General features: G+C 39.7%; 2 protein-coding genes across 4 annotated transcripts; one reads left to right on the top strand and one right to left on the bottom strand.

Moving 5' to 3' along the window:
• The first annotated feature begins 13,932 nt into the window (after nt 1–13,932).
• TPR8 (Tetratricopeptide repeat (TPR)-like superfamily protein) lies at nt 13,933–36,722 on the top strand. Of its 3 annotated transcripts, none has more exons than XM_087689431.1 (11): nt 13,933–14,088; nt 18,066–18,328; nt 18,581–18,614; nt 34,427–34,578; nt 34,739–34,799; nt 34,883–34,982; nt 35,063–35,226; nt 35,547–35,593; nt 35,807–35,899; nt 35,989–36,198; nt 36,293–36,722. In XM_087689431.1, exons 1-11 carry the CDS (start codon nt 14,016–14,018, stop codon nt 36,629–36,631), a joined length of 1,536 nt encoding a protein of 511 aa, XP_087545557.1. In that variant the 5' UTR covers nt 13,933–14,015; the 3' UTR covers nt 36,632–36,722. The 3 variants fall into 3 exon arrangements, with proteins under 3 accessions (XP_087545557.1, XP_087545558.1, XP_087545559.1); XM_087689432.1 differs by having other exon boundaries at nt 34,433–34,578; XM_087689433.1 differs by having other exon boundaries at nt 34,511–34,578.
• A 13,157-nt stretch (nt 36,723–49,879) lies between these two features.
• On the bottom strand, nt 49,880–54,400 carry LOS2 (Enolase). The gene is made up of 16 exons (XM_087689434.1): nt 54,217–54,400; nt 53,747–53,810; nt 53,233–53,297; nt 53,092–53,139; nt 52,920–53,006; nt 52,758–52,838; nt 52,568–52,669; nt 52,402–52,482; nt 52,203–52,277; nt 51,932–51,994; nt 51,755–51,835; nt 51,469–51,663; nt 51,002–51,052; nt 50,757–50,897; nt 50,607–50,663; nt 49,880–50,494 (listed from the first exon to the last, which is right to left on the bottom strand). The coding sequence occupies exons 1-16, from the start codon at nt 54,280–54,282 to the stop codon at nt 50,414–50,416; spliced, it is 1,338 nt and encodes a 445-aa protein (XP_087545560.1). The 5' UTR covers nt 54,283–54,400; the 3' UTR covers nt 49,880–50,413.
• Nucleotides 54,401–72,089: the final 17,689 nt, after the last annotated feature.

Below are 72,089 nucleotides of genomic sequence, written 5' to 3' on the forward strand. Positions count from 1 at the left end.
TTTTCAAGATGCTCAGGACCTACAACAGCTGCTCCTCTTCAATTGGCATCATGATTGTGCTCTAGACTTTGCATTTAATGCTTAGCATTGAGCATTGAAGTGTAGTATTACACTTGGAGCTTATGTACATTAAGCTTCAAGTCTAAAATACACAGTATTTAGATTTGAAATAAACAGAGCAACACATATCTTTGTGTGTCTGGGGCATACAGATCGTGCTCATTTGATGGCTATTGGATATCTTGATGCTGGATGCTTTGAGAATCATGTGGCATTGTCCTGAGGCCATTTTGAGCCAATCTTGGCAAGGATTTGGCTCAGTTTGCAGACATGCTTGTGGCTGGGATACATAATCCACGGCTTGCAATTTACAGGTAGCTCTCTATCCTTCAATGGCATTGGTTATGGGACATGCATGTTGATGCATATACATGCTCAAGTGATGTCAACACACTGAGGAATGATATGCCTATGTATTGAAGTGCATTTGGGCAGAGCTTGACTAAGATTTCACTCAGTTTTTGACAAAGATTTGGCTATTGGAATAACAAGGTTGAATGACATTTTGAATGCGTATGCATTATGTCTTGCTTATAGACTTGGTCTCGAGCATTCTATACCATGTATTCATGCTTATGTTTGATGCTAAATACTTGGATTTGATTCCGGAATGCATTTGAGCAGTGATTAAAGCTCATTTTTTGGATCAAATTTACTTACAAGTCTACTACTATACATTCAGGACAGTTTCGTGAATTGCAAGATAGCCACCTGTATTATTAGGAATTTCTGGACTGCACTCCTGAATTGCAGGACAACCACCTATATTGTTAGGAATTTGTGGACTGCACTCCTATATTGTAGGACAACCACCTATATTGTCAGGAATCTCTAGACTGCACTCTTGAATTGCGGGACAACTACCTGTATTGTCAAGAATTTCAAGGCTGCACTCTATTTTTGTTCAGGAAATTGGTATGTTTACTATCATTGAATGCTTTTGAGGCATTTTGGACAATGAATTGATGTATGTTCTTGATGTATGTACTTGGGGATATTCCTAACATTCTATTGAGTGGATTTTGGAGCTTTCATAACTTAGCATTAGTTGTCATTTACTGCCATACAATTATTTGGTTGTGAATCATAGCTAGCAGTAGTGACACTCATCTTATGCATATCAAGAAGCTTGAAGGAGCACACAACTTTTTGTAGTTTGGAAAAAGCAGTGCTATAATATCTTGTTACAGAAGAAGCAAGTAAAGCCGATTAAAGTTAAGGGAACAAAGCCAGTTGATGTAGAGCAGGATGACTGGGATGAGCTGAATGAGCTTATAGGCTCGACCATTGAGCTATCGATTTCTGATGCCTTGTTGTTTAACATTGAAAGGTTGGATTCTCCTTATGACATTTGGAAGCAACTGGAAGAGTTGTATGCCCAGAAGAGTGCTAAGAGCAAAGTCTACTAGTTGAAGAAACTCATAGATTTGCATATGAGAGAGGGTACTACAATGTCTACTCACCTTAGTGAGTTTAACTCCATTTTCAGCCAGCTTGCCGCTTTGAAGTTCAATATTGATGATGAGTTCAAAGCTATGTTCTTTCTTTGCACTCTGCCAAAGAGCTAGGATACCTTCAGGACTGCCAATAAGCAATTCTAATGATGTACTTTTGTATGCTGATGTAGAGAGTACTCTACTCATGGAAGAAATGAATCGACAGAACAATGCATCCAGTAAGTCTTCAAGTGCTTTGCATACTAGAGGCAAATCACAACAAAAAGGAAAATTTGATAGTAGCAAGGGACGCAGTAAATCACCTAGTAAGGATGTTGAATGCCATCACTATGGCAAGAAGGGTCACTGTAGGACTGCAGCAATTCTAATGTTATGCTTTTGTATGCTGATGTAGAGAGTGCTCTACTCATGGAAGAAATGAATCGGTAGAACAATGCATCTAGTAAGTCTTCCAGTGCTTTGCATACTAGAGGCAAATCACAGCAGAAAGGAAAATCTGATAGTAGCAAGGGACGCAATAAATCACCTGGTAAGGATGTTGAATGCCATCGCTATGGCAAGAAGGGTCACTTCAAATGTGACTGCTATAAATGGAAGAAAGAGAAAGGGAAGGGCAAGAAGATGGATGACAACAAGAAAGAGAAGAAAGAGAGTAGCTTGCTAAGAAGAGCAATGTAAAGATCAAAGAGGTGAATGTAGTTAGCCATGAGAGTGACAGTGGGAATGATGTACTCTTTGTCTCTTCATGTTTCAGTGCACATGCTTTGATAGCCGATACGGATGATGACATGCACACTTGGATTTTGGATTTAGGTGCCTCTTTTCATGTCACCATTCACCATGAGTGGTTTACAAACTATTCAGGAGGTCGACACGGTGTTTTCCATCTTGGGGACAAATATGCATGTGGCATTGCAGGCATTGGCAATGTGCAACTACAGTTTCAGCATGGATTTGTCTTCACTCTTTAGAATGTAAGGCATGTACTGTAGCTCAAGAAGAGCTTGATTAGCACTGGTTAGCTAGATGATGATTGTTTTCATACCACCTTTAGTGATGGGAAACGGAAGATCTGTAAGGAATCTAATGTTATTGCCAGAGGTTGCAAGAGTGATACTTTGTATCCAGTTCATGTATCTAGTGTGTGTAATCATGCTATTGCCATGACCGAGGAGCCAAGTATTTCCTTGTGGCATGGCCGATTGGGACACATGAGTCAAATAGGAATGAAAGTACTTTCTTTTTTGGGTTACTTGCCTTGTCTTCTTATGCTGATTTTGAGCACAGTGATCATTGTGTTTATGGTAAGCATGTGTAAACATGTCATAAAAAGTCTATTTCATTGAAATCTTTGCCTCTAGAGTTAGTACATTCCGATGTATGTTATATGCCAGGGTTATCTCTAGGAGAAAAGAAATACTTTATCACATTTGTTAATGATGTTACACAGAAGGTATGGGTTTACCCTATTCATAGCAAGGACGAAGTGCTTGACATGTTTAAAAAATTATTGGCATTGGTAGAGAACCAGACTGATAAGACACTTGAGTGTCTTCACTTTGAAAATGGTGGGGAGTATGTATACAAAGCCTTTCAGGAATTTTGTGATAGCAAGGGATAAAGAGGGAGCTCATGCCCCTCATAATCCACCCCAAAATGGAGTTGCATAGCGCATGAATCGGACCATACAGGATAAGGTCCATACGATGTTGTCTCATGTTGCATTACCCCATGGCTTTTGGGCAGAGGCTATTATGACAGTCGTTCATATGATTAACAGGTCACGGAATAGGTCCTTGGGGGGGAGAGTCCCTCAAGAAGAGTGGTCGGGCAAGCCACCTTCTTATGCGCATTTTACGAGTGTTTGACTGCAAGGCTTTTGTGCACATACGGAAAGAAGAACACAACAAATTGGAACCAAAGTCTTGTAAATGCATATTCTTAGGATACGATGATGAGGGTGAGATGGGGTATAGACTTTGGGATCTCGAGAAAAGAAAGATAGTACGTAGCAATGATGCCATCTTCCCTAAAGATCTCATGCATAAGCAACCTGAGAAGATTGAGGAAGTCAGAAAGGCTGTTTTCAAGGAGGATATACCTTTTAGACAATCATTTGTGCCCAGTGGACAGTAGCGTATATCTATTGTAAATACTTCTGAAAATGAAGGAAATGATGCTAGAAATGACCAACAAGGTATTGCCCATGGTACACCAAAGTTTTAGCCTGAAAACGTGCAGTTAGGACAGCCTGAACTATCAGGACAACATGCTGGAATTTCAAGACAACAACCTGTATATGTAGAATTATAGGCCCATATTTTAGGACAACAACCTGTAAATGCAGATTTGCAAGCCCAGTAGCTAGCAAATGCTGAGACTTTGCTCCGTAGGTCAACTTGACCATTGAGACCACCTGACAGGTTTGTTCCTTGTGTGCAGTATGCTACAAATTGTATCATGTTGACAGATTGTAATGAGTCGTCATACTTCAAGGAAGCAATGACTAGACCAGACATCAAAAAGTGGTTCAAGACCATGCTGTCAGAAATTGAATCACTTGATAAGAATGGTACTCGAGACTTGGTGCAGCTGCCTAAAGGGAAAAAAACTCAAAAAACTCAAAAAACTCTTCCATGCAAGTGGGTTTACAATATGAAGGTCACTTCCGGTTCTTCTCCAAAGTACAAAGTACGATTGGTTTTAAAGGGGTAGAAGCAGGAACATGGAATTGACTTTGATGATATCTTCTCTCCTATAGTCAAAATGACTACCTTGAGAACCATTTTGGGCTTGGTTGAGCTAAGGATATGGAGCTCATACAGATGGATGTAAAGACTACATTTTTACATGGTGATCTGCATGAGGACATATATATGCAGCAGCCTGAGGGTTTTGTTGCTAAAGGCAAAGAGAAGATGGTATATAAACTGAAATAGAGTTTGTATGGGCTGAAGCGGGCATCATGGGAATGGTATCATAAGTTTGATACTTTCATGCAGTCTCAGGGCTTTCAAAGAAGTTAAGTTGATCACTACTTGTACACTAAGAAGATAGTAGATGACAGCCTGATTATCTTGGTTTTGTATGTTGATGGCATGTTGATTGTTGGCAGGGATACTCATGCCTTGGATTCATTGAAGAAAAGTCTTCGTGGCAACTTTGACATGAAGGATCTTGGTGATGCCAATCACATTCTTGGATGCAGATACTCAGAGATAGATTGAAGGGGTTACTCTATCTATCTCAGCAAGAGTATGTATCCAAGATTTTTCAACATTTCAATATTGGGGGGGGAGCAATCGGAGTTCCATTGCCTCCATATGTAAAACTCAGTGCAGAGGACAACCCTACATCCGATGATGAGAAGGCTGAAATGGCCAAGATTCTGTATGCTTCAGTCATTGGCAGTTTGATGTATGCTATGGTTGCTACAAGTCCTGACATTGCCTTTGCAGTGGGAGTGGTTAGCAAGTACATGGCAAACCCTGGCAAGAAGCATTGGGAAGTAGTGAAAGGTATTATGAGATACCTCAAGGGCACAAAGGATTTGTGCATCTGCTTTGGTAAGCATAAGGCATCTGTCGTTGGCTTTACAGATGTAGACTATGCTGGACATGAGGACTGCAGAAAGTCCACTTTAGGATATGTGTTTAACTTCACGGGGGGATCTGTTTCTTGGATATACAAGCGGATATACAGGCTGTAGAAGTGCGCTGCACTGTCCACTATGGAGGCAAAGTATGTGGCACTACTGAGGCATGCAAAGAGGCCTTATAGCTGTCATGTTTGGTTGTTGAGCTTGGGATTAGTGAGGTTCCTATTCTCCACTGTGATAGTCAAAGTGCTATCATGTTAGCATGGAACCATGGCTTTCATGCAAAGACAAAACACGTACAAGTAAAGTATCATTTCATCAGAGAGGTACTTGACAGCAAGAGCATTGACTTGGTCAAGGCACACACTAATGATAACCCTGTAGACCTTCTCACGAAGGGTCTTCCAATAAAGAGGTTTCCCCATTGCTGGCAAATGATGGGTATTGGATAGGTATAGTCTCTTTAGCTTTGTACATACTTAGACTTAGTTGATTCTTTTCCTCTACCTTTGGGCACATTGCCTTGAAGGGGGAGGTTGTTGGGATAAAGGGTAGTGCCCGTTTCCGCCCTTAAGGGCCACGCTGTACATAGTACATATACCTATCTAAAATCATTATTGAGGTACACCCTTCAATTAGTATCATAAATCGTGTGTCTCTATCTCTTCTCTCTCTCTCAACCTGCATCTCTACACAGAAGCTCCATTGCAGCTAACTCAACAGATGATAAAGATGGTTGTATCCACCCATGCACCTTCACTCTAATGCTTAGATGTCTACCCAAAAACTTTTTGGGTAAAAAGCTTAAGGCTAGTTGGAAGAACTTTGATAGAGCAAACAATAGATGATTATGGTTTTAAGGGAAACTCCCTTTTACAGCCCACAGATTTGGTCAAGTTGCCCTAACCTCTGACATAAATATTAACCTTCACTAGCTAACTAGGGAATATTTCTAAGAATAGTGCCTCTAATAGCTCCCATACCCTCCTATAACTTGATGTAATGTGCCTCAAGTTGCTACTAGCTTAACTACTCTATCCAACCCAAATGCTAGACCTAGAAAGGTCAACCTTTTACCATCTAGTTCCCTAGACTTGATCTAACATACAAGTCAGGATCCAACCAATGTCCAAACTCACATGGCATCTCCTCATAATGGGAAACTTGTAACTTTGAGCATTATCGATTATTGGTGGTATCTTTTGAGGGTGGGCCATTAAGGATATCTAACAATATTCCCCCCCTTCCCCCTTCCCCTTCCCCTTCCCCCCTAAAATGTCCACTCACAAGTGAACTACTTTATGTATACCTTGCCATTAAGGTCATTATTTAAGAACACTTATTTAACATCCATTTGGTAAACTAGCTACTTCTTGTGAGTGGCAACTACAATTACTATACGAATAGCAATCACTCTAGCAGTTGGAGCAAAGAATTCTTGAAAATCAAACCCTTCAACTTATAAAGTCCCTATGCAGCTAAACTACTTAGGTGATATGATGGTGGGTTGGTGACCCTTATCTTCATCATCCAAAGATAATGGATTTCTCCTTAAGAATAGGGATAGCTCTTAGTATAGGTTTATGATGGAGTATTACTTTGCTTGATGATAAAACTCCACTATATCATGACTTGCTATGATCTTCTTTGCCACTTGGTCCTACAATGTGTAAGTCTTTTTCCCATCACTATAGCACAAGAATATATATTTAGGCTTCTTTGTTTTAATTTGTTTTACTTCTCATCTTGAATGTGTATATAACATTCACATCCAATAGCTTTCAAAGGAGAGAGAGGTAGTTTCTTACTAATGCATGTCTCATGCAGTGTTTTTCCCTTGAGTGTCTTTGTGTAGTTGTGATTAAGAATTTAATTTGCAGTATAAATGGCTTTGGCTCAAATTTGGTCAAGCGATTCCTTGTGCCCTTAAGCATGTACTTTGCCATTTACACAATGGTGCAATTCTTGCATCCAATAATACCATCTTATTGAGGTGTATGTAGGTTGATGCTTGATTCCTTTGCTCTTGCAAAAGTCTTCAAAATCCTTTGAGTTGCACTCAACCATTGTATCTCTTGTAAAAATTTTCATCCTTCTTTCCATTTCATTTTCAACAAGTTTATGCCATTCTTTAAATATGCCAACACCTTGAACCTTAGCATCAAGGAAGCACACCCACAACTTCTTGCTATAGTCATGGATGATTAACATGAAATAAGAAGACGACCCCAAGGTTTGTGTAGCTATCATCTTACCACAAAATTTAGCACACACCAACTCTAGTGAAGTCGTTGCTCTGTTCTTTCTTTCTTGAGGAAATGGCTTTCTTTACTACTTGCCTATTATACAAAGTTCACATGGTTCCTTCATTTCAATCACTATAGGTATGTGAGCAACCATACCTTGCTTGTGCATCTTCTTCAAGATTGAAAAATCAAAATGACCAAACATAATGGATGTAAGAGAAGTTAGCTCATATTGATCGTTCCTTCTATGTCCTTTGCTTTGCTATCATCATTGAGAATTTTTACACCTATTTTGGTGAGTCTCACTTCATGCCCAAGATCAGTTAGAAACTAATTAACAAATGCCTCTTAATCTTTGGGATATACAATACATCTGAAATCTTTTTAACTTTACCAATCACAACAACAAAGGAAATAGTACTTGTATCTTTAGTAGGGCACTTTCCATTATTATAATAGTCACAATGATGGGTTCTTCTAGAGGTTGCATAAAACTATATAGACCTTTGTCATTGGTCATGTGATGGAAGGCACTACTATCCTATTGAGGTAAAGGCCAATGGACAATAGTTGGGTGGGCACACCTTGTATAGGTACACACTATGCAGTCACATATAAGTGAAGATAACACAAATTAAGGGTACCATTCATTTTACATCCACATAACACTATCCTTTTCTTGTTCTCTCAACCCTCTTGCACTCCATAGCTTCTACCTCACATTTCACCATTGCTTTTTTCTTAACTAGTATCAGTTGCATTTGGTATTCATGGGAGCTCATACTTGGAGCAAGAAGCACAAAGAGTGAAGCTTTATCACAAAGGTCAAGGATTTGAGCTTCTTCTTCAACATTGAACCTTTCCACAAGAAGATAAATCACTCTCTTTTATCTTTTCCCTCTCAAATGTATGTGTAACAGAGGAGAAAGTGAAAATACATTTCAAGGATTCACTCTAGGAGCCATTCTATCCCTTTTGAGTGATGTAGAGCATGCTACAGAAGTCATGGATAGCTACGGCGATTTTATAGCACTTCAATATTTTGGCCATAACGTTTGTATTTGATATCAAATTGAGGTATTCTATAGATCAAAACAAAAAGCACAATGAGATCTTGTGAAATGCAAAAACAACATGGTGAAAACCTTAGAACTTAAAGATGAATCATGTTTCATACAACAAGAATAAAGCTATAATCTCAATGTTGAGTGAAACACATTATATGACATAGGGAAGAGACACAACCACACCTAGACTTGTGTTTCATAACACAAAAATATCAAAATTATTAATTATATGCTATGTTGGATGGAACATGAAATCATGGGATAGGAGGATGATTTCTTAATGAGAAATTCGCAGTTCACAACTTAATGAGCAAAATTATTAAGTTAAAAAGTTTTTGTTACCTGCTATGATGTGGTGATGCTGTGGAAGACTACATGTTGTGATGTTGTACTCATTATGGCAATGGTGCATGGATATATGGAAGATGCACCGTGATATGAGAGGACTACATTAAAGCTTGGTGGAGATACTTGAATATTGGGCATGAAAATAGTAAGCTTATATGAGATCTTGCTATAAATAGATATTTTCAAAAAGCATTCAAGAATAGAGTTGTTATTTTTGAAACTTGTGCCAAAAAGGTAGTGTATTGACCCAAAAAGGGATCTTCTTTTTTTTGGAAGGTTCTTGAAGCATCCCCTCACACAAATATAATGGAACTAAGCTTGTGGACATGGATCCAAATGCATGGGAGGCATTGGATGAGCTAGCACACTCCATTATTATGATGACACTCTCAAAGTTTGTGTATTTTAAGGTGAAAATACGAAAGATACATATGGTATATAGAAAAAACGTTATGACATGTATTTAAAAAAAGTGCAACCTTGCAAATCTGTTGGCTAGAAAAACATTGATCTGCACATGGAGGAGGGGGCTTTGATGTCTAATCACCTCAATGAGTTCAATACTATTTTTAGCTAACTAACATCTCAAAAGACTATCTTTCCTAATTCAATAAAGGCAATATTCTTGTTAGTCATCTTGTCTAAGAGTGGGGATACTTTCAAGACAGCCATTAGTAACTCCATATCCACAAGTGGTCTTATGAGTGCTAATGTTGAGAGCAAATCACTCAACGAGGAGGTGAATATAAACAATAATCTAGGGTCAAAGAGCTCCACTACACCTATGGTGAGGGGAAGGTCAAATGCTATGGGGAACTCTCATAAGAGAGGTGAGTCAATAAGCAAGTCACATTGCAAAAAGCATCTAGAATGCTTCTTTTGTAACAAGATGAGGCTCATAAAAAATGACTAGTACAAGTGGAAGAACAAGCAAAAAGGGAAAAAAGCAAATGAGGATGATGGCAAAAAGGAAGAGAAAAGTAAGATAAAGATAGAAAAGATAAACACATGCAGCATTGTGATGGTGATGGTGATGCTATATGAATCCTCTTTGGGTGATGCATTCTTGGTTGCCATGGATAATGTCATGTCTTAGAACTAGCTTTTGGATTTTGAAGCATAATTTCATTAAAGACTATGTTGTAATTGTCACTAAACAACTACTTGTTTCTTTATAGCATCATCATTTGGGGCATATATCGGTCATTCGAATGAAAGCTTTATATCATTTGAACTATCTTCCTTATCTAAATTTTTTAAACCTTGGCTTTTGTGAGCATTGTCTCTTTGAACAAGAGATGAAAATGTCCCATAAGAGAGGTAGTCGGAGTAAAAGATCAAAATGCCTTAATTTGGTTCATAGTGATTTGTGTGGGCTAATGCCCATAGCTTCATTGGGCAAAGCATTATGCTTTGTCACTCTTATCGATGATTTCATAAGGAAGGCTTCTTGGCATTTACAAAGAATTAGTCAGTCAAAAAGCTTAAGTGCTTGAGGACTGATAATGGTGAAGAGTATACATCACATGCCTTTACAAACTTTTATGCAAGTTGTGGTATCAAAAAAGCATTGATAGCTCCTAATAATCTTTCTCAAAATGGTGTGGCTAAGAAAATGAACATGACTATTCAAGAAAGGGTTCATAGTATACTCTCTAATTTGGCTATGAGGTAGTTATGTATATATTTAGGGACTACACAAAATATTTTAGAGCTTTACTGTTAGGTTGGGAGGGTTGCATTTGAACCCTTTCTAAGGGGCTATTGTCCCCCCTAGGACTCCCCATCCAATGAGGAGACGGCTCCTCGATCCCAATTAGGGGTCCTTAATAGCTCACCATGCAAGTCGATGCAATGTGTCTAAAGTTATTGAAAACTTGAATATTTTATTTACCCTAAAAACTAGACCCACTAATGTCATCTTTTTGTCATGCAATCATATACTCCTCATTTGACATAGAAGCCAATACTTAATTGATATTCGGATGTAGACATAGCTTCTCTTAATAATGGGTGCCTTATAACTTTGAGCACCATTGATCACTGATGGCATCTTTTCAGGGTGGGGCATTGAGCATATCTAACTCCACACACATGCAAACACATGCACATGCATATATACATATATATGTACAATAGGTTCCTCAACATTGATTGCTTCACATATGGTGAACACTTGTCCTCTTATGTTGAAATGGCATGTGGATTAGTTTAGGAAATTATGCTAATGAATCTTTAGACTTGTTACTATAAGTGAGGAAATGCCAAATGAGAGAGAGGAGAAGAAAGAGGATGACCTATCAAAAGAAAGAGAGGCGAATACAAGATACATTCGCACTTAATATGCACCCTAACATGCCCTTATGTAGTTCACACTAGCTTTTAAAGGATGGTTACACCCCAATAGATGAATGCCTACTTTGTAAGTTATAAAACAATTAAAGTGTTTACTTAGAAATTAGGAATCCATTCTCCTTTTAGTGTGGAAGCACCAATCAAAAAATGGGTACTAGTTGAGTGGTATTTTTGGGTACTAGTGGGACTTAACGATATGGTTAAGAGGGACCATGTAAGTGAGATGAATGATATATTGGCTTTGTGGTTTATATAATGTGGCGAAAATGTAAGGTCTCATAACTAGGGATGAATCATAGGCCTTTGAAATTTTTTCAAAAGGTTCCCCATCGTAACCTTTTGATGGCCATTTTAAAAAAAAAATGGCAGTTGAGAAAATGCTTCAACCACAACATATGAAGCATCAAACTTCAAACTTTCTTTCTCACCAACAAGTAGACATCGACGTGCAAGTGCCCATAAAAGTTTTTTTGCAAGTCAATGCACCTATGGATCCAATGGCAAACACCAAGTTATGTGTCATTTTATTGGCTCCTCTACCCTACATATTAGAGAAGACATGACCCATTGTGTATCTATGTCTTCTTATTACACATAGCTAATAGGCATTTTTGGTTTTTCTTTTTTCTAAATGATCTTGATTTTAAAACCAAAAGAAAATTGAAAATAAAATTTGAATTAAATAGCAAACAAAGAAACTTGTGAATTTGAATTAAAAAGCAAACAAGACAAGACATAAACACAAAGGAGAAGTAAAGTATACAGACAAGGGCTTCCAAGGGCCTCACCTTGATCATCATTGTCATCCTAAGGGACCAATGGGATGCCCTCTATAGGCGTGTCAAGCAAGTGGGTGACTAGATGATCGACATTCTCATGAAATGCATTAGCATGAGAAGTTGGACATTCATAGCAATGCGTAGATCTTGTCATTGTCATAGATCTAGAACCTACTATGTTGAAGATCAACATGAAGTGCAGTGGCAAGAACTTGAAGCTTGGTTCTATTAGAAGGGGTTGGGGTCAATATTGCTTGCTCAATCATTCATGGTATTTGATGTCAATGTGACCCACAAATGAGATGGGGCACAAATGAGAAGTATGTGACAAGATACAAGACGAGAAAGAGATGAGAGGGATGAAAGGTCGATATTGCTATCACATCTAGGTGAAAGGGGATTTTGAGATTCGTTGGGAATTTGGGGATTCATTGTCATGTTGAGAGTTGATGATTCTAGCATTGATAATTGTTAGTTGCGTTATTGCATTTTGTTAGTTGTGTAGTTGTGTTGCATTTGATTGGTTGCTTAGTTGCATTGATTTGTGTTTTGTTAGTTACATAATTTCATTGATTAGCAATTAATTGCATTGGATAATTAGGCATTGTGTTGATTGTTTCGTCGATATGCATTGATTTGCATTTCATTAGTTATACAATTGCATCGATTAATAGTTAATTGCATAGGATAGTGAGGTGTCACATTGATTATCTTATCGATATACAATGATTTGCATTTCATCATTATGCATTGTTTAGTAGTTAATTGTGTTGAATAGTTAGGCATTATATCAATTGTTTCATTGATATTAGTTTATTATTTCACTTTTCATAGTTTTAATGCTATCGTTATTGTTAGTTGGTTGTTAGTTAGCAACTTGATTGGTTTTAATGTTTTGTCATTATTTATTAGTTAGTTTTGTTTGTTAGTTGTTAGAAATTGGTTTAATATTATAGTTTCAATGTTAGTCATTCGTTAGTTGTTAGAAATTAGTTTAATATTATAGTTTTAAGGTTACTCATTAGTGATTAGTTAAATGTTATGATTTTAACATTATTGTTATAACTAGTTAGTTATCATTAGTGATTAGATTAGCTTTAATGTTTACACATGCACCTAATGATCGTTTTTAAAAAAACTTAAAATTTTGAATTTTAATATTTTTTCCTAAAAAAAAACTTCCAGATCCAACTAGAAAAAGTGTAATGATGTAAAAAGAGAAACGCTTCTACAACACTATTTGAATGCCAAAAGCATATGAATACCACTTAAATGCTAAGCAAAGTAGTAGCATTAGTGGTCTTGCAAACGCAATGAAGTGGTATATTTCCTCCCTTCATACCTCTTATGTTGCCATGTTGTTATTTACATTTTTGCATATTGATGTATTCTAGTATACTAGTGTATCTTGCTAGTGCTACTTGTTAATTGTGTCCTGATGCCACACCTATGTGTCATAGTTGCAAATATGTCTTGTTCCCTTGATTAGTGTATCACTTATTAGTTTATTTTAGTGTTTTAGTTCAATATTAATTTGTTTGTGTTTGAGAGAGAGAGAGAGAGAGAGAGAGAGAGAGAGAGAGAGAGAGAGAGAGAGAGAGAGAGAGAGAGAGAATTGTTGTACTTAATATTAAAGAGGTCTGCTCATCACTTCTGTCTCATCATTACAAGCTTCACTTTAGCAAAGGTGACTCCAATCTTCATATGTACAAACTTTCACAAGGCTAGATCTATCTTTTTTTCTTTTTGTGCTAATGATGGGCACCCGAATCCTTAAGCACACATTTTACAAGTGGTTACAGGACAACGTCCGTCCTGGTGACCAACCAAGTGGAGCTATAATCAGCTTCTTACATCATACATCGTGGTGCCGCAGTGCCCCCTCTGAGAGAAAGGAATTCATGACCTTTGGTTTATTACACCATTTTGTTATTCCTCTTTTTGATCTCCTTTACAAAGTGATGGACAAGGATGCGCTTTAAGGGCATGCTATGCCTAATGCGGTGGTTAGCAAGGATGCCTAATGCGGTGGTTAGCCTTGCTAGGCCAAAGAACACTTGTCTAGAACTCACCTCACTTCGAGTTTACGTCGGCAGAGCGAAGCCATGGCGCGCTTGCGGAGCGATTCCCCTCTCACGAGACGAGTCGTGCATTCCTTTCTGCGTTTTCTCAGCACAGGTGCGCGCTCCCGTTCCTTGTTCTTCCCTTTTTCTTTCTCCTTTTACATTCTCATCTTCCGAATCGCCCGTCTTTGGTGTTTTATGGACGTCGTTTAGCTATTTTTTAGCCTATTGAAAGATCTTCTGCAGATTGTTGCTGAGAACCTTTTTGTATGTGTCTCTCTGTGTAATTGATTGGCATTCTCATTGGTTAGATTGGGTGTAGATAGCTGTCACTGCTTCATATGGCTTGCTCACCTACACCACGACACGCTGCACAGCAGTTTCAGTTAAAGACGTTCCAGCTTTCTTGTTTAAACTTTATTTCTGTAGTGCACACCTATCCAAGTTCCTTTGGAATAAAAGCTCTGGTTTCACCAAAGCTGAGATTGATGCAGCAGTGCTAGTATTGGAGGGCATGTTACACTGTGATCGACCAACAACTGTATTGTCTTGAGACATCGCACCATTCTTGCACTAAATGTGGTTATCACTTGACAATTAAGACAAGCAATGTAGGGGCCAATCTGGCAAGATTAGGATTTTCTGTCAGGTGTAGAGATTCATAGAGTACTTGCTTATACAAGGACTTTAGGACAAGAATCTTGCATCAGTCTTTAACAATGTAGATTAGTGATTTTCAATTATGCAAGTGAGGATATTTGGAGATGCATCTTTGCATCATTGGAATTTGAGAGATGTGTGCAAAGTACAGTTCTTCATCACCTCATCAAACTCTTTGGATATTAGTCTTGCATGTATCATTGTTTTCTTTGAAAATTCTGGAAATTGTGTGAAACAACTCAATTTACAAGAAACCAATTTGACTTATTGAACCTAAAAATAGGACGAGGATCCTATATTCCAAAGAGAAACAATGAATGAGGAACCATAAATGTGGGCTGAAAATTTAATAGTTTGCTACTTGACTTTTAGCAATTTAAAATCTAGACCTTGAACCAAAATCACCTCTATTGTATTTCCAACATTCTTAAAAGTAATGAACTTAGGAAATGGAATCCATATACCAAAGCAAAAGAGTGTGTACAAAGGCACAAATTATGGGCAACTGGCAAAGTGCTCCTAGTCTCCCTATCTCTAGTAGGCTGCAGTGCGCATGCATGAATGATAACTAGATGGAAGAGAAGCAGCTGATAAATAGGCTAAAACAATGCATCAAAATCAGGTAAGCCAGCATGAGAAAAGCCAATGAAACAGGCTGGCCAGCTGCCCCATACAGTCATGATATATACATTACTAAGATTAGTTGGATGAACCACCAATGTGTTAGTAGACATGTGTGTCTTGTATGGTCATTTCCTGCCTATGAGCCTTAGTCTTAGTCAAACGAGGATAATAGGAGCTTTGACAATGTATCTGTTCGCTAATTCATTTGTCTCAAATACTCTAGGTGGAGGTCTCCTGCATTTCTCACATGGCAGCCTATTTGGTCTTTTCCAAGTAGGCATTTATTGCCACATGAGAGGGAAACATTACCTCAAGAACGTGCAACATTTATTGCATTTGTTCTAGCATAGGCTGCTATTTTTGCAGGTCTGGCTTGCATTAATGCCAGTCAGCTAGTTGCATCAACCTTGGGCCATGTATTCGCTGCCCTTCCACACTCTATAGTCAATTCATTCCATTGCTAGCCCTCCTCAACATCTTGTTATCATTCTCGTGTCATTGTCTGGTGCCCTCACTAATGCGCCACGCTCATGTAGGGGCTAATTGTTGTAGCCTTGTACTTTCAGCTTTTGTCAATTTTATTCTTTTGGTTTCACCACATTCTTCTTGTCTTCATCTTCTCTATTCATTGCATGTTTGTATTCCTTGTCAGAGTGCAGCAAATGAGAAAGTGTATGGACAAGATTGAAAGAAAATGAACATGAGAGTAGAGGGAGAGAGAGAAGACACAGTAGAATGCAGATCTACAGTAGACAAATGCTGAAATGAAGGCGGCAAATGTATATATGGGCTGTTGAGGTATCTCCATGAGCAGATTTCTCTCTCCACCTAAAAATGACAAGTGAGTGTGGGTTGGGTAGAGACTGATTAATAAATGGTAGGAAATACAATAAAAAACTAATCAGGTCAGCTAGCCAAATCTAGCCGACCAGTTGCTAATGTGGCTGGCTGCGTGGAAAATATGCTAAAAAAACCGCGATTGGCATTTGATGTGCCATGTGGCATTGTTGCTTGTACACTACCCATTGCATGTCTCTGACTTGCCCATAATCCAGCACTTGCATCTGGCAATTGTTGGAAAATTCCCAAATTGACAAGAAATGCATGTAAATTGCCCAAAATTTGAAGTACAGTGACTGTGCCTGTCCAAGGGATGACCAAATCTCTAACGCTCCCTCTCAGATCCTGGATGCGGTATGAGGCTAAGGGATCTGGAGTGTTGTCGAAGAATTACGTGAGAGCTCTTATATCTTGGTCATGTCATCTTGATTGATGGGCAGAGTGTGGTAAGCAGAATGCATACAAGAAGCCGATAATTGAAGAAAATACACCTAAAACTGCCAGAGGTCCTATGTCTTTATCAGACTCTGACAGGAGCTCACAACAAGGAGATGATTGATTGACATGACTAACATAGGTAGGCTAACACTCCCTCTCAAATCCTAGGAGTGTTAGAAGATCCGACAACCTCATGTGATGAAGCATAGAAGCCATGGGTAAAAGCTTCGTGAAGAGATTCATTGCATTGTTTGCTGTGGAACAATAGACCATTGCGAACTTGGAATCCCCGATCCACTCTTGAGCATAGTGATACTAAACCTCAATGTACTTCATGTGAGCAAGAAACGTAGCTGGAGATAGTTGCATACAAAAGTGGGTCACTAGCTGTGTGGAAATTGGTACATCGACTCCTCTCTCCCAGCAATAAATTTCCAAATATGCATCATAGAGGCCACAATAAAATGCCTAAAATAGCTAGTAACACTAGGCATGGCCCAAACTCACTCATGAGTTGACAATATTGCTAATAGTACGTTCATTGAAGAGTCATTTTCCTCACTTCATTATCGAGGATATTGTTGAGGACAGCAATCATTCATAAGGGGGGAAGTGTTATGCCCGTGGATATTTGGATGGGGGCTAGTAGCATTGGTCACAATGGTCATGGAGTGACTTAGAGTGAATGCACCAAGGACACTTTGGGGTTAGGGCAGCTGAGTCCTATTTATAGGACGGAAGGCCCTACTGTACACGTTCATTGTGTGATCACCATTCTTGGACTCTTGGCCCATTGGCCGATGCATCTATACATTGCTACGAGGCTCATGGGTGAGCCTATTTGGCTCTATGGCTGGGAGGTGAGTTTGATGTCCAGTCCTTTTATAGTGGGTTTGGCTTGCAACGTGTCTTGTGTGCAGGCTGGATCCTAGGGGGAGGTATCATGATTATTGGGCATTTGTCCCATTGGCAAAGCTAAAATGCTGGTATTAATTATTTATTCTTTTTGGGGCTGTTTTTGTGAAGCTAAGTCAAGCCAAATGCACGCTAATTTTGATTCAATTTAGACCTTAAATTCTAATTGCTTAACAGGGCCAGGTGCCTCTTTATGGCTGGACCATTCTCACCATGTCCACTTATTTTTGTTTCTTGGGTTGCATCCCACCTTTGTCCTATTTATAGGGCACCCACTTTTGTTGCTCATCGTTCAGTGAACAGAATCAGTTAGTACTCTTCCTTCCACTCTCCTTGTTTGCCCTCTTTCCTCTCTTCCACTATTCGCATATCTACTCCCATCAATTATCAGATCCATTTGGTTCTTGGTTTTGAAAAAAAGACGACCTTGGCAAGAACAGTTAGACTTTAGTTGATTTGGAAAAACATAAGCAAGAACAGAACTTGAACTATGAGCTGAGATTTTTGCAACCGTTTTTCTTGCTTTATTTTCTTCTGGTTCTGCAAGCATCTCCATCCTTTCTAGTCTTTGTTAAATGATTCAACAGGATGACAATAATCTGATTGTGGATGCAGTGGAACTTGCTCCTAATGTTGATCCCGAAGCAGTATTGGTTGCTAGTCAGTGTCTTGCAGATGCATTTGGACTTGAAATCTCTGAGTTGGATGATTCAATACCAGACTTGGCTCTCCTATTCCAAGCACATGGATTTGATCCTTCAAGCCAGAATCAGACTGCAATCAAGGCAACACAACCTTCTCAAACAGATGCAGAAATAACTGCAGGTCCATCATCTCATATTGCTACAGACAGTACCAATGGTACCTTCCAGAATGCTGTAAGTAAATTTGTTGGTTTGTTTCTGAAATGTTGATATTTGGAGATTAAGAGAGAATATTCTATTGCTATTAGATTTGATGACGTATACAAAAATATGCCCAATGGTTGATGGCCAGGATATGCTGCAGACTTGATACTCTTCATTCATAGTCAAAATCTATAAAGTATTGTCTGCTGAAGCATAGTTTCTTTATGTTGCATCCATTATACCAGTTTGGATTTTAAGCAGTGTAAATTATTTTCTGTGCAGGAAGAGTGCACCATTATCAAGAACAGCACATCTGGTAGGTTTTAGTAACATTTCAAATGTCACAAAGTTTTTAAAACAATGTAGAATTGAAATGGGAATTTCACCTTTGCAAGAGCTTGGTCCAGAAGTTGACACAGCATAGTTCCAGTACTGTATTGTATCACTTCCTTTATGTGTCGGTATTCATCAATTGTATCAATTGCTGTGGATTTTTGGGAAATGAAAGATTATTTAACTTACATGTGACTTAATTTCTTGATTCATTTATCTTCGCAACTGCAAATGCTCCATAATGTATCCCCATGTTGGATAGTTTGTCTCATCAAACATTTAATCACATAACTCACTCGGTCAGCTGCAGTAATACATGCAAAAAATCGATAAACAACCTGGGGTTTATGAAAGGATAGAAATGTGAAGTCAGAGAAGCTACTACTGATGATGCAATGCAGCTGATGATTTGGTGGCTGATATAAGAGAGCTAATGATGGAAGCTGTAATCCTTGGCAATGTAGGAGATAGTGCAGGCAGTCAGAGTGGAGATCAAAAAAAAAGCTGCAAAGTTGCACAGTTTGGACACAATAGCAATGCATTTGTGACATGAAGGCAGCACTCACTGAGAAAGAACTTCAGATATGCAAGCTGTTCCACAAGTTCCATATGTGTGTCTGAGACCGAAGGAAAGCTGCATATTGAAGGGATGGCAAGAGCAAGAAGACTAGGCACAGTTTTACCACATAGGGCACAACAACAGGAAAAGGGAAACAAAGGAGCATGAACATTATATTGTTGACACTTCTCAACGTTATACATTGCTGAGTGTTGATCAAAAGAAACATAAGCCGATTCCAAATTAGCTTTAGCTCAACAGGCCAATTTTTAGATGTTGGAGTACAAAGATGCACACACAGTACAAGGCCTACACAGGCTTTTAAATAGAGAAACATAAATTACCCCTGCTCCCAAGCCTTTTTACCTTGCATGCTTTTCTTTTAGAGTTATTTTTGCATTGAACATATCTGATTGGAATATCAAACATTTGTGAATGTTTGCAAACTCCAGGTATGGTATGGGGTTTTTAGATGTGAGTCTTTCTTTAAGGTAATGTTTGGAGAATCTCCTCGTAAAAAGTGTCATGTTTATTTTATACTTTTGAACTGTTATGTCTGTCATCCAGAGAGAGCTTCCTTTTGACTGCACTGAACTACTGCAGCCTGCATGACCTTGTGTGACTACTCTCTCTCAGTTTAAACAATCAAGACCTCATACACACACGCGTGCACGCATCTACTTCTGTCTCTGTCATCCAATATGCTGCAAATTTCAACGCAGCTCACAAATTCAATTCATGACTCGTGATACTATGATTGTTGATTTATCAAGGAATGAGCTGATTTTGGCTATAATTCAAAGGCCTCATATCTTCACCTGAGACTGACAATGTCTCATCTACACCGATGTTCGGGTTCTGAAAATGGGGGAAAGCACATCAAGGCAAACTCAAAGCCCTGGTGGCTCATTGCCAAGGCATGCAAAGGTTGTAGAGGAGTGAAATGCAGCCCTTCGATGAGTGATCTGAATGACAACTATCCCCTTTGGAGCCCTCTCTAAATCTTTTGAAGGAGATAGAGAATCTAGAAACTCATGTGCAATGGGCTTTGAAGAAGAGGGACTATCCACCAAAGGGCCAAAAAAGGTATGTAGGACAGGTGCAGCTGTGGAGGAAGCAAATGCAATCCTTTGAATAGGTACTAGTGGTGGCCTTTTGATGCTTAGTAGAGGGATGGGAGGGAGATGTGTCGCGAGGACGTGAAAATTTGATGCTTTGCTTATGTTTAATTGACATTTGATTAAAGGATTAATCAAATGTGCAATTAAAAGATGCACATGTGTTGCACATGTGAGGTGCAAGCTACTTTTTTTCAGTTGAAGGCCCAAGGACCCTGTGAAAAAGATGGGTGTCAAAGGCAAAAGTTGTAACAAGTTACACTTGTTAGATTCTAGGTGAAATTTGGTGTCAGTTTGCTCCTAGGACCATTAATTGCCCATTAAGTGTCCATGGTGACACTAGGCACTAGGCATTAATTAATGGATTAATGCTTGTCCAAGGGTCAATTAATGCATGGGACTACTTTGGGTTGCAAATGGCCTAGCCAATTAATTTTTGGATGGGCAAGGTTAATTTTCTAGGCATGGATTAAGGGCTGAATTAATTTTCAGAATTAATTAATTAATTCTGAAAATTAATTAAATGGCTGGAAATTGCTGAAAATGGATTAAGAAAGTTGCCACTTGGCAAAACTTTCCCATGCAAGTGGGGGAAAGGCTAAATAGGGCTGAAGGGAGAGGAAAATCTCGTTTTTTCATTTTGGAGCTGTTGGAAAGAGGTGTTGGATTGTTGTTGCCAGCTTTTGGGGCCAATTCCCAGCCATTGGAAACCATTTTGGTGATGGAGGTTTCATATTCTTGACCTTGGGAAGTTGGCAATTGCTGCTGATGCACTTTCTCTTGAAGATCAGTCTCTGATGCTCCTATTGTTGTTGGTGCATCCGTTTGGGGCTGGTACAGCAGGGCAGCAACTGATTTTGATCAGTTCTTCGTGACAAATCTCAGAATTTTCTCTCTTTACAGCATTATCTCATCTCCTTCAGCCTATGCTCAGCCATTCTCAGCAATTCTTAGCCATTCAGAGGAGATCTTAGCCATTCTCAGCAATTCTTAGCCATTCGGAGGAGATCTCAGCCATTTTTGGTGGGCTGATCTGTAATTTTTGCAGTAAACTCTAATTCACAGCAGAAATTAGGGTTTAGTAGCCACCTTGGGATCCGTGCCAGAGATTGAAGGCTCAAGGGACTGAAATCAGCAGCTGATAATTGAAGATTATCAAGGGACTTCAGGAGCTAGCTCATCCCGAATTGATTTGGGCAGCATTTGGCCAGCTGAGGTTCAAATTGGAGAAGAAGTTCTGGGTGAAGCAAGGGGCAAATGACCCAAAAGGCTTGTTGGTCATTTATGACAATAAGAGTAATTGGTTAGCAGGAGGAGATTGAAGAATCTCAAGTTGTACTCCTTCCAATTGAATGAAGCTAAAGAAATACCGCAAGGGGCGCCAGTTTTGGGGCCAACAGGGAGTCTACTGTCCAAGAATGTTATGGTAAAGTGTGTATTTCATTTTATGTACATTTATTTATTGTTGTAATTAACTCTTAAATCAGGTTATCACCACCCATTCCAAGAAGGAAGGCTGGTTTCAAGGTTCCATTGTCAGAATACATCAAATCTCTTGATTTGGTGGGCCCAAGGCACATGATTGTAAGCCAAAGCTTTGTGCAAGTGCTAATCTTTATGCTCAGCTGAGAAATTACAGCAAGATGTCTTTATACGGTGGGATGCAATCAAGCAGTAATGATGCCTCTCATGATGCACATTCACATGTGAAAGAAGAAAATGCAATGCTTGATCTTGGACAAGGCATGAATCATGGACAGCATGCTGAAAATGTAGTTGAAGGCCAAGATGTTGGGCCCTCAATGCAGAAAGAGGATGATGATCAACAAGGGGAAATGGAATTTGATGATGCATTCAAGAATCAAATGAGGGCAGCAGACAATATCTTTGCTGAATTGGCAAAAGATCCTTAGTTTACTCGGTTTTTGAACACTCCCACGAAGGACAAGAAGGGCAAGAAGAGAAAATCCTCTTCTAGAACTTCGGGACAATCAGATGCACCAAAGAGGAAGCCAAAGCCTTCTCAAGATGCTCCTAAAGATGCTCATGGTGAAAAGCAGTTAGTGCCAATTGGGCAAGAAATGCCAATGCAAGTTCATGATGTAAATGCTAATCCTATGGTTTTTGGACAGCAAGGTTTGCATGAGAATTTAGGGCAGCTAGCTTACTTTGGTGGTAGCACAATTTTTCATGCTATGGTGGGTGAGCGACCGAATGTGGGAATGTATGGCACACCCCCCCATAACTTTCAGCAACCAATGCATGGCTTGCATAACCCAATGTACTCGGGTATGGCTCATGGAATGCATAATCCGATGTATGGCGGCATTGGTATGATGCCTGGTGTGCAAAATCACGTATATGGGCAAGCATCGGTACCCCGTCGTGCTTTTGGGGCTCAAGGAATAAGTGCCGGTCATGCAAATGCTCCGTTTAATGCTGGCTATCATGGAAATTGCCTCTACACTAGTGGATACACTATGCCTTTCATGTGAGCTTGTTGAGGCTTTTTTATGGTGATGTGCCTAAGGATGTATGTGCTGAAATTCAGTCCAATGTAGAGGAGCTGAATAAGATATTGGTATCTAAGGAGATTTTGGCACATAAAGAGAAAAGGTCAAAGATAAAGCTTCCATAAGCTATTGGGTAAAGTTTCACAACTGTTCACCAATGGATGCTAAATGGATGGAAGAGGATGACTTGGCAGACCATTCTCAGTTGTTGCAGCTTTACCTTGATGCCTTTCACTTAGAGCCGACTTTGGATCAGGCTCTTTCAGGTTCAGTAGGGCAAGGGTCTAGAGTACCACCTGATACTCAAGGGGGAGGTAGCACTTCCACTCCTCTAGGAATGGACTGCTCTCATGTGTAGTGGATCTCGGATGTATTCAGCATGCATCTAAGGTATTGTGCTGACAGTATATCTGCCATGAGGTCACTATTCAGTGTACTAGTCACTGTGGTATGTATGCTGATGGGTATGGTTTTCATTGCAGCTTTGAAACTTTACATTTGCATTAAGTTATGATCGTGAGAGACTGATTATCGAGTGCTGGTTTTCAGTGTATGACCATTAGTCTCAGTGGTGTTCAGCTAGTTCTATGGATAGCAGCATGTGTAGTGAATGCCATTGACAATTCAGCCATGGTTTCGGCTCAGTTTATGCTTTACTATGGTTGTGTAGTCAGTACTATTGAGAAACAAGAGTTTGGGATGCATCCGATGAGTTTTTGGCAAGAGTTTTGAACTATTATTGAGCTTTATGCTGGCTGGAAATTTTCAGCAAATGGTGGGCATATGAGATAGTTAGCCAGCAGTGGCCAATGTTGCGTTGACTATGATGCCTTGTGAAAATTGCAGTGCAATATTGTTTGCTTTGACAGATTACAATGCAATCGAGGACGATTGCAAGGATTTCAAGGGGGTGGTCTGTCACGAGGACGTGAAAATTTGATGCTTTGCTTATGTTTAATTGACATTTGATTAAAGGATTAATCAAATGTGCAATTAAAAGATGCATGTGTTGCACATGTGAGGTGCAAGCTACTTTTTTTCGCTTGAAGGCCCAAGGACCGTGTGAAAAAGATGGGCGTCAAAGGCAAAAGTTGCAACAAGTTACACTTGTTAGATTCTAGATGAATTTTGGTGTCAGTTTGCCCCTAGGACCATTAATTGGCCATTAAGTGTCAATGGTGACGCTAGGCACTAGGTATTAATTAATGGATTAATGCTTATCCAAGGGTCAATTAATGCATGGGACCACTTTGGGTTGCAAATGGCCTAGCCAATTAATTTTTGGATGGGCAAGGTCAATTTTTTGGGCATGGATTAAGGGCTGAATTAATTAAATGGCTGGAAATTGCTGAAAATGGATTAAGAAAGTTGCCACTTGGCAAAACTTTTCTATGCGAGTGGGGGAAAGGCTAAATAGGGCTGAAGGGAGAGGGAAATTTCGTTTTTTCATTTTGGAGCTATTGGAAAGAGGTGTTGGACTGTTGCTACCAGCTTTTGGGGCCAATTCCCAGCCATTGGAGACCATTTTGGTGATGGAGATTTCATATTCTTGACCTTGGGAAGTTGGCAATTGTTGCTGATGCACTTTCTCCTGAAGATCACAGTCTCTGATGCTTCTATTGTTGTTGGTGCATCCGTTTGGGGTTGGTACAGCAGGGCAGCAACTGATTTTGATTAGTTCTTCGCAACAAATCTCAGAATTTTCTCTCTTTACAACATTCTCTCATCTCCTTCAGCCTATGCTCAGCCATTCTCGGCAATTCTTAGCCATTTGGAGGAGATCTCAGCCATTTTTGGTGGGCTGATCTGTAATTTCTGCAGTAAACCCTAATTCATAGCACAAATTAGGGTTTAGTAGCCACCTTGGGATCTGTGCCAGAGATTGAAGGCTCAAGGGCCTGAAATCAGTAGCTGATAATTGAAGATTATCAAGGGGCTTCAAGAGTTAGCCCATCCCGAATTGATTTGGGGCAGCATTTGGCCAGCTGAGGGTCAAATTGGAGAAGAAGTCATGGATGAATTAAGGGGCAAATGACCCAAAAGGCTTGTTGGTCATTTATGACAGTAAGAGCAATTGGTTAGTAGAAGGAGATTGAAGAATCTCAAGTTGTGCTCCTTCCAATTGAATAAAGCTAAAGAAATACTGCAAGGGGCGTCAGTTTTGGGGCCAACAGGGAGTCTACTGTCCAAGAATGTTATGGTAAAGTGTGTATTTTATTTTATGTGCATTTATTTATTGTTGTAATTAACTCCTAGATCAGGTTATCACCACCCATTCCAAGAAGGAAGGCTGGTTTTAAGGAGAATCACAAATTCTCGTCTTGATGCTTACAATGGAACATGTATCCCAAGAGTCATACAAGGGAGTGGGAATGCGTAGCTCTTGTAGAGCCACAAGGTTGTGTAGTAGGTTAGACTCGTACTGCAGACAAATGACATCAGATCCTCTTTTTAACTATTTGAATGATATATATGGTTCCATCCTATTGATGGTTGACTAATAGAGGGTTGATACCCCTTGAATCCATTAATGGTTACCAATAGAGGTCGACACCCCACAAATCCACTGATGATCAACCAATAGAGGGTTGATACCCCACTAATCCACTAGCGAGGAAAAGCCTAGATAGGTTGGAGTCTCCTAACTCCTAGCTAAATCTATTGTAGACTTTCTCGAAGTTCAAGAGCAATACTGCTAGTACCTAGCTGATATGTGGAGCTAATAGGTAGTGCGCATTGCATAACACAATTAAATTTACTTCATAGCCCTGGAAGATGTCTAATGAAATGAAAGGACTTTGTATTGCACCATCAATACATGTAATGGATAAGATATAACATGTCTACTTGGATTGGAGTTAGCAATGGGGTGGTTGCAGAAGGTGTTGGAGCAACTAGAATTCAAGCTAACATTAAATATTTCAGCCAGCACACAAAGCATTTTTTGCCACTCTAGGTCCTTCCATTTGCATGTCAAAATTGTGGGAGAGAAGGAAGGAGTCTCACTTGTAGTTTTCTTGCTTGCACAATGGGGGAATACACACAAAGGTGGAGGCTGAAAACAGTTTTCCTCTTCTTAGTTGTGTAAGCCAAAAAGAACTCTAGTACATAGAAATAGAAGAACCCTATATATGGGTCTCAAACCAAACTCAACTAACTAAGGTGGCATACTAACTGAGCCATGAACTAGAGTAGATAAGGATAGCTGTCATCTAGCTATTATTTATGGGCGATGTACCAACCGCATCTATAGCTAACAAGTTGGTGACATAAATGCACAACGGTCACCCTGGCATTTCACGAGTGGAGCTCGATATCTCAACACTTTCCCTCGAGCTCAATCCCAATTCCTGCACACCAAGCAGGTCTCTGAACTTGCGCAGCTTCTCTGCGCCCAATGCCTTCGTGAATATGTCAGCTACGTGATCCTCTGTGCTGACATAAACTAGATCAATAAGACTTAGTAAAACCCTCTCCCGCACATAGTGATAATGCACCTCAATGTGCTTTGTTCTAGCATAATAGACTGGGTTATTTGCCAAGTGTATACTACTCATGTTGTCACAATAAATGACAACTGGCCTATCTATAGGCTGATTCATATCATAAAGTAGCTTATGCAACCAAGCTACCTCACATGCAACAATTGCTGTGATTCTAGACTCAGCCTCTGTGCTCGACAAGGCAACTGTAGGCTGTTTCTTGTTGCTCCAAGTGATTGCAGCACTTCCAAAAAAGAATACATATCCACTAGTAGATCGTCTATCAGAAATACTACCAGCCCAATCAGCATCAGTGTATCCATGCAATTGTATTTGAACCCGTCTCATAAAGTAGTCCATACTGCAATGTGGACTTCACATACCTGAGTATGCGTTGAGCCGCATCCAAATGCGGTTTCCTTGAAACCTGCATAAACTGACTTACCAATCCAACAACATAGCTCAAATCTGACCTGGTAATAGTCATATAAATCAAACTTCCTACTATGCGTCTGTACATAGTAGGGTCTTCCAGAAGCTCACCTGCATCTGCGCTCAGCTTCACATTCCGCTCCAAAGGAATTGAAATAGGCTTACAGTCTATCATCCCATATTTGGACAGCATGTCAAATCCATACTGCCTCTGTAAGAGCCATATCCCACTTGGTGATCTAATCACCTCAATGCCGAAGAAATAACGCAGCTCTCCCAAATCCTTCATCTCAAACTTCTGCTTCAATAGCATTTTCACATGAAGGATATCTTCATCACTGTCACCTGTGATAATCAAATCATCAACATAAATGACAAGCAGCATAATAGCTTTCTCTATTTTTCTCACATAAAGTGAGAAATCTGCCTTGGAAATCTGAAAGCCAATAGTGACAAGATACTGTCCTATCTTGTCAGACCATGCTTTAGGTGCTTGCTTCAAGCCATACAAGGCTTTTTTCAACCTGCAAATAAACTCAAGATGAACAGCATGCACATAACTTGGTGGCTGCTCTATATAGACCTCTTCTTGCAAATCACCATGCAAGAAGGCATTCTTTACATCCATCTGATGTAAAAGACCATTCCTTTGATGCAGCCATAGCAATGACTGCTCTTACGGTTGCCATCCTTGCAATTGGACTGAATGTTTCTTCATAATCAATGCCATATGTTTATGCATACCCCTTGACTACTAATCTTGCCTTGTATCTGTTCACAAAACCATCTGCATTGTGCTTCACCTTATAAACTCACTTACAACCAATTGCATTCTTATCTTTAGGCAAAGGTACCAATTCCCATGTAGCATTTGCTTTCAAAGCATCCATTTCTTCATCTATGGCTTTTTTCCATTTTTCTTTTCCCATGGCTTGCTCAAAAAATGTGGGTTCTGGTTCCTGTATCACTTTGACCATATATGCATAGTGAATGGCTGTAAATCCATCATATTTCAGCCTTATCCACAGGATACCTAGCTCTGGTAGACCTGCGTAAAGTAGGTACACTCCCAGGTGCTCTCAAAACATCCCTGGTCTTCTTTACTCCAAGTGTAACAATAGAAGGAATACCCAACTCATCATCAATGCTCTGTTTTGAGCCATTGGATTTACCATCCACATAAGAGTGACCTGCATTCACATCAAATATGGGCTGATCTACCTTCTCTTTTCCTTTTCGTGATACCTGCATACCACTATTTGCATTGCTTTGAGAAGATTCTCATGATCTCAATCTGCCTGTCCATGGCGAAGAATGTGAATCACTGCTAGAGGACGCTCCAGGTCCACTAATATCTTGTGACTGCTGCTGTGAATTTTGTGTAGCATTACCATTTTGTGCATCTACATTATCAATCACATTTACTGGTTTATACCAGCTACTCATCTCATCAAAAACATCTCTGCTCACTATAAACTTACGAGTAGAAGGGTTATAGCATCTATACTCTTTTTGGTGTAGAGAATAACCAATAAAGATGCACTTCTTAGCTTTTGGATCCAACTTGGATCTCAACTCATCTGGCACATGAACATAGGCAATGCAACAAAAAATCTTCAAATGAGAAATATCTGGTTTTCTACCAGTATACCTCTCCTCTGGAGTCATCCCATGTATTGCTGCAGTGGGAGTCCTGTTCATTATGTAGACTGCTGTAGCAACTGCTTCAGTCCAGTAAAAATCTGGCAAGTTTTTTTCATTGAGAATGGCACGAGATACCTCTCCAATATGCATGTTTTTCCTTTCTGCAATTCCATTTTGTTGTGGGGTATGACTGCGTGAATATTGCTGCTTTATGCCATGCTCCTGCAGGAACCTTACAAACTCATTTAAGAGGTACTCTCCCTCTCCATCTGACCTTAGGCATTTTATTTGCAGGTCTGTTTCTTTTTCAACAATAGCTTTAAGAGTTTTGAAATGCCCAAAAACTTCACTTTTCTTTTTCATAAAATATACCCAAACTTTTCTGCTATAGTCATAAATAAAAGTGACAAAATAATGACAGCCTCCAAGAGATGCAGCTTTAGTAGTCCACACATTAGAGTGGATTAATTCCAATGGCTTCTTACTCTCTTGAACATGTCTAGGAAATGGTTTTCTTGCCTGTTTTCCAAACTGATAGGCTTCACATACCTTATACATTTCTGCAACCTTGAATTCAGGCAATCTTGCAACAATATTTTAGGCTTGCATTGATTTAAGTCGCTGTACATTAACATGACCAATGCGTTTATGCCAGATATCAATATCTGCAACTACACCGGTTCCATGTGCAAACATTGCTGCACTCAATTCAAGCATGTCTGCATCCAACGTAAACATTCTGTCCTTCTTCTTTCCTTTTGCTATCAAGCGACCTTTATTTTTCATATCCTCAACAAACCATCCATGAGAATTAAATCTGACCTGCAAGCCTTGCTCAACCATTTGACCAACAAAAACCAGGTTCTTGGTAATATTCGAGACATGAAATACATCCGACAGTTATTTCTTTTTCCCATCCTGCATAGACAAATGAATTTTTCCAATCTGCACAATAGGATGTGCAGTATCATCACCAGTCTCCACAAATCTTGGTTTTTTCATTTTCCTTGCATCCTGCATCCATTCTGCATGACCTGTCATGTGGTTTGATGCACTCGAGTCAACATACCACACATCATTGCTTTCTTCTGCACTTGTCACAGAATTGGTCATGTGTTGCACCATAAACAAATGCTCATTTCTGTCATCACCGTCTACTAGAAGATGCATAATTCCCTTGTTGCAAATTTCCATTCATGATGTCATTCTGCTTTTTATAGCAATCTTTAGCCATATGACCCATTTTACCACAGTAGTAGCATTCAACATTGCTGTTTGCATTTTGGACTCTTTGCCATCCACCACGACCTCTTTGGCTCCCCCTGTCTCTAGAGTTACCACGTGCTCCTCCATAGGACTGGTTTTCTTGAGTTAGCTACATATTTTGATTTCTACCACGGCCTTCAGACCGGGCTCCTCTACCTCTGCCTCTACCTTTTTCAGCATTTGAGTAGAAGACAGTTTCTTTTGAAGTTCCTCTTAAAGAAGATGCACCACCATATCTCTGCTCCTCAGAAATTAGAAGAGCAATCAACTCCTCAAAATCAGGAAATCTTTCACGGACGGAAATGGATATTCGGAACTGTGCATAATCCTTTCCTAGACCATTCAAGGTCACAGAAACTAAATCATCATCTTCCACTGGCGACCCAATGGAAGCAAGTGCATGTGCAATCTTTTTCACCTTCATGTGGTAGTCATTGATGCTCATACTTTCTCTTTGCACAGTGTGCAACTCTTGCTTGAGCTGCATTTTCCTGACTTGCATATTTGTGCTATACATTTTTGACAAAGTATTCCATGCCTTCTTTGGCATACTTGCATCTTGAATATACACAATCATAGAGTCTGAAATGTTGATAGACAGCCAGTACATAACTTTTCTGGCTCTCTCATGCCATCCTTTAAATGCCTGCATTTGCTGTTGATTGGGAACATTAGGAAGAATTGATTCTTCTTCATTTCCTGCAACGAATTCCCAATATCCTTTTCCCATAAGGAAATTCATCATTCTAAACTTCAATGCTTGGAAGTTGTTCTTGTCAAGCTTTTCAGTGACAATCTGAGAAAGAGAATCAGACGCCATTACAAAACACTCTAAAAAATTCTGTCACTGCAAAGAACACAGCTTCAGCCTCACAAGGGCAAATCTGCAAAACTAACGAAAGTGGTATTTGACCACACAGTCACTTCCTAGTGACGATTTTGCATCAACAGGCAACAAGGATGATTCTGTAACTCCCAATGTCTCTGCGCATAGGCATATGATACAATTTCTACATTAACTTTTTACCGACATGTAGAACAGTGGTCGCACAGCATAAAACTGGGCCTTTTCCTGAGTGTGTGCAGAAAATTTCCGCCTCCAAAACATGCCCCGAAATGGCCTCAAATAAAAAAAACAGAGCAACCAAGGGCTAAAGCCTTCCCCCGCAATATATATTGCTCTCTTGCTACACCGCGAAGGGCGTCTCAATCTGAGACAATGCACTCTTGCACTTTTCGACTGTGCTACCCGCAGAGACTTGCTCCCAAAACAGAAAAATGAAAGCAATACTGGTTCTTTTACCAGAACACCGCGAACTTGGTTTGCTTTCTTGAGCTCCTTACCACGAACAAGGCTCTGATACCATGTCAGAATTGTGGGAGAGAAGGAAGGAGTCTCACTTGTAGCTTTTTTGCTTGCACAATGGGGGAATTCACACAAAGGTAAAGGCTGAAAACAGTTTTCCTCTTCTTAGTTGTGTAAGCCAAAAAGAACTCTAGTACATAGAAATAGAAGAACCCTATATATGGGTCTCAAATCAAACTCAACTAACTAAGGTGGCATACTAACTGAGCCACGAACTAGAGTAGATAAGGATAGCTGTCATCTAGCTATTATTCATGGGCGGTGTACCAACCGCATCTATAGCTAACAAGTCGGTGACATAAATGCACAACGGTCACCCTGGCATATCACGAGTGGAGCTTGATATCTCAACATTGCACACAATCTCGTTTTGTTTGCTACTATCCCTAGGGATCATTGTCACCAAGTGGTGATACTTTTTGCAATTGCTTTCCTTATTTACTTATATAAATATTTTATTTTTCTTTTTTTTAGTGGTTTTGCTTTTTACCCCCAGAGTTCTCTTGGATTAAGCCGAGATCTTTGCATGGCCAGAAGAGGTAGCCATTGGGACAAATCGGACTAATGGTTTGTTTGAGCCTTAGGACCGGTTCCATATTGAATGGGCACTGAGGAATAGAATGCCAGTGGTTTAGGACTATATGTGCTTAGCCACTGGAGTTGGTGTAGGACAATGAGTCTGGCCAAGACAGAAGATGCACATGTAAGAATGCTCACAGAATAAAAGTCACTATAATTGAGCCACATTACACTTTTTGATGTGGTTGCAATGATAAAAGTTGCTCAGAACAACTTGAGGAATGCATGGGTCACCATCTCTAAAATTTAGGGAGTTACTATTTTTGGACCCTAGAATCTTTTCGCGTCATTATCTTCGTTTTTGCACGACGATTAATTCTTTTGTTTGTGGCGAGGTCAAATTTTGCACCGATCATGGAGAATTTTAGACCGGAAAGTTTGAACGGGAAAATTGTTACATGTATGCCATGTGGCACAAATTCCCAAAAGAGAGAGAGAGAGAGAGAGAGAGAGCATTTTAAAAAAAACGTAATAGGCGTAAGGGGCAGATCTGAGAATGAAGTTTTGAGGAGCTAAGGGCAGATTGATGCAAGTTCATCAGCTATGGAGAGTACTTCTTTGTCTCTCACTCATGTATGGAGATAGAGCTTGCTCCCTTTGGTCAACTCTCTCTCTATTCTCAGAGGAAATGCTTTGCATGATGACTGATTCCATCGAAGGTATAGTTCTGTGTTTTCTTTGCACTTCTACTGAGGCAAGAGCCTCACTGTCCAGGTTCAGGAGCAGCTGTTGGCTTCTCCATGCAAGAACTAAAGAAAGTGATGGCCATGCCATACAGGAACAGGGTTTTTCAGCTCTGATTTAGTGCCATTTGTGGGACTGTTTTACTACTGGAATGATGCCAAGATAGAAGGGATATTGTTCTAGATATGCTGGACAGTGAAAACAGTAAATATAGAGTTCTGCAGATTGCAATTCTGCACATGAATTATTGAATTATGGTCATAGAAAATGCTTTTCTAAAAGGGGTGTTGTTCTGGATAAGCTGGACAGTACAGAGTTTTGCAAACCGCAATTCTGCACATGAATCATTGAGTTATGGTCACATAAAACACTTTTAGGCGTTTTGCACATGAATCATTTGAGTTATGGTCACAGAAAATGCTTTCCTAAAAGGGATGTTGTTTTGGATATGTTGGACAGTAAGAATAGTAAATACAGAGTTCTTCAAACTGCAATTCTGCACATGAATCATTGAGTTATGGTCACAGAAAATGCTTTCCTAAAAGGGATGTTGTTCTGATCATGCTGTACTATCCTTTTGCAGCTGGGATTTACTCAGAAAAGATGAAACCAACTATTCACAAGTTATGTATTTTGGAACATTTCATTCTTGTAACTTTCCATCTTTTAATTGATAAAGAAATACCGAGAGGGGTGCCGGTGTTCGGGGCCAATCTGGTGTTGAGCGAGGGAGTGAGGTCTCTGTTTGTTTGTGGGTGTGTGTGTGTGTGTGTGTGAAAAGACCAGGTATTAATTGAAGGAACTACCGCTTTATGTGGGTCATAGACCGGTTTCAATCATCCTCATCATCATCCACAACTATAAAGGACTGTGCTTGGCTCCCTTCACTATTGCCCACCTTTATCTGGTGTCTTATTTTACATTCCCCTACTTTGAAGAGCATGTGTTGCTACTTATCAACATTTTACACTTCCCCTCTTAAGGGGTTCTTAGCAGTGTCATGCCCACCTTGGTGGATAGTGAAGATCTTCCTTGCACTGGATTTTCACTACTGCTAACTTGTATTCCACCTTCCTTCACACCTCGAGAATTTCACAAGGAGTTTGTGTGGTGTTGGTGCAGGAACCCCCAAACCCCCAAGGTGTTGTGAGATTGATAGGCAGCCAATACTAGGAGGCATAGGAGCAGTGGTAGAGGAGTTTGATACTTTCTATCCTGGTGGAATGGCATTTCTTGCAGACATTGAAGCACCTTTTCAGTTTGCAAGGTAGCTAAATTGGTACAAGGAGTGACTTGCAGGGTTTTTGGCTGCCCAGAGGCAAGCATGGGGTGCATTATAATTTACTTGTGAGCTTTTTTTGGGGGATCTGTTAACCAAGTGCAGCCCCTACTTTATGAGACTGAGATGTGCTAGACAATCTTCATCATTGAGGTTGGTGTTTGCACGTTGATGCCGTGGAGGCCTTCCCTGCTGACCAGCAGGTTTTGTAGCCTTGCAACATCAAGATCCGAGGTTTGGGAGCTCATTCAGAGCCTTGCAGGATGCCATATTTGGAAGGGCTCTGCTAGATGGTATTAACAGCAAGTGCCCCGGTGTACACCCTTACTGAGCTCAAGTCCTCTAACATTCACTCATTTCCTGGATAATTGGCACAGATTCAGGGGGACTTGTGGCACTGGCTTGAGCTCCAACAGATGCTCCTTCATATGTGCCGTAAACCACTCCTTCATATGTGCCATAAACCAAGTTGTTTTTCATGTTACAAAATGCCACAGGACTGCCCAGCCAAAGAAAACCCAAAAAAAAGAAATTCTGATCACATCATATTGTCTTTTGAAATTCCTATTGACCACTTGCTCATTCACATTTCCCTTGTATGAGACTGAATTGTACACTTTGCAGGTTGACAGCATAGTGCTTCAGCCTTACACCAACTTACACAGCGTCCTAAATGAGCTCTGAAACTGCTGAATGTTTATTGAGGGAAACACTAACTAGTTTGGAAAAGTAACATAATTGTGAAGATTGGTTTACCAGGGAATCATTTTAAAAAATTTGAACTGCATCGTGTCTTTTGAATTGCATCATTTTGAGAAGTCTTTAGGAAGTTCTGTTTTTATTTATATTTTCTAAGGAGCCTTCTCTTTCTAGAGTCAGGTGACCTGGATACAAGGCTTTTTGAACAGTATAAAGAAGGATTAGAGAGTGCAGGTTATTTAGATGGTTTGCATTCAGGCATAGCTGAGCACCAGTATCAGGAACGCATTAGCAAGGCAAGAGAGATTTTCAGCCAAACCTTCAAGGTATGATGCTTGGAACTTGATCAAAGTCCTATTTTTGTGGTTTTGATTGCTGTTTATCATTTCTGAGGTGTCACAGAAATAATAGGCAGTTTCTAACAAGTTTCTTTTAACCTGTTCATCATAACACTCATGGATTATCTTGTTACCTTTAAATTGCTAGAGAATGAAGACATCATCAGTCTCAGAACAACAAATTCTTGCAGAGTCCTTCAAAGCTCAAGGTTGGATTTTTTGGCTTTTTTAAATTTTGATGCACTTTAAGCCAGTTGTTCAATCAGGCAGTCACTATTGGTATACTCTTCAGGGAATGACTCAATGGCAAATTCACAATATATTGAGGCCATAGATTTGTACACAATGGCCATATCACTTTGTGGGGACAATGCGGTATATTATTCTAATAGGTAACTATTGCTTGAGATACTAAAGTTTTCACAGTTGCTCTTGCATGTACTCATGGTGTATACTTGCATGTCCTTCATAGGGCAGCTGCACATACACAGGTTGGAAAGTATGATGAAGCTATTGCTGACAGTAACAAAGCAATTCAGCTTGATCCAAATTATAGCAAAGCTTATAGTCGGCTTGGCTTGGTTTACTATACTCAAGGCAAATATAAAGAAGCCATTGAAAAGGGCTTTGAACGAGGTGAGTTTGCTGTTGCTTACATTACCCATTGGTCTTACGCAAGACAAATATAAATAAGCCATTGAAAATGGCTTTGAATTAGGTGAGGTTTTTGTTGCTTACCATCATAGTCACATGGGATGGGAAATAGGGACAGTGGATGGCTTATTACCATTCCCTGTAGTCACGTGGAAGAGGGATGGGGACAGAGACAACAAATGGGAATAGGCGACCTAAAATGGACATTCCCTGGGACTATGATTACAATACCTCCTGACAGTGTTGTGTTGTATGAGTTCAGATTTGTATTTACATTTATGCTTGCTGTAAATCCTATGCAGCTCATGCGCTGGATCCAAGTAGCAAATCCATAGAGGAAAATTTGCGGGTAAGGACGATTCTTCTCATTATGCACTCATGGTTGGTTTGGCACAGTGATTTGTGCAATAAGTAAAACTTTTAATCCAAGTGTTTAGTAGAATTAGTTGAGTGCTTAGATGAGTCTTGTCTTAAAGGCTGTGCTATGCCCTTGGTACTTTCCTTAAGTAGATCTTCCTTCTAGCATCCAAGTAAATGCTGACTGTGTTTTCACGTTTTAAAGGCAGCACAACAGAAGTTGACTGAGGAGAGGACACGAAATATGCAGCAGAGTACAGAACAGGATCAGCAGCAACAGACACACAGCAACAATCAGGCTGGTTCACAATTTTCAAGCATAGCAATGTTGTTCTAGCCTTTATATTTTAAGGAAGCAGAATATATTTGATTTTCTTGATTTTGTAGACTTCGGAATCAAGATTCAACACTACGATTCCCTTGAATGTGAACCTTCCAGCAGGCATGGCTAATCTCTTCCCTGCAATGGCAAACCTAGCTGCTCAATTCACAGGAGAGCAAGGAACACCTGCATCAGGAAGTGCTCATGGCACAGACTCAAATAATCAACCATCTCCAGAACCTAATCAACAGCAACAGACACACAGTACTAATCAGGTCTAAATTTTTTCTTTTTTCTCATTTATTAATATTGTGATCTTGTAAGCTCCTGATTTTGTGCGCTTACTTTTTAACATGTTCAAACTTGTAGACGTCTGGACAAGGTTTCAGTACGACATTTCCCTTGAATGTACCCCTGCCACCAGGAATGGAAAATTTGTTTCCAGGCATTGCAAACTTAGCAAGTCAGTTTACTGGAGAACAAGCAGCATCAAGAGAAGGGAATATTCATGGTTCAAACTTTGATGCCGGGCAAGCTCCTGAAGTAAGGATGGATGGAAGTGTGAATGTGACAGTGGAAGGTGATCAACTGCCTCCACAGTTTGCTGGTTTGATGCAGTCAATGCTGCAAATGTTTGCTGGAGCTTCTGGCCAAGCGAGAACCCAAGAGTCACAGGAAAGAAATTCATCACATGATAACAATCAATAAGAAATATTAATCTGCATCCGTAATCCCTGCCAGTCACCTGATTATTGTCTATTATTCTTTTGAAAAGATTAAAATCTAATGTGTTACATCATGATCAGGCTGCATGGTTTCGGAGTCCGAGTCAGAACAGTTTTTGTGAACCTCTTCAAACTTGCATTTCCAGTGTTTGACTGGTCATTGAAAGAAAGTGGGCAAGTGTGATGATTAGCCAAAGATATGCAGGCAGAAGTGGGACTAGGACATCCATGCCTGCATTACAAGGACGCTTACTCAAAAGTAGAAATTTGTGTGTAAGATTTTTATCAGACTGCCTTGAGGTCTGTCACTCTGGTCTGCCCATCTTCACCTATACATAAGCTGCAAGCAAATGCATGCTGGGTTGACCTGCACAAACTTTCTTAAAGTCTTGTGTATTGTGCAATCAATATACAATGGAGCGTATGATAAGCAGTAGTATGATGTCTGCATGTAGTTCTGAGATAAAGACGTTAAGTATGGGGAATTTTCTTTCCTGTTTTCTGCTTATTTACGTGAAATTAATGTTGCCCAAGAGTTATTACTGATTACTCAGTTGGAAATTTCAGAAAGGGCCAGAAATGATGGAACTATTTACCACAATCAGGCTATACAGGCCCTAGTGAATGGCTGAGGTCCTTGACATGAAGTGTAAATGGTAAATTTCACACTAGCTTTCCTCTGCAGGAATAGGGCTTCTTGACACAACTTCACTGCATTGGGGTGTGCATTCCTATCTATTGTGATTGCCACAAATTTGTGGTATGTGACCGTCTCTGTTCTTGACAAAAAGTTTCAAAGCATTTGGACATACCTGCCCATCTATTATGATCGTCACAAATTTGTGGTATTTGAGTTGCCACTCTTGCTCTTGTTGAATGTTTGGTAATGAAGGCTAGGAGTAAGCTAAAAAGTCTGATCGAAAGTAGATTGCTGGTCTTTTCAAGCATCACTCTGGATGAGTTCAACAACTGGCATGAAAGGAACAATTTAACTTTGTGGATAGAAAATCACATTGCATAGTTTTGCTTGTTGCAAAGGCTTCTTTTCTACACAAATGAGTTGTCAAATAAGCATGCCATTTATGAAACTAACTTCCTTCTCATGGTAGATGTGGATCTTGTCCTCATGGTTGACTCAATCAATCCCTTGTTTGCACTCTATTGAAAGTAGGTACAATGTGGCCTAGACAAACAATTGGGTGATCATTCATAGCAATCTTAGAGATGAGATAGTGCATCCTTACTTTTGGACTAGGTCATTGCCAATGGGAGCTACCTTTTTTTTATACAAGTCATTTCATGCCTCATCTTCAGTGGCAATCTTATTGAGACGTGGAAGAAGTTTTATTCCTTTGTCATGAAATGGTGCATATCTTGTGGGTACCCAATCCATATCAATTGAAGTTTTGAGGCACATTCAAGCTATTAGCCTTTGAAAATTTGGTTCAGCAATTAAAATGTTTAGCAAGTGTTGGACATCCTACATTGTATAAATATAGTCCCTAGAGTGAAAGAAATGCCATCATGAGATGACATGTTATGGGAAAACTCATTTACTAATCAAGTTATTAAGCGTCTTTTTATGCAATTTCATAAGTTATGTGGTAACATGACAATGGAAGTGTTCATTTACTTTGTGTTTACCTACTTATTGTATGTGTTTTACTTGTTTAGCTTGGTATCAATTATCACTTTAAAATTGTAAGAAGCCTAATTTAATGTAGAAGTTGTTAAAAATTGCTATCACATCTTTTGGATCATGTGGGTAGAGTAAATCAAGAAAAAGTGACCAACTTGTCATATGAACATTGTGGGCCTCCCCATGAAGATTATATTCCAACCAACGATAGGGGTCCTTAAGGCCCCATAGAACCTCCATCTCCTTATTAAATAGTAATATCACAAGAAAGCTAAGGTGTTGGCAAGGTTTATAGAGAAACGTGATCTTTAGCTTACTACATGTTTCAACTTCAATCTTCATCGCCTAAAATGGATAAGAAAACGGAGTGACTATAGGTGCGTATAGCTATTTCTATTCATTTAAATATATTGATACTTTCAATTTCTAAATAAAAAGATTCACATAAATAGCTTGAAATCATTGCATGTGAACCTAGCTCTCAACTAGTCAACGAGTTCCCAAGTCTCAAAGCCTCCATCTCTCATGTGTATAGCAATTGATGTATAGAGTTGCACATTTGAGTTTAGTTTGTGTAAATCATTGATCATTCATTAAGTAAATTCAATTTTGGCAATGAAAAAGTAACAATGTGTATTTCAATTAAAAAATATCAATGGTTCATTTGGTTATTCTATAGCTTTTGTTTGTTAACCTAAGGTAGTGCTATGCTAAAGAGGTGGTCACCATGTATTTATTTGATTGTTGCATCGGTCGATTCTCACAAGAGAATCTATTAAATCATCGATAAGATATAAAAAGTATCCTAATCACATTATTATCCAACATTTGGGTTAGTCAATGCATGGAACATTACAAGTAAACTCAAAGTTGGCATGGCAAACGAGCACATATTAGCTCAAGAAGCAACAACTTTTGGGAGGGTCAATTCCATCCTTGGTCCTTGTTTCAATATTTGCATAATTATGAAATTTTCAATCGTTTATTATATATCATTATACTCAATTTAAAGAAGAAAATTTAGAGAGTTAATTATATAAAAACTATGTTGCATGAAAAAGCACTCTAAAATTATGGAAAATTCATATGGACCCTAGAAATCAATATGTGAAGGGATTAAGGCTTAAGCATGTTGGGAAACAAGAATCAATGTGACCACTTTTGTGGTTTTCAATCCTTAGGAATGCAATTATAGGTGCTCTTTCACTTTGAGTTTTCACTTATATTTGTATATGTACACGTATACATGCAATGCTTTGTATTAGGGTTACACAATGCGTGCACACATACACATATGCATACACACATGCATGCACATAGACAATGCACACATGCACACAAACGCATGCATGCATGCCAATCAAGAATTTAGTAAAATCAAAGCTATAGTTCAAATAATGACAAGTTAAACTTGAGATGGATGGCACAATAAGGTTTATCGCATGTTGCATACTTGGTGTACCAAGGGAGTTAATGGTGATGTCTTTTTTTTTTTTTTAACACACACACACATGCATGCACGCACATATATATGGAGAGTGAGTTATACTAACGTATAAGATGTCTAAAAAGTATATAAGACAAAGAGACATATAAAGATTTTAGTTATAATTCACTTGAGGGTGGAAACCCAACTATTAAAGCTATAAAGTTTAATGATTACATCATCACCCTAAAATAACTTAATACTTGGGCTTTCTAAACTATTCTAGAAGGCTTTCCCACCTCAATAAACTTTCCATTTTTCTTCTTTTCTAGTCATCTTCATCTTGGCAATTTCACGTGTGCTTTAAGTTGTGCTAGTATAAGTCCATCTATAATCCACATTTTGATTCCTTGAAACGGCTTGATTGCTTTAATGCTTTGACTTTATATTCTATGTTTCCAAACTCCAATTGCATGATTATTCCATTGCTTAGTGATATGCCATGGCACCATCTAATTGAACCCTTGCTCTAGCCCTAGTTTAATCTTTGGCTACATGAGTAAACGTGCTTGGTGCTTTTCATTATCTAATTCCTTTCGTGTTTCTTCATGCCCTTCATCAAGAGGCCTCCTAAACTTGCATGACTCTTAAGGATCAATACAAATCCATATAGATTATCAATAAAATCATAATAAATAAGAGTTTATTTCTTAATTTGATATCGAGCATGTGCTCCTTGATTGATGAGGTATCTTGATACCCATACCACAACATTTGCAAGCACACACTCAAATGGTTTGCAATATAATTGATGCCCCAACACTTATTTTGCACCCCATGGTAAGAATAAATTGCATCACTTATAATAATCATTATAAGATAATTGTTTCATGAAGGGCTTCTAAGATTTTGGAATTGTTTTTATATTGGAGAAAAAATATGAAAGCTATGTTGAAGAGCTAGAATGATGTGCATTCAAGCATTGTTCAAAGGAATGGAAACACATCTTGCTTGTGTATGCAAAGCATGATTAGCAGTAAGGGTTGCATGATCTAACTAACTAAACCTTAAGATTTGATTATATTCTTCTACCTTACTCTTTTTACTTCATTCTTTATATGTGTAGCTAGTGAATATTTCTTATCTATCTTTTTTGGCACTTTTTTACATTTTGATTTTTTATATATTTCCTTAAAATTCAAAATGATATAAACAATATTAGGTGCCATCTATCTTACATTCTCTAAACGCTTCACACCGGTATTCAAAAACACATTACTTGTGGCAAGAGGGTTTATGGAAGATTGATATAAGGAACATAATTTGAACTTCGAAAAAGCATAAGCAACTTAGACTAACACAATATTGAATGCACAAAAATGCAGGGGATGTAGCACTCACCAATATATAGAGAATGGCAACAATATGAAGCCTAAACTATATCTCCAAAGAACCCTTACAACCATTTCTCAAAGTTTCTTAAACATAGATACATTTATTGGTGATTTCTATTCACATTGAGCCTATCATGATATGCATATTATCCTCAACACTAAGCCTACAATATTCATAAACTATATTAAGGATTTCTCCTCCTCCCCCTCCCCCTCCCCCCCCCCCCCCCCCCCCCCCCCCCCCGCCCTCTCTCTCTCTCTCTCTCTCTCTCTCTCTCTCTCATACATAATTATATAGGTATAATATATAATATGTAATCAATTATGGTAATATACTAATAATTATAATTAATAAATATATTATTAAATTAATATATAATTATATTATTATTATTATTATCATGAGACATAATAATACATAATATATAATTATAAAATATATATTATAATTATAGTTAATATGAATAATAAATTAATAATAATTAAGTACTACTACATAATATAAGTATCAATTATAAATATACATATTAATTTTAGGTTAAGCATAATTTACTTCATAATATTCAACTATAATAATGCTACAATACCTTAGGGAGGAAGAGAGAGTGAGATAGAGACTCTCCTTCTCCCCACCTATGGAGGAGGGAACATCAAAACCTTCTAATAATGAGTTAAGAAGAACACGTGTGTGTGTGTGTGTGTGAGTGATATACACACACACCCCTTTTTTTTCTTTTTCCTCTTGTTTTTTCTATGGTTTAATATGTGTGTGTCTATTTGTGTGGTCTTGTAAACGTGTGTCCTCTCTCTCTCTCTCTCTCTCTCTCTCTCTCTCTCTCTCTCTCTCTCTCTCTCTCTCTCTCTCTCTCTCTCTCTCATCATTTTTATTTTATCTCCTTCTTTTTCACCTCATATGTATGCATGTGTATATATATGGATTGCATGTCTTCCGCTCACCCTTCGAGAAAAATCCCTTTCTTTTTTGAATATTAAACTACTCCTTGTGCCACATAGGCATGGGAGCCTTCCAGTTGGTTCATGATCTCGGAAGCAGAACTCTAAATAATATTTAGAATAGATTATGTGTAATAAAAAAGAACAATAACACCCTATATAAAGCACAACACCGTATGGTGCGAATACAAATCCATAAGGCATAATAAGTCATGTTTCATAGTTCGTATTGTCGTTGCTTATCTTTGCCTATAACTTAGCTAATCTAATATTAACCTAAAGTAAGACTATGATAGTGGTTATAGATGTGTTGATGTGAATGGTAACATTATTTCCACGATTAAAATTAACATTAGTAAGTCGGGTAGATGATGATAACTCACTACTACTCGTAGCAATATGGGCTACAACAACAAAGGATTGATCGTGCGACATGGGAATTACCATGGAGCATGTATGTGAAGGCTGCTTTGTCAATGAACGTTTCCCATGTGCAACGACATCGCCCCTTGAGTGTGAGATTAAGCATTGCTCAAATTACGATAATCAAGGACACACCCACCAATAATCATAAGGCCCAGCCTTTATCAGTGATGGCAACAATAAAGTTTAGGCTTGTGTCGCGCCGTCCTTGGGCTGTCATGTGCAATATCGAGCTAGTGTCTGAGAGGAGGAGGAGGAGGAGGATCAATACAAATCCGAGCCCTCCCATTGACCCCACGCATGGCCATCATCATGCCAGAAAGAGACAAGTATCTACTGGAGCAACTAATTACACTCCACCAAAGAAGGTCCTCAATTTTGAATATGATTTATTTGTATGTGAGTTCGACAAAGACATCAAGCATCCATTCTCAATTCTCATCCATCCCACATGTCACACTTGTATATGAATAATTCCTTGATAAATTAACTTAATTATACATTTTACTTAGCAAACAAACACATATCACAATGCCAAAACATATAGCATTCTAATATGGAGGCAGAAGGGAGACAAATCACTAAGAGATCATTTAATGTGAATGACAATTTTCATAATAACCTAAGCTATTGTCCTTAATATCTTATATCTTAAGACCCTAGCTAAATTATGAGTGAAGAGATGTGCACTAAGCATTGCTCCTTTGTTTTAATTGGAAGCCATTGGATGCTCCTGGATGCACCTTTCCTTGATCTAGTTGCTTCCCTTGGATTTTAGTTAATCCATTGGTGTTAAGTAGAAAATGCATTATTGTCTGACTAGTACAATGAGATTATTATTGCCATTATTGGTTGTGTGTTATGGTTGTTGATATATGAAGAAGAACAAAGCTTTATCTACATATATCAAACCTCTCTCTCTCTCTCTCTCTCTCTCTCTCTCTCTCTCTCTCTCTCTCTCTCTCTCTCTCTCTCTCTCTCTCTCTCTCTCTCTCTCTCTCTCTCTCTCTCTCTCTCTCTCTCTCTCTCTCTCTCTCTCTCTCTCTCTCTCTCTCTCTCTCTCTCTCTCTCATCAAAAGTGTTTTTAAATGCAATAGAATCAATATATTAATGTTAAGAATATTTACAAGCATCTCTTACAATGCATTGGGTATTTTGCTCAAAATATGGTGTTGCTTTGCATTGCTTTACCCAAAAAAGTAAATTTTGGTTTTCTTACAAAAGTTTTTCTATCTCAGTTCTATGTTCATTCAAAGGGGCAAATTTTTTGTGATTACGCTACTCCTATACATGTTGAGAGGTCCCTCTATTATATGTACGCAATAAGTAATAATAGGAATAATGCAGAATCACATAGCTAGTATGGCTCTATTAGGAATCACAAAATCGTGTAGCTAATCTAATATCAATATATTATTATAGTTATGTTAACTATGATGTAGTATTAGTATGTGTAAAAGTATATTATTTATGGATCTATAGAAGCAAAGTAGCTAAATAGAGACTTATTATAGCGTGCTAATATAATAACACGTGTACATCTAATATTATAGTTATGCTATCATAGTAGATCTATAGTATGTAATTAGTATGTCTAATAGTATAGTTGTAGACTAATAATGTATAATAAGTATGTCTAATGATATAGTTATATTAATATAATCTGTATATAGTTTATCTAATACCCTAGTATTTTAGTTATAGTATGTACATTTTTATAGACATAGTCCAATAATATATAATAATATGTTGATTGTTAGTTTACTAGAATGTAATACTTACTTCAAGTAGTTTTGAATATGCAATTAATGAATTTTTTACTTAGAATAAATCAAGTTTGCTCGTTCATTTTTGTTTCAATGTTGCAAGCTTTACTTTAGGAAAGGCAACTACAATATTCATACACACAATGTTTTACAAGGTTGAAAATTTTCTTCTTTTTTTGTGATAATGAACAGTAAAGGAAAGTAAAGCAAGAATGTGTTCCTAAAAGACAAGGGAATGGCACTATAAAACATCAAAGAGATACTTGTGCCAACTCTTCGACATGTTGCTTGTGTACCATGTTCATGTGCTCTTTTATGTTATTGCTATGCTTTTATGATGTTATAAGTTGATTCTTAGCACAAAAAAAAAGTCAAATACCAAAGCCACCATATCTCAAACTTTGACCAAGCAATTTTTTGGCTTTTGATTTTATGTTTAGTGGAGTACTATTCATTAATACGACGTTTTTGACCGCACAAAATTTTGCAAGGAAATCTAATTAGCTTCAAAAACTTGTGAGCATTTCTCATCTCATGCATAGCTTAGAAGACGTGTATTCATTTTGTCTATATATAGTTAAAACACATTAAATTCAAGAAGATTAATATGAGCCATTAAAAACACAAATTCAATCTCATATTCCAAAAGATGAACATTCATTTTGCCTAGATATAGCCAAAATTAGCTTCAACTCAACAAGATTAGTGTATTTCATAATCTTAATTATTACAATTTTCAAAATAAGTTACGCTTCAACTCAACGTGATTAGTATGTTTCATAATCTAAATTATTACAATTTTCAAAATAAGCTACTATGTGCATTTTTATTGTAGTCAAAGGACATACATAATCTATTAGCGTAGAAACATGGACTACACTTGGTGAAAACATTCTCCACTACCTAAACCTAGTTACACGTGTCAACATAATTTTTAATAGTATTGACTTGGTTACATTGATGCTATGTATTTTTTCTCAAAGTTGTATCAATACATCATCATATAGATACACTTGGGACTAGAAGTTGTGGATTATAGTGAAACCAACATGTTTTGGATTATACATGATATGCTTTTATATATTCTTCCAAATAGTTCTTTGATTCTAATAGAATGTTATTCTCTAATCAGTTTGCATTCATTTTGGATGTAGTGTAATGCAATATATTTCCAACAAAGAGAAGATGTGCTTTTGCGAACAAGTAATACATAGATGTAGTTCCTACACTCATTGAATGTCATAATATTAATTAAAAATAGTGTAAATAGCTTGAAATAGTAGAAATATTAGAAAGATGTGAGACAGAGTAGTATATGGTTATAAAAAACAACATAAGCTTGCCAATGGTGTCATATAAAGGGTGCTTATTACCTCCAACTTGCCTACATTATGAGATTCATAATGATAGTACAACACAATGTATTGTCTCAAAATGGTGATGTAATCTAGAAGATTATTTATTACTTGTAACTTGCCTATTTAATGAGGCTCTCAATTATACATATCATAATACATCACCTCTAACTTGTGATCGACTCTACTCTGTTATATATCTATTATAAACCTCATTATTATGATTATTGTGCTTGTTGTAATTGCATATTGATGTCATCTAGAATATCATTTATTACTTGTAACTTGCCTATTTAATGAGGCTCTCAATTATACATATCGTAATACATCGCCTCTAACTTGTGATCGACTCTACTCTCTTACATATCTATTATAAACCTCATTATTATGATTATTGTGCTTGTTAAAATTGCATATTGATATGTCATCTAGAAGATCATTTATTACTTGTAACTTGCCTATTGAATGAGGCTCTCAATTATATATATTGTAATACATCACCTCTAACTTGTGATCGACTCTACTCTTTTACATATCTATTATAAACCTCATTATTATGATTAGTGTGTTGGTTATTATCGCATATTGATATTCTACCAAAGCCATAAAAAATGCTTCTATTTGTATACACTCTAAATTGCACATTTTCCAAAAATCTACTCCCTCTTAATTCATTTTTACGAGTTATGATAAACTTGGATAGTCATGGAGCACACAAGTGACCACACCATAGAGACCCCTGCCTCCCAACTCTAAAAATGTTATCTCCTCAATATGAGTGAGTGCCACATATAAACCCTCATATAGTGCTTGTTCTTGCTTAGGATAAAAAGCATTAGTGGACATCAAAATGTAGTAGATAAAACATATGCACTCGTTCAAAAGTAAAATGAGCATCAAATATTGCTTCTTTTAATGACACAAGGGATCTTGGTACTCACTACAATAAATCCCCAATATTAAAAATTAGAGAAATGTCAATATTCAACACCACAACCCTAAACCTTTCAATGTTGTCCATTGGAGTGATGCTTCTGAACAATAACTTGTTAATAGTATTGACCTAGATTGAGTGGAGATGCTAAAGATTTGCCAATCTCAATTAATAGTGAGCTATAAGCATAGAAAACAACCATAAACCATACAAATACAAGCATGGAAAAGTAGAAGATGCGTGATAGGAACTTTTGGAGGCTACCTAATGGGTGGCTTGGACCCTCATGTCTTCGATGTGATTAGGTTCATAGAGAACTGAGCACTTACTCTACCCATGCAAGACAAAAGAAGACAAGATATGAAGCTTTTCGATGGAAGAAGCTTAGGGTACATTGTAAGCTTAGGGTAGGTAGAGAGAGTATAGAGGCCTTGGATGGTTGCATAACTTTGTGTAGGAAGGAAGGATAGAGATAGATTTATCGAAAGATTTTCGATCTACCAACAACAAGCAACAAAATGCGGTCATCAAGGAGCCAAATGAAGATATGAGTGGAGTAACATAAATGTCACCTTCAAATAATATAACTTTTAGGATTCGTAAGAGCCTTCAATGCACAAGAACCAAGGCTTTCTAGATCAACATCAATACTCATCTTAACGGGTTTAGAACCACCCATATGATCTAAGTTCACTTATTGTGCCTCATCTTCAAGTACTCTAGTCATTCTATTCATAATATGTTCAAACTTCAACCTTGCTTCGATAATAGCTTATTGACTAGCCTTGCCTGCCTAAGGCCTCCTTATTCTTTGTTTGTTGGTTTTCTTGCAGATTGTAGGAAACTTTTCAGTGAGGACATTGCAAGGCAATAAAACACTTGCAATGTGGAGGAATGATCATTACTTGAGGTGGATGAGGTTGAACATAGATTCAAACGCAAAGAAAAAAAAAGAGGGGTGATGATGGCTAGGAGTGTTTCTTTAAAAGAAGAATGATAGCTTGCTACACTTAAATACTAGATGGTATTTTAAGTGTTCCATTAAAAGAAGAAAGATAGCTTGCCACCCTTAAATGCTAGATGGTACGTTTAAGTGTTTAGCCAACCATAGAGTGAAGCCAATCAACACGCAAGATGCAAGGGAGACCACTCCAATAAACGATCAGCTAACAATAAAAAACCTCCAAGCTAAAGATAACAAGGCCAAATTTCACAATGTGCATGTTTCTTGTCCAACCTTCCAAAGCCAAAAAAGATATCCCCCACCTTTTTTAGCACTTCAAGAATGCACAATTGTTGAGAAACCATTTCTTCAATTCACATAGTTCATTCATGATTTCAAACAATCCCAAAAAGAGCTAGTGTCCACATTTCGATCACTTTTTTTAGTAGCCGCCCACACTGTGGTGTGATATCCTTGACACCTCATGTCTATAAATAGGCAGTCACTTCACTCATTCACCACCACCTTCTTCGATCACCACCCCCACTTCAATCATTCTTCACCCCTCTGCTATAACCTCGACACTCTGCCCATGCCGCCACCTCGACACTCTTCCCATGCCGCCACTTCAACACTTCCCATGCCGCCGTTGTCCACACCCCTTTGCTATAACCTCAACACTCTTTCCATGCCGCCACCTCGACACTTCCCATGCCGCCGTTGTCCGCACCTCTTTCAAAGGACATCATAATTCCATTGCATAACCCAAATGCCATAACATGATATGCAAAGGTTCCAAATACAATAATACATGTTTTCAACTTGTCTTCTGTTGTAATAGCTATTTGGTTATATCCATCACAATAGTCCATGAATAAATAAATATCTCTACCTACTAACTAATCAAGAATTTGGTCAATAAATGGCAATGCATAGCAATAGCATCAATTTCCACCCTCGCTAGCAAACTATTGGCAGCATCCCCCACCTTACGACCATCACACTACTTGCATTTTGGGATTCTCTACCTAGCATCACTCCTACTAGTTGTTGGCACCATCTGCAATACTGTCCACAAGTTTTCAACCCGAATCCTCTCTTGCATAGCATTAACTCGCATATCATTAGCATCAATTTCCACCCTTGTTGGCATCATCTTCAAACAACTGTCAACATCATCTCCCACCTATAGCAACCATAACACTACTTGCATTTTGGGATTCTCCACCTAGCATCACTCCTACTGGTTGTTGGCACCATCTACAATAACGTCCACATTTGTGTTTTCAACCCAAATCTTCTCTCCTTCATAACGTCAACTCACATCATTAGCATCAAATTTCCAAGGCTCACACACTTCGCTTTGCAACTCATCACTCCCAACCATCTACGTTTACAACTCCCGTGCTTTTGGCGTCATCTTCTATTTGGCATTTTGTTGCTTGGCCATCTCCAAGACATTTAAGGGTTGTGTTCACTCCCTCTACAACCAGTGATCTTCATCTCTAACAACATTAGAAGACTATAGTTCACTCCCTCAACAACTATCCTTCACCTTCCAATGATTACTTCAATAGCCCACTACTCAAAGGACTATGTTTTGCTCCCTTCAACATGCAAATTTCCCATAGGTGCTACTAATTGATTCAAACAAGGCTTGGCAACTATCTTCTAAGCTTTGGCTCCACTATCTACTTTTCTTCTCATAGCATGATTCAATGTATCGTCACCATGTTCTTGTATTTCTAACTTTCTCCTCACTATTTGCCATACACTTCTATGTTTCTCCCCACAAACCCTACTCTCTTTGGTCTCATTGTCATTTTATGACATGGCATCAAAGCCTTATTTTATTAGTAATCTTTTGATACCATAGCTCCATGAACTATGGTCAAAGGTTGGTTTCCCCAATCAAGCCTTATTGGCCTTTGGACATTATAATTGCAATCTTCAAAAGCAAATGCATTTCATAATGATACATAAGATCCTAAAGATCCTCTTAAGTAGATTTACAACATTGAGGTGATTCATAACTTTCTTTCCCCTAGTTGCAAGATGAGACTTCCTTATAGGACTAGAAAATTAAGAGTGTTCTAGAACCTACAACACTTCTTAGGTAGCATTAGTATTACACTATGGAAAGCTCCATGCAATGGAGAGAGCTAAAAGAAATGTACATTGAGGTGATTCATAACTTTTTTTCCCCCTAGTTGTAAGATGAGACTTCCTTATAGAAGGACTAGAAAATCAAGAGTGTTCTAGACCCTACAACACTTCTTAGGGAGCATTAGTATTACACTATGGAAAGCTCCATGCATTGGAGAGAGCAAAAAGTAATGTACATGACTTAAAACAAAGAAGCAGATGTGATTCTTGCCATCTTAATAAACGCAAAACTTACATCAAAGAGGACTTGTATCTTATATCAAACAATTTTTATGGTCAAGTTAGATGAAGTCACCGGTTTCTCATATCAAGAAGCTTTGTGTTTAAAGCTCCTGCTGTTTTGGAAGGTTTATTAGAAGGGAAGTTTGCAACTTGTTAACACTACTCTTACCATGGGGTCCTGTGGAACCAGCTCATCTAGCATTCCAAACTTTTCAACAATAACTTACTTAGACACGGGACAAGAAACAGTTTCTTCGATACAAAGGCAGCAGGCCTGAAGTCATATTGTAACACATTACAAAATTGATTCCAACCCTATAGCCGGTGAAGTTATGGTAATAGCTACACTCTCTGCCAGGCACTCAGCTATGAAAACCCTGGCATTTCCGCTTGCCTTTTTGAATCCTTGTTGAGACGTTATTAGAGGGGCTGTGTGTGGACATTCTGACTTCAAGCTTATTCAAGAATCAGTACCACCGCAGGAGGCAGAAGCAGCCTCCACATACTTATGAATGCTTCACCAGCTGTTTCAGTTCACTCCTATCAATAAGGTTCCACTGGTTGGCGGAAACTTGCACCCGCATACGCTGCTGCTTCACCCAGCTCCTCTTCAATTCTCAGAAGCTGTTCATACAATACCAAAAGGTAGAGTTTAAGCAACTGGCTAAAAACTGATGTTATGCTGTGACAAGTAAACTGCATAGAATTTTCAGCGAGACTCTAGAGCACTCGAAACCTGATTGTATTTGGCAAGCCTCTCAGATCTGCATGGAGCACCAGTCTTGATTTGACCCTGCATACACACAGGAACATTGAGCAGGAACTTGACTTGACCTACAAAAAAGCAAAGGAACTCTGCCCTTCACAGACTTGGTTAGGAGCTTACTGTTGCTAGACCAACAGCTAAATCTGCAATGAAAGTGTCTTCTGTCTCCCCACTTCTGTGACTGGTCATTACTCCCCAACCTGCTTTCTTGGCCATCTTCACTGCCTCAATGCTCTCAGTTACTGAACCGATCTGGTTCACCTGTCCATACAGAAAACAATTATTGGTACAAAAACATTGTCTTATAGTGCAACAGCTACACTGTCTCCTGAATCAACCAACTCAGTAAACTGAAATTCCTGTACCTTCAAAAGAAGCGCATTGCATGCCAAATCCTTGATTGCCTTCCCTACTCGCTGCAGCAGAAAAAGTTCAAAGATTGTCAGTACACAATTGTAAAGAAATGATTCACATCAAGAGGATCCATTTCACCAATGAGCCTCAAGCAGGCCCCATATTTCCTGTTTTGATGTCAACAACTAAGCAGAACAGTTTCTGTATGTAGTACATTAAGACAACATTTAAACCACACATGCAGCTTGTACAGGAAATCTTTGTGCATGCATGTGTCATTTGATCTCCCTTGCAAATGCATGAGCTACTCCTATGGCACCTTACATTGCATGCATGTTAAATGACAAGAGTGGAGACAATTTTCAAGTTACATGGACATAAAAGAGATGCGACAGAAAAAAACAGCACACATTTCAAAAAGTTCAGAAAGCATAAGTGGCAACAACATTCTTTACTGGAACTCTAGGTATTGGTTTACCGTGGGATTAGTAACAAGAAGATCGTCTCCAACAATTTGAACCTTTACACCAATCTTAGCTGTAAATTTATTGTAATGCTCCCAATCATCTTGATCAAATGGATCTTCAATTGAAACAATCGGATAGTCTTCCACAAAAGATTCATAAAGCTTTATCAACTCATCACCAGAAATCTTCTGGCTCCCATCATTACCCTGATTGACATTACAAGCACAAAGTTACTTTAACAATATCCAGCTATCACCAGCAACCTTATTCACATATAACATACAAATATCAGCATACCTCTTCCTTGAAATTGAGATCATACTTCTTCTCTTTCTCAAGGAAAAATTCTGAAGCAGCAACATCCATTCCTATGACCACCTAGCAATGATGAACCACAATAAAAAGAAGTTGCTTCAGGCCCTCATAAAAGTCACCCCTAAACGAACCAAACCACAGACTGGAACTGGGCCAGACCTTGCCGGTGTAGCCCGCTTTATCAATGGCAGTCTTCAGCAGTTCAAGACCCTCTTTGTTTTCCTGTAGATATATTGGAACAAACAAAAATTAGTTTTCACTTTGCAGGTAACATACAACCGTGAAATTTTACAGGCATCAGGCAACAACAGAATAGGCTGACTCGACACTTATTATCACTATCAAGAGATATTATCCTCAAAACCAAACAGGAACACTTCAAGAATCAACATTGAAGCGCAGCAATTATGGTATGTGTATGAGTCCATACCTGAATATTAGGTGCAAAACCACCCTCATCACCAACATTTGTGGCATCTTGGCCATATTTCTTTTTAATAACAGCCTGAAAAATATTCCAGGCATCAGAACACTTCTACATAGCCAAGGACAAGTACAGACCGTGCAGGTGGGATACAAGTTAGCAGACTACAAGATCATAATCAGCAAAACCACCCTCAAACACATACCTTCAAGTGATGGTATACTTCTGAACCCATCTTCATGGCTTCCTTAAAAGTAGCAGCTCCAACTGGAAGTATCATGAACTCCTGCAAATGAAACCATTCATTCTGTTTCAGTTCCTCTCACAAAGCTTGCCAGAAACAGCCACCTTCGAATTCATTTGACAATCACCTGCATTGCAAGCTTGTTTCCTGCATGCGACCCCCCATTGATGACATTGAAGGCAGGAACTGGTAGAACAAGAGTCTTGTTTCCTGCCAAATTTGCTATGTGCTGCAACAAACCATCACAACATTAAATGTTCATTTTAAAAGATAAGATCACTGACAATAGGATTGACACGTCCCACAACAATTCTCACCTGGTAAAGTGGAATCTTTTTAACAGCTGCTCCAGCCTTACAAACAGCCAGTGATACAGCTAAAATTGCATTCGCTCCGAGCTACATGTGAGGACCATTATTTGTCAGTGGACTGGCTCTGATGGCATCAATTTGGCAAGACAAGTGAACATTTGAGCTTACCTTCTGCTTGCACCAGCCCCACTGATTTTGAGTCCCATCCAGTACTTGGACCATAAATTTGTCAATCCCTTCCTGGTCAGTGGGATCCTGAAGATACCCAGTTGAAAAACATTTAGAGAAGTTACTCTGCAACAGACATAGCTCAACAAGTGGCAATCAATGCAGTACCTACCTTTCCAATTAAGGCTGGTCCAATGATTGTGTTTACATTGCTGACAGCCTGAAAAAGAAACAGAATCATAAAATTAGATTTGGACTGCGCAAGCTGAAACTAGGGCTCGGGTCAGACCCATTGAAGAAAGAAGAAACTGACTTTTGAAACTCCTTTGCCAAGATAATCTTTTCCTCCATCTCTCAGTTCAAGTGCTTCATATACACCTAAAGCAAGGCAAAGCAGCAGGTAATCAGATATGAAACCAAGAAAGTTTCATCTGCAATGGGTCAAGACTATGCTGTGGCGGGTCAGCCACACAAGAAGTTCAAGACAAATTCATACTACGAGTCCCACATTGTGTATTATAACAACATCATGAGCTTCTGCGAGGGAGGACCGAATACCTAGCTAGGTGTGGTTGGAGACAGAAAGCTGCCAGCCTGGGTTGGGGACCGGCAGGGCCCTGTTCCCCAACTGCACCCAGCCAGGTATGTATGCAGCGCCTCCCGAGCAAAAGCTCGTGATGTTGAGCGCTGTAGGGAAAACAAGTGAAAACAGGCCTTTTCCCCACATGGGAAAAGAAGGTATAAAACTTCTTGTACTGACCGCGGGCTGTCTTAAATTTGACCAATGGACCCAATTCTGACTTATGTCTTGTAAGATAAAGCCATACCCGTTGAGGCACCACTTGGAACGGCAGCTCGATGATACGATCCGTCTGAGAGATGGACATCCGCCTGTTCGAGAAGCCAGATACGAAGTGAGGATCTTACAAGACGAAGATGGCGAGTCTTTTAATAACAGGAGATCATGAATAAACGCCACCTATGCACATGAACACAGAATAAAAAGAGGGTCTTACAAAAAGGAGAAGGCTAGTCACAAAAATGCGAAGATGCCTACAGGTAAGCTATGCACATGAACAGAGCTTGCTGTAGGAGGTACTTGTGTCAACATCAGAAGATAGAAGCGACGTCCGGCATCTGCTCAGAGAATCGAAAGGGAAGATCGGGGCAAGCAGATCGAGCCAAGCCCTAAATAAGGTGTCTGGGCTGGGGAAACACAGAGAGGAAAAACGGAATGGGGGAGAGAGGGAGGGAGGGGGGGGAGAGAGAGAGGGAGGGAAGGGGGGGAGAGATTTACCTCAAGAGTGGGGTTTCCGCGACTGTCATAGATCTGCCGGGCCTTCACGCAAGAGATGGTCGCCATGAAAGTGCAGGTATGACGGGCAATACACAGAGACAGAAGGTAAGATGGGAGAAAACTGAGAGAGAGAATGTGTATGTGTGTGTGTGTGTGAGAGAGAGAGCGAGAGAGATAAATACTATAGAGAGAGAGAGAGAGAGAGAGAGAGTGTGTGTGTGTGTGTGTGTGTGTGTGATAAAGGACTATAAATATTTAAAAATGTCAATATAAGAAAAGGCTTGGTGTGCAAGAAAGAAAAGTCATGTGGGGGCCATTGGGAGTTGCCTTTTTCGATAGACAACACGGAAATAGGAAACTGATAGAGTATGTTTATGCACCAAAAGGAGATGCTCCCTTTGATGAGCATATGCCTTAATGTTGGGTGTGCGCATGCGGCATGTGTGCTTCAAAGGTTCAATGGTTTCTCAAACCTTAGGCAAGTTGTTTCTTGTGATTGTGACTTCTGTGTCCCGCTTGCTCTCATGGTTTCTCAAAGCCCAATACCATCCCTTCACAGGCTCCCATCGTTTCCCAAAGCCAATCTGAAATTCTATGTTAAATACAATAATATATAATTATCAATATCAATATCAATATCAATATCAAAGTCAAGTTTATATACACACACACATAGCTTTCAAGACTGATACCCTTTAAAAATTCGTTTTTCCATTAAAAGACGGAATTGCAAAAATAGTTTTGCTCCTCAACACTAAACACTGGAAATATGCTTAAAGACTTATCTTTGCAAGTGGTGAAGCTTCACGAACAATAGAAGTCCAAAGGTCTGTGACATCCAAGAGAGCTGTCAAAGAGAGTCATCAAATAAATATATCAAAGACAGTAGGCATTGATGCATCTATTGCCAATAATATGAGCTTCACCACGTGAATAGTTGGATCACAACACGGTTGCTACAAAGCCAGACCAATTCTTGAGCCTGAGATTTTGGTCTTCATCCTTATCTTGCCAAGTTAATCCCTTGTTCTGAGGTTGAGGTTGCACATTCCATTTGATTTGAAGACTGTTAAAGTTACTTAGCTTTTGTCAAATGTGTGCAAGTCGCATCTTACATTGCATGCAACACAAATCTCCTGCTGCCCTCTCCAACATTTTGTCAGGTGGGTCTTGATTTTAAATCTCCTATAGAACACAACCATAAAATAAAACGTTATGAGTCACGTGCAAAAATGCAATTTCTTTTATGTGCATAGGTAACAGGTCAACAAATCTCCAATTGCATGCTCATCGGCAATCTCAAAGAGCTTACACTTATTGCCATTTATTAAGTACAAGTAGGTCTTTCTGAATCCTCCTAATGTTTTGTAGCCTATAGAAGATAATGCAATAATAATAGAATAATTAAGATAATAAATAATACCAAAAAACAATTCGCTTCAACAAAGTAGTATGCCAAACATTGTGTGACATTTGTAAATGGAAATACATGTTGCCTAGCTGTAGTAGTAAATCATTTGATATATGTATACTTTTTTCCTCTATCTTTAAGGGATTCTTAAGAACATATTCTTCACATCTCTCTCTCTCTCTCTCTCTCTCTCTCTCTCTCTCTCTCTCTCTCTCTCTCTCTCTCTCTCTCTCTCTCTCTCTCTCTCTCTCTCTCTCTCTCTCTCTCTCTCTCTCTCTCTCTCTCTCTCTCATGTAGCCTTCCCCCCTTCTAGCATGGTGTTGAGTAGTTGAGTAGTGGGTAGGGGGTCAAAAAAGCCTCTAGTAAGCTATGGGTGAAGGTGGGGCTACAAAGGGCCGCAAGGAGAGTAACAACCAATGAAGGTGGGGTAAAAGGCAACAAGAGGACAACAACAGTTGATGAAGGTGGGGTAGAGGGTGATGAGGAGAGCAGTAGTAGAGAGATTTGGAAGATTTCGAGAGCTAAGAGGAGCATTGAGCAGTAGCAAGGCTTCTAGCCTTCTAATGCTAGGCCCTACCCTCCCCAACAATCCAATCACCCCGCTTGGAGATGCAATGGAGGCACACAAGCAGTCATATATCCTATGCAATGCAAATGACAAGATATGGTGCACCCAACTGTGAAGGAACCTATGTCTAGGCTCCTACGTGTTGCGAGAAGGAGTGAAGCAAGCAATCGGCATTCTCTTCGCTCCATAGTCACTCAAAGAGGGAGCGAGACTTAGGCATGGAGTGGCTAAGCAACCACCCTTCCCACCCCACCCCCCCATGTGTGACTACCACACACATGTCTCTCTCTCTTTGCATTATTCTTGGATTATTTCAATAAACTAATAGATTCTAAAATTGATACTTTCTACATTTGGATAATCTCCGTACAAAACATTTGTACTCACATTCTATGGAGATTGAAAACTATAACATCATTAACAATTGCAGCAAGATATCTCACTAAGATTGGCTGTACAATAACAAGAGACTCATCCCGAAAGTTCACCCTGAGTACCTCAATCACCTGCTTTGGTCTCATATGCATTTTATCCATATGGAAAATAACATCATGGCTGTGGATAACATTTTGAGTATATGGATCTTGAAGACGATAACCCATCTCACTTACATCCTCATATCCAAGAAAGATGCATTTGATAGATTTCGGATCCAACTTATTGGACTTGTTAGCAAAAGACCTCACATCTAATGACTTGCAGGTATGCATACTAGGGAGGTTTACGAAATCATGCCTCCTCTACAACTCGACCATCAGGAGCAATACATGGGGATCTATTAATGAGATGCACATCATCAATAACTACCTCAGCCCAAATGTTATGTGGTAACTTTCCTGACTAAGCATACTAAACTTTTTCCTGAATAGTCTTGTTCATGTGCTTTGTAATACCATTCTGGGGTGGGTGTATGGGGCATCAACTATCACTTAATGCCCCTCTCATCACATAGTTACTCAAGAGCCTTAGATATATATTCCCCTTGTTATCAGACCGTGAGCATTTCAATTGAATACCCAAACCAATTCTTAATTGCAATAAGAAAGTGTTGAAATGTAGGCAAGACATTCTATTCCTACTTAATAGGATCGGCCCAAATCTTATGCGAAAAAATCATCTATGAATGTAGCCAAATACTTTAAATCACCTAAGAAATAATAGAGCATGAGGCCATAAACATTTGAATGCATGAGAGGCAAAGGCTCATCCATATATGTAGAACCAAACTTCTTATGGGAATTATGAGTTTGCCTATCATAAAAACAACGACCACATGAATAAAAACAAGAATAGTCCAAGGGTGGGAGATATTGCAAATGAGTCAATACTTTCATTCCTTTCAAAGATATGTATCCAAGGTGACAATGCCATAAAGATACATGTAGAAAATCAATCACAACCAATACATAGTCCACAGATCCAAAAACAAGCAAAGGGGAGAGGTTGCTAACCTTGGCACCTCTAGCAAAAACAAGACTACCACTGGTGATCTTTCATGAAGAATTGCCAAAAGATACATGGTTATTGTCATCATCCCAATTGTCCAATAAAAAACAAGGATTTTCATCAAAGTTGAAACATGACATACATCATAAAGCACCAAAGAAGCATCAATACCAAACTACATTCTAATATCATATATGCCAATGGCATCCAATGTAGTATCATCTCCCTGTCTAATAGAGCCCATAACTGTATGATAGCTATGAGACCAATGGTGATGCTAGGTAATATAAAAGAAAGCCCTTGAATCAAGAAGCCAATACTAAGAGTAAATGGATGATTGTCGGCACTCTCATGAGCACACCGCCAAGACCCACTGACTGCTTATTGCTTCAAGTGTTTCAAGCCAAGAGCTATGGCTACCTCTCATATAGCCATGCGTACTCTCACACACACAAGTGTAGTGATCTTACCTTTGAATCTAATCAAGTTGCCTCCTCCCATGAACCTTTAGCTCCACGATCCAAGATGTGATTTCAAGCAAGCTCCATCTCCAATCTCCAAGCTTCAAGCTCCATAGCCACATGCATGAGCAAAGAGAAGATTGGTGTACCACGTATTTTCTTTATCTCCGAGACAAAGACCAAAAGCTTGCACATGTTGAGCAAGGTCCGTTAGGCCACTCACCTTGCACATCTACTCGAACTGCTCTACAAAGCTATATGGGTCATTGTTGGGCTAGTACTTGTCGAGTTGCTTGGCAGCTACGAGTATCTTCGATTAGCTCCTTGAATTTGGAGTGACTCCTAGTCCTGCTAACAACGGAGTTGCTAGGGTTGCTCTACTTTGCTCTACATGCGTGTTGTCTATAAGTCTCTTTGTGAGAAGCATGCTCAATGTGAGATCGGCTTCTACCGCTCTTTCCCTCTCCACATTGAATCCTATCCTATCCTGATTGGCAAGCGCTAAAACTCACTGGACCTCTCGCATTTCTATTTCTTGCCTGAGCCTTTGAGCTCACTCCTCCTAATTGTAAGAAATTATGCCCTACAGCACCTTCTTGGCCAATCTCCGCTCTTCCTCAAGGTCAGCTATGATATCCTCAACCGGCCTACCATGATGCTTCATCTTGGTTTGTAAATTGTATCGATTAATCATTTGTTGGATATTATTAACTAGGAACTCTCCCAAGTTGAGCTAGTCATTTTCATGATTGGAGCTTAGTCCTGACATCTTATCAACCTCTTGGTCCACTAAGTTATCGATCAAACTGATCAACTCAAGTAAGGTTGAGCCTCTAATTGTGTTAGTCTTCTCGCTCTCCAAAAGGCTTGCTTTTGATACCTTGTATCCTTGGCCATGTATTTGAGATGTGAGGGTCTTCTCCTATTAGTGGGTTTGTTTAGGTTGCTTATCTTGCATGTGAGTTCCTTCTTTGTTCAGCTAGTCTTCAAATTTAAGTGCGCTCAAGTGGTCATGGGGTGCTTCTTTTCATGTGCAGGTGTGAAATCAAGCTTTCTACATTCTAAGTGCACTTAAAGTAATTGGTTAGGTAGTGCGTGATTGTGATCAAGACAATGTGGTGCAACACACTTTTCTAGCTTGCTCCCTTAGGTCGTGGTCACTCTAATAGGTTTGGTTGGGTCCTCTAAGATGTTTTGGATGGGTGGTTTGAGAGGCTTATTCGAGGTCGCTTCCTAGGTGGTTGAGTCATGATCTTGAACTCTCGAGGCTCTATGAGCCCTCCGATGTGTCTGGATGCCTATAGGGGTCTTGCCTTGCTCTGAATTGAGCTCTACTTGGCCTGGAATGTGTTGGATTGGTCAACCTTCAAGTTCTAGTTAGTGTGTCCCGATTATCAAAGGTCTGATTTCCAGAATCAAACAATCTGATTTTGGGTATGTCTGATTGAGAAAATCAAACGGTCCAAGTCCGAATCTCGTATCCAGTCGATTGTTTGAATTGGATGGTCCAAATCTGGTCGTCCGAGTCTAGCTGTCTGACTCAGACTGGCTAAGATGTCCAATCAAACTAGGACTACAGGTGTCCGAGTGGCCAAATTGGACTGTCCAAGTCCGATTGCTTTGACTCTGGAAATTGAACTTTGCAGTGTGCATCTAATTTTGGCAATGCAAACGGCCTGTGAGGCAAGATTTCTATTCAATTGACCTCCTTGGTTGATGCCAAGTGTTGAGAACTTCCAGAAGAATCAATGATTAGATGTTGAGGAACATTTGTTTGTACCTGGGGCAGTTGAAAACCTTGAAATCCGTGTGCTTGATCTTGTCTTTTCCCCTCTCTCTCTCTCTCTCTCTCTCTCTCTCTCTCTCTCTCTCTCTCTCTCTCTCTCTCTCTCTCTCTCTCTCTCTCTCTCTCTCTCTCTCTCTCTCTCTCTCTCTCTCAAAGCCCTCAAACTGAAAATGAGTTCTCTTTCCCCTTTCTCAAGATTTAAGACCCCCTCTCCAACACTCTTTGGATGCCTTTTCCTCTTCTTTCTCGGATTTCAACCCCATTTTCCTTCGATGTAGGCCTCCTATTACCCAAAACCCTACTATGGTTTTCTCACTTTTTCCTTATTTTGTCCTACCTAAATGCCTACAAATGCCTACAAATCACAAGAAAATGCTAATTCTAATCAAATCAACTCATCTAAACTTCAAGAATCCAAAACACTTACTTGCAATGAAGATCAAACTCCCTTTCTTCATACCTATCTACCTCAAGTACTAGTTTGAGGAAAACCCTCCAATGCTAGATAAGAAGTGCACAAGCACTCAAGGCTCGAATTCATTGGTCCCAACAATAATGAAACCAAAATGCGAGAGCTTTCGCTCAACCGTCAAGACCCATGAACCGCTTATTGCTCAAGCATTTCAAGCCAAATGCTAATGGCTACCTCTCACATAGCCCTACACACTCTCGAGCCTACGAGTGTTGTTGATACCACGAGGCATATTTCACAGTGGATTTCGTGAGGTTTTTATTCCATGGTGGATCCCTTGAGGTTCTATGGTGGATTCAATAAAACTAGATTTATTTGTCGGGGCTCGTACACAAGGTGGATTCCTTGTGCGAGAAGTTGACGGGGATGCCTGTCATTTTCTCGCGTCAATTTAATTTAATGTGCACGTGGGTGATTCCACAGCGGGTGATTTCGTAAAATATATATTTAAATTAATGAACGTTTATGAGTTTAGAGTGCACTCGTATTAAATTAAGGTTAGAATAGAGTTATAACCTATTTATTTATTTTGTAGATGAAAACTACTAGGTATTTACTTTTGTCGGTTTAATTTTATTATTTTCTAATACTTATGAATGCTTCAATTGATGTGTAGAGCACGCAGCGGTGGCGTTGGGAAGCACTGGGGCGATGGCGTGTATTCAAATTACCTAGAAGAATTATTATTTTTAATGGGTGCACGCCTTATCATTAAAGGCGTGGCACTAATATTTATTTAGGCGCATTTGACAAATATTTATTATTTTGTATGTGCATAGATGCTCGGTTTAAATATGTCATTATTGGACATTGTATTTGGGTACAACCCGACTTTTGGGGATGCCCAACCGTTTTATTCTTTATTTGGGCAAAAGCAAACACAAAAGCCAAAGCATGCTAATTGTAAATTGGGCTAATTTTGAGCTTGGAGATTAATAAATTTATAAATACATGCCTTGTGGAGTGCTCACACAAGGCATAGAGGAAGATTGTACCCAATTTGTCTTTTTGCTTCATGTCCTGCAAACTCTCTTATTGCTTTTATGAAGTTTATGTAGAGTTCTTTGTTCTTGGGGACCTTCTGACGCTCACTACGCGCGCATCCAGCATTGATTTGCACACCAGTGGTATCAGAGCGAAGTTGAGATCAAGGGCTTCCAATTGCTTACCATCTCGCGCAAAGGCGAAGCTCATAGAATGAATAGGCTCTACAGGCAGTCTCGTGACGAACCGTCAATACCAGCATGTTCTTGGACATTGAAGAACCCCTTGTTGTGTTGTTGGATCGTGACGGATCACTCTTTGGCAATAGAGGACCACTTCCCAAGCTCTTTTCTCAATACCTTTTTTTTTTAAAGAACACAGAGAAGAAAACTTCATTAAGATTAGCTTTTAAGCTTTACAAAGCTTAAGAAAAGCTTAAACTCTTCATGATTTCAGCAGATGTGGTGGTAGCATTGTAAATGACATTGATATAAGCCAGAACATATCGTCATCCTGTGTGCTACCAAGAGATTAATTGAAGCTTTTGTCTTTAAAAAGCTTAAAGCTAAGCTTTACTAAAGTCGCAATTCAATCTTTAAATTCCCTTCCTAGCGAATGTTCACATTAAGCTTATCCCGACACGCTTTGCAACTTCAACAAGCCTTTGTTCACACCTACGATGTGATAGAGTTGATTTCCAGTAAGCAGATTGTCATACGCAAACTATACGGAATACGTATACGCTTGGAAGAAGACCATCATTAATTACCGTCCTCGCAAAAGAAGCAAGATTGCAAAAAGCCATTTTTTTAAATAAAAAAGTAAGTCTTGTAAACCCAAACTTGAGCTATAATCATCCCTCTAACAAAATTTTGAGTGTGTGAGGTTGTTTGAGATTTTGTAGGATGTCCGACAAAACATGGAAGATTTTATGGTCGAATGTGATTTGCTGGAGCCAACCATGGAGCAAATATTGGACCTCGATATGATGCAACTTCAAGAGGAACGAAGAGCACGTCAAACTTTGCAAGCTCAACTGGCTACTCTTCAACGATCCACTATCGATCAAGATGGAGTGCAACCCCGAAGATGTTATACGACATACGATCGATGCGACACTCGAAGCACAATCTCTTAGGAAAGAAGCCAAGATAAGTAAAAGAAATTTTAAATTCCGTAGTTTTAATAGACAACGTGACGAAAAAACTGTTCTCGCTTTTATCAGTCAATTTGATGATTATTTCCATGAAGAACAGTATGTCGAAAAAGATAAACTCAAATGTGTCACTAACCATCTAGTGGACAGAGCATCGTTATGGTGGACTGTTGTCCGTAAGAGTATTGATTGTCCTACTACTTGTTGGGAGGCCTTTCAAAAGCAAATTTTACAGAATTTTCTTTCACCTCAATTCTATGAAAAAGTAATCAAACAGTGGAATCTTCTACAACAAAGAGATCGTGAATCCATTCCGCAATACACTGAGCATTTCTGGATTGCCTTACTATAACTTCGAATGCTTGAAGATATTACTGAGGCAATTTACAAGCGCAAGTATATGTCCGGTTTGCTATTGAGATGACAAGCTCAACACATGCGGACATTGATGATGTTAGACCTATTTACAACTGGCATAGTTATAGCGCTAGTCGACTAGTATAGTCGGTTATGCATTGTTTGACTTAGTAGGCCGCTTTCCTTTATGTTGTATCTTATCTATACTTTGTGTACATTATAAAGTGTGTAGAAGAAGAAGAAGAAAAAAAAACCAGCAAGAAAACGTTTTGGCCTCCATATCTCTTTTTGTCTCTTGAGTGAGCTTCTCCTTGTGCATTCTGTGTATGTTCGGCGCAGCATCTTGAGCAAGTCCCCCCACCACGCGATTCTTGACATGGTATCAGAGCCGTGCCACTGAGAGAGGCTGATTTCGAAGGCTGAAGTGAAGGAGAAGAAGCAAGGTTCAAGCAAGCAAGCAAGCAATGGGTAAGTTCTCCCATTCTTCCACTCTCTCTCTTGGATAGTTCCTGTGGAGGCACCAGAAGCAGGGCAGAGCAGAAATCTTAGATTGCAGTGAGATTTGGTGGGCGCGAAGAGCGTTGTGTATTTTGCAAACTGGTTCTTTAGGGCTTTCCTGCTGCTATTTTGGCCATCCGAGGTCATTTTAGGTCCCGTTTCAGACTCGCAAGGTTGCGGGCAACAGTTCGAGGTATCCTGCAATTTCAGCTGTGTCTGCCGTATACAGGTGCACAGGTTACAGATTTCAGATCTATAAGTTCAAAGGTGTTTACCAGTGAATAAACACAAGGTTTATTTGCAAACTGGTTATTGCAGATTGCATATATTGTTGAGCAGACAGTGAAAAAGGCTGTCTAGTGTATTGCTGTGCACTACAAGTCGAGGGTTGCAGAAGATTTGCTTGCTCTTTAGTATTAGTTTTGTGATAATGGCAGAGAACAGTGGAAATCCCATTATTGAGAAGCTCGACAAGAACAACTACCCTTCATGGAAGTTCCATGTGACGAACTTCCTTATTGGAAAGGGCCTTTATGAATTTGTTTCAGGTGAAGAAAAGGAGCCAGAGCTGGGCATCCCTCCGACTTCAGATGAGTTAAAAGCATGGAAAGAGTGGAATGCAAAAGACAAAAAGGTGATGTACTGGCTATCTGCAGTAATTGATAATACTATGCTAGGACATATCAAGAATGCAAAAACTTCACATGCAGCTTGGACAATTTTTGAGAGCATGTTTTCAGTAAATACAAAGGCACGAAAGATTCAACTCAAGCAAGAGTTGAATGCCTTGAAGAAAGGGAAAATGTCTGTCAATGAGTATATTTTGAAGGTGAGGAGCATCGCAGATACCTTAGCAGCGATTGATGCAATGCCAGATGATGATGATTTGGTTTCATCCACTCCAAGTGGCCTTAACAATGAGAAGGCATGGAAATCATTTGTTACTTCAGTATATGTACGGAAGCCATTTCTAAATTTTGATGAGCTAATCTCTCTCATGATTACTAAAGAGATCAATATGCAGGGTGATTCATCTGAAAGAAATGGTGAACAAGTCCAAGCATTTTACTCGAGTTCAGGAAGGGATGTGGAAGATCCTCTTCGAGAGGCCGTGGTATGGGACATACTGGTGATAACCAGCAAAACAGGTTCAATCAACAGTTTGGTGAAATGCAAGTTTCTAAAGGTAGAGGAAACTTTAGAGGCAGGGGGAGCTCTAGAGGAAGAGGTGGATGGCAGAACAGAGGTTCTAACAACTCTGGTATTGTGTATCACTATTGTGGCAAAATATGTCATATTGCAGCCCAATGTTATGCTAAGAAAGATGATATTCGCAGTGGTAAGTTGCAGCAAAGAAACTATGCATCGTCTTCACGACAAAATGAAGACAAAAATGAATGTCTATTTGTTATGCATCACATGCTGAATGTTGTTACAGGAAAGGGAACACATGATGATGTTTGGTATGTTGATTCAGGTGCATCCAATCATATGACCAGCCATGCAGAATGATTTGGAGAGATGCAGGATTTGCAAAATGCAGGTTATGTGCGGACGGCGGGTGATGATTCATGCCACCCAATTTCACACATTGGAAAAGTTCCCTTGTCCTTGCATGATGGTAAGACAAAGAGTCTTTCATATGTATTACATGTACCATCTATTACAAAGAACTTGGTGTCAGTCGGTCAGATGGTAGAGCAAGGGCTACAAGTCAGATTTAATGCAAAGGACTGCTTTGTAGAAGACTTCAATGACAAGTGCAGGTTGGTTGCAAAGGGAAGTAGAGTTGGACGTATGTTTACTCTGGATGCTGGAATTCCTACTATGAATGCTGCTATGTATGCTAAAGGAAAATATGTTGTTGCAGATATTGAAATTTGGTACAAATGCATTGGACATGCAAATGTATAAAGGCTGAAATTAATGCAGTCCAAAGGGTTGGTTACAGGTTTGCCTACATTTAGAATTGCAGAATTTCATAAGGTATGCAAAGCATGTCAGTTTGATAAGCAAGCAAGACAACCATTTTCACATGACAGAGATGTAAGTAGAAATATCCTCGATGTTGTGCATACAGATATTTGGGGGCCTACACAAAATGTATCTCTTGGAGGCAGTTCATACTTTGTCACATTCATTGATGATTGTTCTAGAAAGTTGTGGTTATATTTTATGAAGGAAAAGAGTGAAGCGTTTGAGCACTTTAGAACTTTCAAGGTTGCAGTTGAAAGAGAAATATGCTTAAAAGTAAAGTGCTTGAGGTCAGATGGAGGGGGAGAGTACCTCTCGAATGAGTTCAATGATTTTCTGAGGTCTCATGGGATAAAGAGACAGTTCACATGTAGGTATACCCCACAGCAAAATGGGATTGCAGAAAGGAAAAATAGGCATATTACAGAAGTTGCACGCGCCTTGATGGGGCTGAAAAGAATATGCCTAAGCATTTTTTGTCTGAGATTGTTCATACTGCTGTTTATATTATGAACAGAACTCCCATAGCTGCAGTTCATGGTATGACCCCTGAAGAATATTACAGGTAAGAAGCTTGATGTCTCACACTTGAAAGTGTTTGGCTGTATTGCATATGTTCATGTGCCAAATGAGCTACGGAAGAAGCTTGATCCAAAGGCAAAAAAATGTGTCTTTATTGGATACTCTTTAGAGCAGAAAGGGTATCGTTGTTATAACCCTGTCACATGTAAGTTCAGAGTGAGCAGGGATGTCATCTTTGATGAAATGAGCAGTTGGTATGCATCTAGTGGTGATGCATTGGATGATAATGATGATCATGACACTCATGTGTAGGCTGAAAAGCAAGAATCACGGACTCTTAGTGGACCAGAGACATCATCAGGTAGTCCTTGGTCTGGGAGACTAAGGAGTAGCTCTACATCTTCAGGTGCATCTAGTAGCACTATAGGTAAAGACAAAGGAAAGAATAAAGTGTCAAATGGCATTGATGCAGTTCTTGATGGAGACTCCAGTGATTCAAAGAGCTTGGATGATGAGCTTGGTATTCCTTCAGTGAGGACTCCAAGTGTGCAGAGAGCACGCGTCAATGCCGACTCTATTGAGTGATCCAGTGGTACGCAGGTCTAGCACGGTGAGATACCCTGTTAATAGATTTGGTTTTGAAGGTTATGCAGCTCACCATTATGCTTATATGGTGAAAGTGATTGAGAATGTTGAGCCCACATATTTTGAGGAGGCTGTTGGTCATGCTCATTGGGATGTAGCAATGGATGAGGAGATGGCTGCATTAAAGGCCAATAAGACTTGGGATCTAGTATCATTGTCGAAGGGCAAGAAAGCTATTGGATATAAGTGGGTTTATAAGATTAAGCATAATGTAGATGGTTCTATTAGTAGGTACAAAGCTAGGTTGGTTGCAAAAGGCTATGCCCAGATATATGGCATAGATTATGAAGAAACCTTCAGTCCAGTTCCTAGGATGGCAACTGTCAGATGTGCGATTGCTTTGGCAGTAGCCAAAGGTTGGAGGTTGCAGCAAATGGATGTGAAGAATGCCTTCTTGCATGGTGATTTGCAGGAAGAAGTGTATATGGATTAGCCAGCAGGTTATGAAGATTTAGAGCATCCAACGTATGTGTGCAGGTTGAAGAAGGCGCTCTATGGGCTCAAGCAAGCACCTAGAGCATGGTCTGACAATATCAGAGAGTATCTTGTCAATATTGGCTTTTATGTTTCTGATGTTGATCACTCACTTTATGTGAGAAAGGGAGATGCAGGTTTGGTCATCATAGTCATCTATGTGGATGACTTGATTATTACAGGTGATAGTGATAGTGGGATTGCTCAACTCAAGGACTTTTTGAAAAAGAAGTTTGAGATGAAGGATTTGGGTGAGCTAAGGTACTTCCTTTACATTGAGGTGATCAGATCTGATGATGGTATATGGCTGTCCCAAAGACAATATGGCTTGGATATGTTGTCCAAGTATGGTATGACAGCATGCAAATCACTTTCAGTCCCGTTGGAGTAGAATGTAAAGTTGAGTGCTGATGTTGGGGATGAGATAGAAGACCCTACTATGTTCCAAAGGATAGTGGGAAGTTTGATCTACATGACCATTACAAGGCCAGACTTGAGCTACGTTGTTGGTCTTGTGAGCCAGTTTATGCAAGTACCTAGAAAGTCACATTTGGATGCAGTCAGATGCGTATTGAGATATATGAATGCAATCATGTTAAAACATAATTTTTTAGAATGCTATGATGCCTATCCCATTACTTCTTAAGGTCGCATACATTAACGGTAGGTGAAGGAAGTGTGTACAAGTGGGGAGTCTGCCCCTTTAATCATCAAAAGGCAAAAAGTTATGGCATGATGACTTGTCAAGTTGCTTGTACATCATAGGGGCTACTCGATCTGCATAAGGCGGGGTGAGTCCGGGTGGTTCGACGACTAAGGCTCTGCTGGTGCGGGGCTCCTGTGAGGTTGGGTAGGGAACATGTCGGCCGGGACATAAATGGTGTAATCCCTGGCCGCCACCGTTTCCAAAATGCTTTTGAACAAATCATTGAATTTTTCCCTGTCTCGAGCTGCCCTTTCTGCCTTTGAGCACCTGGTGCCCGAGCGTCCGTTGGGTGTTTGCACGACTGGTGTTGCCACTTCTTGCGTGCTTCTTTGAGCTTCTGCTCCCCTGGCCCGGGGATTCATTGGCCTACGTCTGGGACGGTGTCGCTTAGGCCCTCATTTCTTCGCATACAGTTTGAGGGTGGGCACGTAGCGCACTGACGGAAGGGCGTGTGCTGCATGTTCCCGTCGGCAGCGAAGAGTGTCCTTGCAAGCTAACTGCCCTTGGTTCTCCATGTTTTCCTTGCGGGGGGCCTATAAGAAGCGGATCAAGGATTAGGATTTGTTACATGATAAGACCATTCATATGTAAGGGATTATAGTGCAGGTTATCAAGCGCATAGGATGAGAAGGGGAGGGGTGGGGCATGCAGTGCTTGTTGTAGAGGGATGGCCCCCATGATGTATATTTAGCCTCCTGCCATTAGCAAATCTTGGCTCATGCCGAGTTACGTCGGCTGGTGGTCATGAATTTAGGCAGGACTCAACCTTGGAAGGATAAATTGGAAAGGGAAGAAGGTGTGTAGAAAAGGGGTTGCACCCTGTCTACACCATCAGAGTTGTTGGTCAAGGCTTCCGATGGTGGTAATGTGGGTTGCATGCCCTTCACTTGGAGGTGGGGATGGTCACACGGCTTTTAAATGCGTGATGAGAGGAGGACTTGAGGAGCTTAGCCTGTCAGACCCAACTCTTCTCCCTGCGCTTGATTATCAGGCCGGAGTCGATTTGAATAGCATTGGTGTGAAAACCGCGTTGCAATGGTCGAACTAGGAGCTCAAATCATGATTAGAATGGATGCATCCAAGGTAAAAATCCTACCATCCCTTTTGCCTCTGGCAATTAATTTGCAGCCATTACCGTATTCTTCAATAAAGCATCCATCTTTATTAAATCTAACCTACAGATTTTGTTCTACCATTTGTTGCATTGACAAGAGATTCTTAGTTATTGATGGTACATGCAATACATCATGCATCTTTTTCTTACCATCAAGCATCATCAACGGAACAACTCATGTGTGCTAAATGTCATTTATTCATCAAACCACTCTCCATTGTTTATCATATGGTTAGAAGCCCCAGAGGCCGTGGCCTGCCGAATAGCCTCACTAGGTTGTGAGAGCACAACTACCTCCCTTTTCGGAGAGTCTAGTCCTTCAGCCAACTCCCTTGTGCTTAACTCCTCTAGCCTAGGCTTTAGGCACTTTGAAAGTGCTGGAGTTGTCGAGGGATTTGGTTGCGACACCTCCTCCACAGGTAAACTACTAAGGACACGTTCCACAAGGGGCATTGTCACAGCCAAGGGCTGTGACTACCGTGTTTTCTGATTGGAAGTAGTAGCAACTAGTTTAGTAGGCTGGCTACCCTTGGTGGATTGCGGTGTCAAGTCCCTAGGGTGATCGGAAGTGGCCGTGTCTTTTATTGCCCTTTGAGCACCCATCTGTGTAGATCGAGCATGAGTTGATCTAGTCACATTAGGTTGCTCATGCATATCCTTGGGTCGAGAGCTACAGATGGTGTCATGTCCCACCTCTTGGACAGTTGGAAGCTTAGATGGAGATAGAGATTGGAATTGAGCAGTTTCCCTTGACAACCGCTGTTGTGCTTCCTGTGTCCATTTGGAAAAAGAGGATGTAGGAGATCTAGGACTCTTAGGTGGACTTGGCACTGGCTGAATGATTTGCTCGAGGCTATTAGACCATTGTGCCATTTGCTTTGTTGAGCGATCAGCCTTGCCTTGAGCAATGTTGTGCCTATGATTCTTGTTCTCCCCTTGGAAAATCAAAGGCTCTTTGGACACTAATGATTTTTGTGCATGCTCAATGGCTACATATGACATCTATCTATTTAGCATGCTAGGTTGAGGCTCTTTCTTTCGAACAATCATGTCTGGTTTGTTGCCTCGAGACCTAGAGTTTCTCTTAGATTTCCTCCTGTGCTTCATTGCTTTTGATGCACTCTGGCCTTCAGCTGATGGAGGCGGTTTAGCAAGGGATTTTGGTACCCAAATCCATCGATTACCTGCGTAGTACCCTTGAGCACGTAGCAACGCTTTGGATATCCATCGCGGCGTTGTGCTGACCCTCTATCGATGCCTGCGTCTATAAGGCTTGGGCTTCTTTTGGGGTCTTCTACGATATTTGTAAGTCCAAAGCCCGTCCTCGGCATTGTCTCTTGACCTTCTTGTTTCAGGCATGGCCTCACTCACTAGTTCTCGTTGTTCGACCTATGCTTGTATCAGTTTTTCCAACAAGTCCTTGCTCTCGTTAGTAGGCTTGACTGTTACGTCAGCACCTTCCTTGCCTTTCCCTCGAGGTTTGATGAGGTCACCCTTGCTAAAGGTTGTGACTATCCTCACACTCGGTAGTGTCAGGTGTATCCTCTGTGCTACATAGTCGGCCTCACACTTGGTCGCCCTTTTGAAGGGTCTTCCTAGGAGGGTTTCTTTCTCGCAGCTAGCACTATTTGGAAGAACATGAAATAGGACAGGCAAGCTTTCCGTTTCAATTGTTGTAAGGATTTTGCACTTCCCTATGAGTGCTTGTGGGTGTCCCCCATAAGGGCTAAGAGTTGCACTAGTCGGTGTGAGCTCTAGTTGGCCTAGTAGGGTCCATGATTCATAGGTCAAGATGTTAAAATCTGGTCCTTCATCAATTAGAGCATCAATAGTATGCTCTCTTTTCGAGGTGAGTTTGACCCTAAGATAAGCAGGTGGTACTATGTCTTCATCTTCCGAGTCTTAGCTTGTAAATTTAAGCCTTCTGACAGATGCCCTTAGTCTCCACTTGCATGACTAGATGTGGATTCTCCACCAATGCCTTGGGTTATCTGTGTAATGTTGCTCAAGGTACATCTCTCGTCAGGACTGTCATATCTAGTCATTCTCACTATTGTAGCTTGATGTTGTTGCTTTCCGCTTTGACTAGATGCAGTCCGAATGCAACACGTATATGTTTTTGCAGTGTGGCCTTTTTGCCCTTGTTGGCTAGATGGGCCCATTGAGGTTCTAGGGTCTCTGTTTCTCTCTGTTCGGGTATGAGCTTTTGGTTACTCTTTTGCAAGTGAGAATCCATGCTCGTGTAGAGCCATTACTACACTAGGGTCCAATTTGAAGGACCTGTCACGGCGCGCATTTTCTCTCCAACCTACTTGGGGGAGGTGCGGAGGAGGCAGACTCTACGGGGGTCCGGGGGGCAGTCCCCCCCGGCCCGCAGGGTCGTTACGGTAAACACCATTCGCAATTTGGAGGACCGTTTATAGCCAAATTTTGAACCACTTGCTCTAAGTTTCAGCCTAGTGATGATGGATCTGTGATGTGCCTTTAGCTCTACGTGGTCTTTGGGGTCAATTTCGGGGTTTAGATGCGTCAGAATTTGCGTTTTAGATACCTGTCCGATTTTGACAGTTTTCTGTCCGATTCTCAAATGTCCGATTTTTAGGAGTCCGATTATCAAAATCGGATGTCTGATTATCAAAATTGGATGTCCGATTTTGGGTTGGTCCAATCGGCCCAGTGGTCCGATTTTGGTCACGTCCAATTCTGGGAGTCGGATAAAAAAAGTGGTTCAATTTTCAAAGTGGTCTGATTCTGGGAATCGGATCGGACATGGTGGTCCGATTCTGGATTAGTCCGATTCTAATTGGTCCGAGTGGTCTGATTTCCAAAATCGGACGAGTTGGCCTGAGTGGTCCAATCGGACAGGATGGTCCGAGTGGTTCGATCGGACGGTTATCCGAACGTCTGATTCCGAGTGTCCAACTGGTTCGATCGGACGATTGTTCGAGCGTCCGATTCTGAGAATCAGACACTGGATCGGGTGTCCGATTTCGTTGACCTGAACGCACTTTCGAGCATGAAATCGTCCAAAATCTTAAGGTATTGCTTATTGTAAGCTACAAGATTCCACGTGAATGATGCTAGAGTGATGGGGAAGAGATCTATATACCTGGGATAGCCAATAAACTCCAAAATGTAAATAAGTAAACGAATCAAACCCTCATGCCTTGTTATGATAGCAGAAACCCTTATGCTTGTTTTTCTTCTTTTTCTTTGTTTTTTCCTACCCTAATGCACCCAAATCACAAAGTAAATACCTACACTACATCTCACAACATAAATCTCAAAAAAGCAAAAAA

This window comes from Lygodium microphyllum, chromosome 12 (assembly GCF_053477565.2).
Source record: "Lygodium microphyllum isolate KBCC chromosome 12, Lygodium_microphyllum_v1.1.10, whole genome shotgun sequence".
NCBI lineage: Eukaryota > Viridiplantae > Streptophyta > Polypodiopsida > Schizaeales > Lygodiaceae > Lygodium > Lygodium microphyllum.

Excerpts from the sequence above, each read along its gene's own strand:
- TPR8 (XM_087689431.1), top strand. The coding sequence starts at position 14,016 with ATGGCGCGCTTGCGGAGCGATTCCCCTCTCACGAGACGAGTCGTGCAT. Across the intron at positions 18,329-18,580 it reads ATGGTACCTTCCAGAATGCT|GAAGAGTGCACCATTATCAA; the intron begins GTAAGTAAATTT and ends TTTTCTGTGCAG. Across the intron at positions 18,615-34,426 it reads TATCAAGAACAGCACATCTG|AGTCAGGTGACCTGGATACA; the intron begins GTAGGTTTTAGT and ends TTCTCTTTCTAG.
- LOS2 (XM_087689434.1), bottom strand. The coding sequence starts at position 54,282 with ATGGCGACCATCTCTTGCGTGAAGGCCCGGCAGATCTATGACAGTCGC. Across the intron at positions 52,839-52,919 it reads GGGGCTGGTGCAAGCAGAAG|CTCGGAGCGAATGCAATTTT; the intron begins GTAAGCTCAAAT and ends CCTCACATGTAG. Across the intron at positions 52,483-52,567 it reads GAAACAAGCTTGCAATGCAG|GAGTTCATGATACTTCCAGT; the intron begins GTGATTGTCAAA and ends TTTCATTTGCAG.